This window comes from Petaurus breviceps, unplaced genomic scaffold, assembly GCF_028583685.1.
Source record: "Petaurus breviceps papuanus isolate PSGF00001 unplaced genomic scaffold, PetGlider_PUasm1.0 90919, whole genome shotgun sequence".
NCBI lineage: Eukaryota > Metazoa > Chordata > Mammalia > Diprotodontia > Petauridae > Petaurus > Petaurus breviceps.
The window spans coordinates 35604505-35676593 of record NW_027187378.1 but is presented as its reverse complement, the minus strand read 5'-3'; the positions used below and the strand labels follow the sequence as shown (position 1 = coordinate 35676593).

The window sequence follows — 72089 nt, the reverse complement described above, 5'->3', positions numbered from 1 at the left end:
GAAAGGCTAGCTTTCTGTGTGAGATGGGAGGAGAGGTCTCTGTAATATGTTCTGATTTCTGCTTCACTTGTCCACTTTGTAGCAGTGACATTCACATTTAGGGTTAGACTGTTAGTAGTAGTGCTATAAAATCAGCCCCTAATCCAAAGTTGTTCCATTGTAATAGTCTGGGAGGTTTTTCATTATCAAACCACTGGACAGAGATTCTTCTGGGAGAGGTACTTTAAATTGGCCTCGGTTGTTATAAACAGTTTAAATCTACTTTGGAACAAAGTGCTAACCTGTAATTCTGGATACCTGATAACATTTCCTTTGTGAATGGCTAGAGAATTTGGAGGCTCCTGGGCCTCTCTTCCTTGATTCTACCACTTATTCCTACTTTCTTTTCCTTTTTGCTTTCCTTACACCTAACAACCATGTTCCCACTAAAAGCCATTAGCTCTTCCCTTTTCCTATCAGTGATCCAGTTAATGGCTACCAGTACTCCTCTATCCTCTGATAAGGAGTAATGAATTCAGCCCATCAGACAATAGCTTCCTCAGGGAGTTTCTTCTCCAAGAGAGAAAAGGAACAGGGCTTGCAAGAGAAGAGGAAAACAGTTTTCTTCTTGGTCTTTGTCAATGCTTTCCATTCTTCTCCTTGTGCTTGTCAGTTATTTCTTCTCTTAATTCTTTCTCCCTTTCCTTTTTTCCTATTTTTAGTTTTTTGTAGCTAGTGGGCTGCATTTGTCAGAATTTGCCTATCTATGATATAGATGTGGTATTTATTGAACCAAGAGATTTAACCAAATGTCCTTTCAGGAACTAACCTCTAATTCTAGAGTTAGCATCTTTAGAACCCACTACCTTCATTTTTGCAGTTATCGTTGATACCAATTTCCTTCTGGGAGTTTCAAGTATACAACCCTTGTGGAATTATAATTGGGTCTTTGTCACACATTCCCAAAAGAAATCTCATTCATTCCATTTATTGTTGCTGTTTGTTTCTGTCCTGTTTTGACATTTTTTTCTCTAAGGAATGGTATCAAGAATCAGCTCAAGCTGATCACATCATTAATGTTTGGCCTCTCAGTGTATTTTTGTTGACCTGAATTTAGAACAAGAATGTCCTGTTTTTCTTCATCTGTGGTTTCAGTGTTGGACTGTAATGCCCATAAGAATGATTTGATACTATCTATTTGAATGGTCGGGTTTTTTATGTGTTGTTATACTTTGAGGTCTGATTTGTTATATTCTCTGATGTGATATTTTAGAGAAAGCATTTTTAACTCTCTATAGTGGGTAAAGATATGAATAAAAGTGAATTCACTCAGTCTTTGGCTATACAAGGTCTTCATAAAAAATCATCACTGCCTAAATGTACCTTAAAAAACTCAATGAGATGTTCTTAAGACTATTGGTTGAGTTAAATTTAGTTGCAGGTGATAATGGAGAATTAGGGGATGGGGGGGAGGAGAGACAATGAGCCTGGATCTTCCTTTCACTCCAAGGCTTGGGAAGTATGACAGTTCATGGGCCCAGTCCCATTAATGATTGGCACAAGAGTTTTGATGTGCCCTATTTCTGACCTAAGCTGGTTTATCCTTCCTCATGCAGCCTGATGGCCTTCAGCTCCTGGGAACTCCCTATTTGGTGTCAGACTTGTGTACATCCCATTGGCTTAGCCTATTACAGCTTAGAATTCCAGGGTTCAAAAGATACATCAGCCTTGGTCTCCCCAATATTAGTGATTATGTACTACTCTGCCTGGTCAGAATTCTTCAGAATTCAGAAATGCATAGGAAAAAAAGATAGAAATGTAATCCTCCTCTTCAACCACCCATTTCTACCATGTCTTTTACAAATTCAGATATACTACTAAGATCTCTTCTATATTGGATCATTTATCCAAAGAAAATAGAATATTTTCAGATAAGCACGTCTTTCCTGTAGCTATTTTCACATTATTAAAGTTGCCATTTGCCTTTCTTCCTACTTCCTATTTATTTCTTTACTTTTCCTAACTTCTTTTTCCTTACCTCTTACTTAGTTGTATCCAACCTTGATAGGATAAAGGAACATCAGCTATTATCACTCCCATTTGATTTCTTTCCTGATTTACTCATTGACTTCTGCCATTGGTATTTTTTTCTTCTGAACTCAGAGGTTTCCTTTGAGATTGCTTCCCTTTAGTTATGTTACGGGTTGAGCATTTGACTCCCCATGAACTGAATATGGTCATGATGATATGAACCCTTCTTCCTTCCAAGCTACTCTAGCCCTCTTCTCACTTCTTAAAGAAATACCTTTTAACTTCTCAGTTGGACCCTCTGATATTGGGATTTCAGGAACTTTCTTAATTTGTTTCAAAACACGCGTGCCAGAAGTGAGCACCAACAACATGGCGGTATGTATGGTCCTGTATGTGTTCCCCCAACTTCAAAAATATAAGCAAAATATGTGTTTTCTTTTTCTCGTGATTTATAGACAGTTGGAGCAAATCAACTGCTACTAAGCGATTACTCTTTCTTTTTCTTACAAAATTAATTCTGAGGTGGTTACATGATTGAATATGGATAAAATATATTCTTATATATATTTCTGCCTTCATAATCTATTGCTTGTTCCCTGCAGACTATAAAATTAAGCACTTTTTTCCAAAAGGAAGGTTTGCACCTAATTATTGAGCTAAAATATCTGTTTCTGCATTTTGAAATTTTAACTTTTAATGTCAAACATTTAGTATTTGTGATTCCAATAATAAGGCAAAGAAACATTTGCATGAGGGACTTTAATACTACTGTGCTCCATTAATTTTCATTAACATCTTTCAATTTTCTAGGGCATGACACTGCATAAAAAGGCAGCTGAAGATAGACTTGCTAGTACAGGTTCAGGGCAATCGTTCCTGGCCAGACAAAGGCAGGCAACAAGTGCAAGAAGGTCTTACCCTGGCCACGTCCAGCCAGCCACAGCAAGGTAGAGAAGCCTAGTCATTGTGGAAAAGTAACCGACCTCCCTTCAAAGCAAACTTCTGTTGCACGTGACAACATTTCAGGAAATTCAGCCAGCTTATTTTCTGTCTGTGTACTGTGTTGATTCTGTTATTCTGCATTTCAGGCATTTTTTTTTTCCTATATCTGTAATGAGCTAGTTTCTTCTGTTATTTCTTTTGGAGTCTTTTTTTTCTTCCTTTTAATGTGCCAAAATTTTTGAGATATCCAATAAAGAGTGTTGTATAACATTCTCTTTACTTGTATAAAAATGTCACCACTTGCCCAATGATGTAAGCTTTGTAATTACACTAAATTTCCTGTCAATAATTAACGTAAAATTTATATTTAAGAATGTCTTTGTTTAAAGGGAAATAATCTTTTTATGATATATTAATCAATTTTAAATTGTTTTCTGAAAGCTCCTCAAATAACAAGTATACTTTACTGCATAAAATGATTAAGAAATGTACTTTTTGCAAAGACTTGAATATATAAAAGCAGAGGTGCTAAAAATTCAAATCTTATCTGAAGCACCTGATTGAACTTTTCTTCAGAGAAAAATGAATTTTTTCTTTGATTTGCAGAATTTCTTGTTCTCTTACAATGAGCATTAATAGAAAAGTGTAATAACTTTGACAACTGTCAAATTTTCTTATTTTTAACACTTTCATTTATTTCCTGATATATTGTTTACTGGCAGAAGTGAATGCTTTATTAGAAGCAAAGTCAAGAAATACATTTTTTATGGTTATTGCATCATGAGTTTAAATGAAGGCTTTTATTTAACTCTTAATCATAGAGTATTGCTCTAGCTCTTTGACTATTGTTAATGTTGATGGTTTCACCTATCCTCACCAACTAAAAGGTTATTTTTTTTTTTGCCTTTTTTTTTGGAGGGCACTTGGGGTTAAGTGACTTGCCCAAGGTCACACAGCTAGTTTTTGTGTTAAGCGTCTGAGGCCGGATTTGAGCTCAGGTCCTCCTGACTCCTGGGCCAGTGCTCTACCCACTGCGCCACCTAGCCGCCCCTAAAAGGTTATTTTAATATATTTTCAAATAATCTTCTTTTTAAGTATTTTCATTGTTGAAGTTTCCCACTTTTGTTTTATTGTTTTCCTGATCATTTATTACTTAACCTTTTATTTAGCACCTTAAGACAGGTGGCTGACTTCCTGTGTTTATATTCCACTTTGGCTTCATCATTGTAAAGTCTTGTATAATTTGTGCATATAAAGTGACAACTCAGTTTTTTCAGGCTAAGAATTTTTCTTAATACTAAGTGAGTGGGGGTTTGTTATGTAATATCCTCCTTTTATGGTTTGTCTCAAAGTGCTTACATGACAAACAGATTGTAAGTCATAATTACCTACTTAAGAAATGATTGTAAATTAAGTGTTGACTGGAAAGCACTTTGAATAAGTGTATGAGGTGCTATATAAATGCTAAATGTCATTCATTTGGAAATTGTATGCCTTCAGTCTGGTCTTCCCTGTTGAATTGTTTAAGTTCACTACCTTAATTGTGTAATTTCCTTATCCCCATTTTTTTCTTGTAGGTTGGCCCACTTTTAAAGAGCACAATGTATGTAAAATTGGCAGTGATTTTTTAAATGAGTCTCCTATTATAATAACTTCTTTTAAAAGAGGCTATTCCTTATTCATGAATTGGCCATGTTTGGGGCCAGAGTTTGGTTCAATATATTAAATTTGAATAAGTATCTTTATGCCCAGTATTACTTCAGTAAGCATTTATTAAGCACTTATGTGTAACAGTTTATGCTAATTTTGACCTTAACATAAAATACTAAATTTCAGCTTCCAAACACAATCTGCTAGGTGAACTAATTAATGAAGTTTGAAAAATATTTTATAATTTTATTATCAAGATTGAAATTTAATTTGGATTTTCAAAAACTATATTCAGAAATTTTATTTCATTAGTTTATTTTTTTATATACAGCACACATGCAAATATTAAACAGTAAAAAAAAAAATCTTTTTAAACTCCAAAGGAAAGGAACAGTTAGGTATTAGAAATATATAGAAAAATGACTCAGAAGAAGCCCTGATTTTGTTATTGGTCTTATAACGTTTTCTTTGTAAGTTTAAAAGTAAAGAAAGTTGTATTCTGTAGTATGAACATTACTGATGTTAATCACACCTTTTCTGCCAGCTGTCACCTGAGCATCTATATTTGCAATTAGATCACACATCAGCATGAAAACAGAGGTGATGAGTACCATGATGTGCACTGAGGAATTCCTGAAAGTTCATAGATTCAGGCTGCTTCAATTAAAATGCATAATATTTTTATGGGAGTAGGATTTGACAGGTTATTTTTTGGTTGCAGCTTACTCCTGTGTCTTAACACAGAATTGGAAACTGAAGCTACATTTGAAGCAAATCTAGTTAAGATAAGTGAAAGGAAAGGAGGATCCTGTGAGTTACTTAATGAAATTAATAGCTTTGAATAGTAGGGTTAGGTTTTAATTGTAGTTTGCTATTATCTTTGTGCAACCACTGTCAGCCCCAGGGACACATTTCTAAATTGGGTTAAGAAGATGCCAAACTTATTGCAGGAGGACTTATTTCTGATGTTTCCTTGGAATCTTTTGCATGCTGTTGTTTTTGTGTTTACATTTGTAATGTTGGCCTTCTTTTGAATTCTTTTCCATTTAGAATGTTGTCTCTTGATACATAGAAGAAATTGTAAAAATTCTATTTTTTCATAACCTTTATAAGAAACAGGATCTAAATATGCTATATGGTATGTGTGACTGAGGGCCAAGAGTAACATTTTTAACTTTGCATTCTCTCAGCCTTCTTGTTCCTAAACACAAGTGTGGTGAGAATCTTTGTACATCTTCTGTATAAAATAATGGCTAATAATAATGTCTCAGGATTGTGAGGTTTAGTTAGGTAAATACAAGGAATTTTGAAGAAGTTAATAACTGTATACACTTAAAAATACTATTACATGTGACTTTTTTTCCTTGTTTCAGAAATTTCTTACGTGTATTGTCTACCTGAAGTTATAATTTGTTTCTGTGGAACTAATTATGGTATGAATAAAAACACAGTATTATTTTATTTGGTTGGGGTTGTGATAGTAATGGAATGTGGAAGATCAAAACATGACATCATTCAAAATACAGCATTTACTAAGTGTGATTAATAATCTCCAAGTACTACCCCACCCCAGGACCTTCCAATCATTCAATCAATTACACAGTCCCTGTTCTAAATACTACTCCACCCCTAGGCTGTACCTTCCTTTAGTCCACCACAAAGCCCCTCTTCTCAAATGGAGATTAGTTTCCAAACATAAGTAAAAGTACATTCATTTGTTCAATCACAGAGCACAAAAAGGTCAAAAGTTCCCCACCCCTGGATCACAATTGAATCTACCCCAGAGTTATATCAAGTTTAAGCACAGCACTTAATACCCAAATGGAGGTCTTTTCTTCATCTTGACACCATGCAAGTTCTCAGCAATCTTAGTTCCTGGGGAGACAAGGCTTAGCAAGGCCACAAGATACATTGCCAGTCCCTCCATTAATTCATCCTCTGTCTGTAGGACAGTCCTAGAACCCTTGAAAACATTAGCAAAACCCTCTCCTAGGATTTCTGTAAACATACAACAAGAAAATCCTTCTTCAGGGCTTCTGAACCAACAGAAAGGTTCCCAGACCCCTGCAACAACAGCACCGTCCTTCACCAGTGGACAGTATTCACTCTGTCTGCAGGACAGTCTCCAGACCCCTGCAACAACAGCACTGTCCTTCACCAGTGGACAGTATCCACTCTCTGTCTGCAGGACAGTCTCAGGGCTTCTTAACCAAAAGCCGGGTTCCAGGACTTCTTCAACAACAGCACTGTCTTTCACCAGTGGACAAATCTGGCAAAAGAACATCAAAACAGACAGACAAAGTAGCAGCAAAACAGCCATGTCTCCTCAGTCCTTGGCAGCTCTGGGGGCAGGTCTCAAAAGTCCAGGGCAATTCAAAGAGGCCACCAGCAATTCTCTTAGTCTCTCTCCCTGCCTCCACGTGGGTGCTGCTTCCAAAAAAGGTCTTCCGCCTCTCTCTTGTCTCTCCAAATCTATGTCACCAGCTCCTCCCAGTTCAGGACTCTCTTTTCACATCAACAAGTCCATCCCACAGGTGGGATCAACAAGCTCTGGGTTTTAACACAATCAATTTGAAAACCAAGCCCAATACAGGGGAATCTCCACATTCCGTTACTATCACAGGGGTGAACTATTAGTGTAAGTCTGTGGAATTTATTAGAACAAGTATCCATTTTTATGCAAAGGATTGTTTTCATTCTGAGGAGGGGAGTAAGATGAAAAATAGCAAAAGGTGAAAATGTAGCATTTTAATGGCATTGAAGTATCACAGTGTAGAATATCCCTTAGAGGATTTTATCCTTGCTATCCAGGTATCCAGGGTTCTAGATTTTTTTTTTTAATGATCTGGAGCTCAATAATATCTGCTCACATACTCCACTTCAGAAATAGATTATTTCTTATTTCCCTAGGACCTAGGATATTAATTGATACCCTTTTTAAATTAGTTTTGATTTCATTCGAGGGTGGGATGTGTTCTACTGATGAATTACTTCATTGATTTTTAAAATAGCTTTTTGACTAAATCACAATAATCTTGTAAGATTAGGTGTCATTTTGAAAATCTATGTAGTGTACAGAAAGTACTTACACATTTTAACCTTAACAAGACAACAGTTCATCAGTCAGTGGGGAAAAAAGCTGAATCTGGAGTCAGGGGTCCTAGATTCAAATCCTGCCTCAGTTGCTTAATAGCTGTGTAGTGTTACACACACACACACACACACACCCCCTTCTAAGGTCTCTTCTAGTTCTAAATTTATGACCCCATTATCTGGATTAATAATGCTATTCTTACCATCTACTAATCTTTTGAATGTGAAACCTCCTCTGGAACAGAAATCTTATTTTACAAATATATAAATCCTAGGCCTTAGGAACGTAAAAAGTCTTTTCCTCCCTCTTACATTCAATTGCTGTATTTGAAATTTATCTGAAACAGAGTAAAAATCCAGTTACTAGAAGTGAATAAATTAGTTTTACAGCTGTGTAGAGTATATATTTGTTATAAAACTGTGAGAAAGGTACCAGATTTTCCAGGCTTTGAGACATCTGCATTATAAAAGGATCTGTCTTTAGAGACTGCCATTGTAGAGATGGAGCAGTCTGTTTGTTAAAAGTAAAGACAACTTGACATAAATTTAAGAGACTGTATTAAACTAAAGGAAAAATGAGAAAGCAAAACCGTTAGCATACTTTTTATGTACTTTCTGAGTTTTTCTTCATGAAATCAGCAAGCCAATATAAAGTTTAGAGGAGAAATAGAATTTACCTCAAGAGAATACGAAGTTTCTGGGCTTTCCATCCAATCAAAATAATCTGTTTTCTTGCTCATTCTCTTCAGCTTGCCAGAATGGCAGCTTACTTCATATTGGTTCCTCTTATATATAAAATTGGGCTTTGTGAGTCATTCTTTGTAATGATAGTGATTAGACTATTTTACATCTTTGTAATGTTTGGAGGAAAATATGCTAGATGTGACTCTAATTTTTTGCTTTCTATAAAGCATCTAAAGAACAGTGTACATTCCTTTTATTGAAAATTTTCATTGAATATCAAGGGTAAAATATTCTATTGAAGAAAAAAAAATCCTTAGCCTCTTCTGTTCTGTAACAAATTGGTTTTTTAACTCACCCAGTACCACAGAAAAGATAAAGTTAAATGCTATGAAGGTGAATAAAAGTGATTTTTTTTTTTGTAAATTGTTAGTATGGTACAAGTATGATGGCTTCAGTTTTTTTTTATTTTAAATGACTTGCATATGTCTTGGAAAATTATGTAATCGTTATTGACACCTCTTTTCCCCCTTCTAAAACCATTTAGTCATCCAGTGTTCATGCAATGTCAACCTTTGTGGATATGAATAATTGTAAAATTGTTGCATGACACTTTCTTGAAATAGAGAACTACTTGGTTTTCTTGTGCTACAAGAAGATAAAGTATCATTAGCTTCTCCAAGAAGCAAAGGCCAAGCAGGACTTGGTAATTGTATGAATTTTGGAAATGCTGAGAGCCAGAAATCCTACTAACACCACTAGTCAGTATAATTTGAGGCCACTTTTCTATATCTGTAACTGGGAGAACATGATATCAGGGACAAAATGTAGGAGAGAGGAACTTATTTGGATAAGAAATAGGTAACGTCCAGTATCAAAGAATAAGATTTACACAAATTACATTCCCAAAGGTAATAAATAGTTCAATAAAAATTTGTGCTTCTATTGTACATGGGAATTAGCTCTGTTAACATTTTCATGTGCTCTTCCTGTCATTGTTATTAGAGAAACAAGTATTTAACCTTGTTAATAAACCTTTAAACAGAAGCACTGTTTATGAATTTTCGAATTGTTCATTTCTATTGTAGATGCTGGCCAAATCGTATATCTTTTGGTGAGCAGTTTGAAGGCATGTTCTGTATAATTATTTGGATTGATAATATTCTTTCTAAAGTAATTCCTAAGGCTCTCCTTAGTTTATTACAGTCTGTAGTATGGTAAGAATGATTTAATTATTGAAAATCATGGCCAGAATGGTTCTCAGTTTCCTTAAAGCAACTACTCTCTGCTCCTGCCACTTCCTTCTTCCAGTTTTGAAAAGGACTTCCAGAGAACTACAGGTTTCCACAGGGTAACAACTTTAGGAGCACCTTAAAAGTAAATATGGTCATTTAGTTTGTCTGTTCTGTCATTTCCAGACCCTACCCCAATACTGCTCTAGGTGTTAGAGTTCTTAGGATTAAAATGAGTGAACTTAATAATGGAAAACCTCTAGCTTATTTGCCTATCTAGAAGAAGATTAAAACAAGCCAGATAATAGTCCCATGATAAGAAGAAGGTTGTCTATCACAGCAATGGAAGCAGAGAAGAAATAGACAAAAGGATAGGCAAATAGAATGATTTTTTAATATATAAACACATACATATCCTATTTCTTTAGATCAGTAATGGTCTTTCTGAACTCTAAAAACTAGTGATGACAATTGATGACTTCAGATTAGGAAGAGGTGCTAATATAGAAATGCAAAGGGGACATTGGGGAGATAGTCTTGATAGTATATTTGTCATGTGCTATGACACACTATATACACTCTCAACATGTAATTTGAGCATTCATAATAGTACAGGGTGTGTCTTTAATGTTTTACCTACTTCTAATAATCATTTATGTATTATTTATACTTTTCTTCAACACTCGGTGCACTTTACAAATACATCATTAATTCTTTCTATATTTCTCCCCATGTATTCTTTCTGTCTTTTCTATGAGAATGATCTAGAAGGATGGCCCAAATAGATGTTCCTAAATAGGTGAAATTCTAAGCCTACAGCAAAAAACCTCTTTCTTTTCAGCCCAGTTAGACCTAATGGCAATTAGTTGCCTTTTTTTATAGAGCCCATTAATTTAGCAAAAGTGTTCAATTAAGTCCTTTTTAAACTTTGGGCCTAGTAACCATATGTTTTTCTGATGCTAAATCATATAGCTCAATCATCCACTTGTTTGCCAGCTTTGAATGATTGGATCGTCAAGCTTTGCATTTGCAGATCTACATCGTTAACTTTGAGAGGAATCCTTCTTGAGACAAAAATCTTGCAGAGTAAAGCAGATCATTGACTGAACCCTAAAATTATCTTTTATACCCCCTGAAATTTGTTATATTCCTCTAAATTTCTACCACTACCACCCCCCAAAATAAACAATTTATATTTATCTCTTTTCTTCCTAAATTAATAGTTTTTTCTCCACCAAGGAAAAGTATTTGCCAAGAGCTAAACTCAGTCTCCACTGAGTTGGTTATTTTAGAACTTTTTTCATAGACTTTTAATGCAAGGAGGTTTTCTTAACTTCTTTGTGTCTTCCTCACAAAATGAAAAGAACTCACTTTGCTCTAAATAGACTTCTGTGTCATCACAAATACCCAAATTTAAGAAGGGAAGTGGTTTGAGGAGCTATGTTCTTTTTATGATATTCTCATCCTGGAAGTCTCAAAGTATATGTTGTTGATGGTAAACTTGGCTATTTATTGTGTTAATGTTTTCTTTGCCAAAGTTTTCAACTCAGTCTGTTATGGGAGTTTTGTGTCACCTGTCCTGTCCTCACACACACACACACACACACACACACACACTGCCATCATGTCTACAGTTTTATATTAGGAATCAATGAGAAGGTCAAAGTCATGTTATAATCAAGTCACTGGAATGTATATGCTCCATAGGGCATTGCTCTTTCTAGTAAATGCCAAAGATTAAATCAGTTTACCAATAAGGGTAATAGACAACACTTTCTTGGGCTTAATTTTTTCTTCAAGATGTGAGGTGTACTGTCTTCTACTGTTTGTCTACAGTATTGTTTCTAATACTGGAGTACTTAAATGAGTCTGATCAGGTAGAAGAGAGGCAGATGGTGAGTCAAAAGAAGTCTGTACTTCTTTTCCTTCAACAGCAGTGCTATTTTATAATTCTGAAATGGAAAATCAATTATTAGCCCCTTCAGGAAAGGAATTCAGACTGTTTTGGTATCAGCATCACCGAGTACAAATCTAGGAATTGCTCAGATATTTCAGTGAATGAACAAATAAATATATGTTTTAACCTAGTTGGGGCCAAATAGTGTTTTTGGTTCAAAGTCCCTTCTCTGTATAATTTTTATTGTAGCATATTGTTGAACTAGGTAGCATGCAATTGTACTCCATTCTTGGGTGTTCAGAGAAGTACTAGAGAGATGTCATCCCAGAAGAAATGAGAGGCAATCAATTTACTTTAGGCCATTTAGGGTATTTTGTAGCATAGTTTAAAAGAACTGTTTGACCTATCATTCCTGAAATTCATATCTAGCCCTTTACACTTATTTTTAATGTGGTTGGGTTTTTTTAAATCATGTGACCTGTACTGAAATAATGTTTCCTTAGCACTTTATTTCTCAATGAAGTAGAGCTTTATCCATTACATAAATATTGTGAGCTATTTTCATTTTTAATAGTGGTTAAATGTTACTCTTTTTATTTCTGGGATACAATTATATAACTATAATGTGATTTATTCACCAAGGACTGTTGAGTACATAATCTATTTTGAAGTTTTGTCTTTAAAACATTACATACTGCTTAATTTCTGTAATGCATTACAGCATAATGAAACTTTCCACCTTTTTTCATTTTTTCTTCTTCAACTAATTTAGTGCCCCTTCAGTGTCTCCAGTCCCCAAGTTGTCTAATGCCCCTCACCCCTAAAATGTAGTGAGATCCAAGCAAACTCTTAATGTTTTTATTGGTAGTTTTTATCTTTGTGATCTAACTTGAATTATTAACATTAAGCATATCATTGACTTTTATGTATGAAGCAAATTGTAACTCAGTCATTGGGATAATACATCTTTTATTGTTTTTGAAATAACATGGATCCTGTTACTGAAGCACTTGTATATTCATAAAGATCTATGCTTATCTGTTAAAATGTTTGGTGAAATTATGTAGATTACTAATGATTTTTTCCATTAATTTAGTTGCTCTTAATGCAGACCGTCCTATTTAGTAGTCTTTATGTTTGTCTATTCCTTTTTAAAGAAAACAAATTAGATAAACAATTTTTCCATATAACTAAAATCCAAATAAATCAAATCAGAACAGATTATTATGAAAATCTTACAAATGCGTATTGGTGAATAGAGTACTTAGTAGTCATCCTTTGGTAATCCGATTCAATGTCATGTTTTACTGAAAAAACTTATTTTGGATTAAGGAAAATTTTCAGTTTGCTTGAAATAAATAATTCAGCATAACTACAAAAAAAATTATTGCACATGCACAATTTGTTTGGGTCCTTTGTGCTTTGATTATTATAGTGGTATTTTTTCCTTAACAGGTTGTCTTTTGTTTAATGTTCAAATGCACTAAAATATTCCATTTTCTGTTAAGATGTCACATTTGCCAGTACAAAAGTACCACAATTCTTTGTACTATTGGGGAGATTAATTTTCAAAACTATCTTTTAGTATTTTAAATATTTCAACATCTACCAGATGTTTGCACCACTTAAGATTTTGATTTTGGACATATAATATTAAAATTCAAACGTGAACTAATAATTTGCCTTAATCTACTTTTGCCTTCGGGTTGGGGGGAGATAATGAATAGTTAAAAAAAAAAAGAAAGAAAGAAAAAGGCCTTTTTTTTTGCCATTTAGTGCTTAAAGCTTTTCAGATGATCTGAAAAATGACAGTACATTAGATTTGGAATTGTATTTTACTTACAATTCCAGTTCTGGTATAGCCTTACATTTATGTCTTAAATATCATAGAATCTTCTGTGGATTATTGTTTTTTGTAATCTGACAGTTTATATCCACCCTGCATTTTGCCACTTTCTAAATGGAAGTTGCTAGATATATTGAAAACTTATGATGCTACAATTTCATTTATGATTGAAAGTGATGGGTGTTGCGATGTAGGGCTCTTCTTGATTATGGAGTTATCTATATGTAATTGAGTCTAAGCATTTTTTCAACATTTATTCTGTGCTGAGTATGGTTGAATTAGCCACTTTTATTTTCTGAGCAGAAACTTGTTTGAAAGTCTTCAGTAAAAACTTGACTAAAGTACCACCACTCCCCTTGCCCCAAAACTGTCCAGAAATCTATCAGAAAATGGATTTGTAATATGTTGAAATATTGTATTGCTTTTTGTTTTCATTTTAGTCTTATTACTGCCAAATTGTATGGTATTGTTAAGGATACGTGCATTATATATATGCATATAAAATATATGTATATGTATATGAAAATTAAAACAAGATTTGGTCAAACTATATTTTCCCATTGAATACATTAATGTTTTCAAGGCTGCAAAAAGTGTACAGTTGTGAAACAAGTTGTAAATAAAGACTTGTATAAAAATTAAACTTGGAGTTTTGGTGTATGTGGTTAAACTATTAAGATGCAAGATGATTTTTAAAGGTGTTTTTCATTTAGTAAATTTATATTTATTTACATAGTGCTTTTAAGTTTTGCAAAACACCTACCAAAGTCCTTTTTATTGAGCAAGGGAATGTAGTTCAAGTACTCTCATAGGGAGGAAAAAAAAAACACTCAGAAAGGGGAAGTTACATAGTAACCATTTGTAGCAGCAAGCACCCAAGCGTGCTCAGGGTGGTTGCCCATACAGGTTCTTGGATCCGCTTTGATAAAGGGAAGTAACTCAAAATGGGTTAACAAGCTTACTTTAATCAGTCAGACATATATCGTTTACCTTGTTCAGGGGTAAAAGGTCAGCACCCCGAACTTCAAAGTACACAGGCAGAATTATCAAGACAGAAACAGATCAAGTAGACAGCTTTCCAAACTGTCCAACCATTACATCCATACCCAGTCAACATCTGGGTTTCCACATCTGGGTTTTTCAAAGGGGGGGGGGGGGGGTGCGGCCCTGGACAACGGCTTCCCAGAATACAGATCAAATCACAGAACACTTCTCAAACTGAGCCCCCAAAACAAAGCTGCACATCAGAGCTTATATAGCCTTCTCCTGACTCAGAGAATGTAACAACCTTCTGGACTCACTGGCCGATCAAGAAGTATCTACTGAAAAACAAGCCTCCCACCCCAGGCTCCAGGTGCACTTTAGCCTAGGAGCAGGGAAGATCTTTAAATTTGCATTTCCATTACACCATTCTAAACAAGGACTTAAACCAGTGTCTTCAAGTCCAGTGTTCTTTTTATTAAACCATATTGCCTTTACATATGGCATTACCCAAGGCATCATATAAATGAGCTGGAATATGCTAATTAAAGGAACAAATATATTTATCAAGGGCTTTCTATGTTCCAAGCATTGTGGATACAAATAAGATAATTGGACAGTTTTTAGTCCTGGGCATTGGTGTGCTAATAAATGTTTAATAACCAGTTTCTGTGGGGGAGAAGGGGATGTAAGTATGACATACTTAGACATTTAATCTGCAGTATTAACATTTTCTCAATCACTTTCTTAAGTCTAGACCAGGGATCAGCATCCAGGCACTGCCCATTTTTGTTCAACCATTGAGTTAATTTATATTTGTTGTATTTGAAAAGGTGAACACCATTCTTGGGAGTATTGTTTGCATAGTTTATTGACCCCTGGTTTAGATAATCAAAACAATCAACCCCTGATTTATGTTTGCCATTTTTCCAAAGTGTAAAAGGACATACTAAACTCTGAGATTTAGTCAGTAAGGACAGGCTCTGGCACACTTCTGGACCTAGGTCACATGAGGAATTAGAGATAAGGTTAGATATGATTCAGAATTCTCACAAATAGAGCTGGAAAACTAGTTGTAATAGTAAAGATGTGGTCACAACCACTAGCTACACTCTCAGACACTGGACTTCAAACTATTTGAGCTTCATAACAACCCTATCCAGGTAAATACTGGAGATATAATTGCAATTTTATAGATGGAGAAAAAAGTTCAGAGACAAAGTAATTTGCCCAATGTTACACTAAGTATCAGGAGCAGAATTCTCACTGGCTTTCCTACCTCCAAGACCAGCATTCTATCCTCTTAATTTATCCTCCCTCTATTTGTACAGTGTTTAGCACAAAGCTTGCCACAGAGTAGGCACTCTATATAAATGCGACTTCCTTCCCTTCTCTTATCAAATCTAAATTTGCTGCTTGATCCAGTATACCACCTTCAATCTGTCCCCATCTCACCTGTCTTACTATCATTCATCCCTAGCACAAACTCTTTGCTTCCATAAAGACAGCTTCTTAATATTCCATAAGCATACTAATACTTGCTACATGCCTATTTTTACCAGGGTTCATTTACCTTGAGCCTTACTTTGCTCTATATCTTCATTCTGCCTACTCTTCCAAATCCCACCTGTCTAGTTCCCATTTATCTCCTACAAACAGATCTGACAAGTGTTTATTAAGGCATCTTCTTGCATGCAAATCACTGGGAATGCAAAGATGTTGAAAAACACACTCTTCAAAGAGCTATTGTCTATGTCACACAATTTAACATTGATTTTATACTTGATTATATTCTCTCTAACAAGAAAGGAGTTGTAATACAGTTAATATTAAGGATTTTTTAAATGAATATTTGAAGGAAAATTAAATCAGTGCCCCCTAGAAACCAATTCGCTTTTGAAGATACATTAAAAGAAATTAAGGAAAATCTGGCATAACGTAACTAGCTTAAGTTGAAAAAGGAACAAGATGAAACAATAGTTGAGAAGTTGGAATTATCTGTGGATAATGTAATAAAATTATGGATTGAGTAAGAAATAGAAGGCAAAGTGACTTGTGCCTGTGGCATCACAGGACCTTCTTATGCTGTCCTTACCACACACAGGGAGTGCACTGCCACAGGCATGTCAGAACCCATCAGTTAGGAGAGTGGGCATGCAAGAGTACATTAGGGAACATTGTGACTAGAACACGTGTTGAAAGGTAACCTAGAAGTCCAGTATTTAAAGGTTGCAGGGCAACTAATGTCTTCTGGTGATGTCACTGCACCATTTTCACTGTGCCTGTATTCCCCAGGTGTGAAATCTCTACTGGAAGTGTTTCCCAAGTCCTCCCTAATCTGTTGAATGCAAGTGACTGTTGGGCCTGCAGTATGGGCATTGCACTACTGGTCTTATGTTGGCTGCTGGGCAGCTAATGTTGGAGGAAACCTTCGAGGCCATTAAGCCTAACTCCTTCATTTTTCAGATGAGGAAACAGGCTGATAAAAGTTAAATTACTTGCCCAAAGCTGGTCATTCAAGCAGGATTTGAACTTTGGTCTTCCCAACTCCAAGCCTAGTTAATTCTCTTTCATTGTGATACATAGATGTCATCTTTTTAAACTTCATTTCTTCATAGCTGCCTGTAGGTTCCCATCTCAGCTACAGATTGCCAGGGTAAAGTGACTGGAACCTCTCTCTCTGTTAAGGGTGAGTGGATAGCTCTTCAGGCATAGCTACTACAATCAGCTAACAAAAACTAGGTAGATTGTGCTTCAGACTAAGATTAAATCTTCATCTTTATGTCTAAAAACCAGAACTGCCTAGTATGTGATAGGACATACAAAGACAAAAATAAAATCATTCCTGCCCTCCAAGCAGCTTTTGTTTTATCTGAGGCAACATGTAGACTTATAAGTTAATATAAAATACATAGAAAAAAAGAGAATTTCCAAGGGATGGGAGAGAGATCCCAGCAACCAAGAAAAACAAGAAAGGCTTCCTAAATAAAGTAGGACCTAAACTAAGATTAGAAGGAAGCAGGGATGAAGTAAGTATGCATCCCAAGTATGAGGAACAAGCTATCTAAGACACAAAGCCAAGAGATGGCTTGTTGTGTGAGGGACCTATATATATACCTATCTCATTAAGAGTTAGACATTTCCAAGATCTTTCCTGGCCTAGCCAAATGAATTTGAGCCAGAACAAAAGGTAAGCTAAACAGGTTCACCACTAAGCCCACAGTTTTTTCCTTTATGATGCATATCTGTCAGCATCAAAACTGGTTGATTTGGTGCGCTATTTTGGTGGTGGAAAAACCTAGTTGTCTCCCTATATATTTCCTGAAAGATTTAACTTCTGGTCACTCTGTGCTTGTAAGTCTTCACTGCTAATGTTTTATGCAGCTTATGCTGATCTGGATTCCCAAAGGCTATGCCTAAGGAATATAAATTTGAGCAAGTTGAGGATAGCCTGGGGGACAGACTGAATCTTCTCTCTGGGCCAATCTAGCTAAGTATGTAGGGGATTATCAAAAGGCTGCCTACTAGTTGATGAATTCAGGTATTCCGTTCATGACAATCCCTTACAGCTCATGTATAGCCTAATAAAATTATTACTCTAATGACTAAAGGCCTAGATAGAGACTAAGAGATGAATTGCTCAATAAATTTGCTTCTGTTTTCTTTTCTAGATAGTATGACCTTTGCACCAGAAATGGCAGGACTAAAAACAGCTATCAGGGAGTTGATACCCAAGATAAGTATTTTTTTTGCTTTTTGGAGGGCAATTGGGGTTAAGTGACTTGCCCAAAGTCACGTGGCTAGTAAGTGTGTCAAGTGTCTGAGGTCGGATTTGAACTCAGGTCCTCCTGACTCCAGGGCCAGTGCTCTATTCACTGCGCCACCTAACCACCCCTTAAGTATACTTTTTTGAGAAAAAATACATAGAGAACTAAGTCAAATCTATAAGAATACCAATTATTCCACAACTAATAAATGGCCAAAGGATATGAATAGGCAGTTTTCAGAAGAAATCAGAGTTATCTATAGTCATATGAAAAAATTATCTAAATCACTATTGATTAGAGAAGTACAAAGTAAAACAACCCTGAGATACCACCTCACACCTATTAGGCTGGCAAATATGACAGAAAAGGAAAATGACAAATGTTGAAGGGGATGTGTGGCACAGTGGATAGAGCCTCAGACGCTTGATGCATGACCCTGGACAAGTCACTTAACTCTGCCTCATTTGTAAAATGAGCTGGAAAAGGAAATGGCAAACCACTCCAGTATCTTTGCCAAGAAAATCCCAAACAACTGAGCATGGCACTGTTGGTAGTGTTGTGAACTGATTCAACAATTCTGGAGAGCAATTTGGAACAATGCCCAGAGAGCTACAAAACTTTGCATACCCTTTGACCCAGCAATACCATTACTAAGTCTGTATCCCAAAAAGATTCAAAAAGACAAAAAAGAAAAGGACCAATATATACACAAAAATATTTATGATGACTCTTTATGGTGGCCATGAATTGGAAATTGAGGGGATGCCCATCAATTGGGGAATGACTGAATAAATTGTGGTATATGAATGTATTGGAACACTATTGTTCTATAAGAAATGATGAGCAGGTAGATTTCAAAAAAACCTGAAAAGATTTACATGAACTGATCCTGAGTAAAGTGAGCAGAACTAGGAGAACATTGTATACAGTAACAGCAACATTGTGTGATGACCAACTTTGATAGACTTAACTCTTCTCAGCAATGCAATGATCTAAGACAATTCCAAGGGACTCATAATGGAAGCATACTATTTTCTCTTTTTTTTCTTGTAGTTTTTCCCTTTTGTTCTGATTTTTCTTTCACAACATGAATAAAGTGGAAATATGTTTAATATGATTATACTATATGATAGCCTATCAGATTTCATGCTGTATTGGGAAAGAGTCTAGGAGGGAGGGAGAAAATATTTTGGAACTCAAAATCTTACAAAAGTAGTTGTTGGAAACTATCTTTGCATGTAATTGGAAAGAAATAAAATACTATTAAATGGGGAAAAATAAAATCCTTACTCTTAAAAAAATAAAATAACTGAAGACAATGTAACAAAAAAAAAAAAAAAGAAAGCAAGAAAGAAATGACAAGCAAGATGGTTCAGAAAAACCTGGGAAGATTTATATGAACTAATGCTAAGTGAAGTGAGCAGAACCAAAAAATACTGTACCCAGTAACAGAAATACTGTACAATGATCAACTGTGATTGATTGATAAGCTATTCTTAGCAATATAATGATCCAAGACAATTTCAACAAACTTATGGTGAAAAATGTTATCCATCTCCAGAGAAAGAACTGATGAAGTGTGAAAGCAGATAGAAGCATACTCTTTTTTTTTTACTTTATTTTTCTTGATTTTTTTTTTGGTCTGTGTTTTCTTTCACAGCTTGGCTAGCATGGAAATATATTTTGCTTAACTGCCTTATATAGTTTGTACTGAGTCACTTGCCTTCTTAGGGAAGGGAAGGAAGGGAGAGGGAGAGAGTTTGGAACTCAAAATTTTAAAAGATATGTTAACTTCTTTTGCATGTAATTGGCAAAAAATATAAAAATCCTGGTTGAAAAAAAAGAGAGAAAGAGAAAAAAATAGAAACATTCACCATAGATTCCCTCTTTTCCCCTTCTGCATGTTTCAAAACCCCTTTTTCATTTAATTCTGCAAACTGGCTTCTAATGTCTTTACTCAATTGAAACTTATCTTTCCAAAGTCACCAGTGACCTCCTAATTGCCAAATGTGAGGGCTTTTTCCCTATTTTCATTCTGCTTGAATTAAGTACTATTGATTGCCCCCTCTTATTGATTACACTCTTCCTCCTTGATTTTCTTGACACTACTATCTTGATTCTCCTCTTTCTTATCTGACTATTCCTTTTCAGTATCCTTTGCTGCAGCATCACCTACAACAAACATTTAAGGAACAAGTAATCCCTATACTATATAATTTGTTTTCAAAAGTAGAAATAGCATTCTACTCAGTACTTAAGATAAATATGGATCTGACTCCTAAACCAGAGAATGATAAGGCAGAGAAAGAGAACTACATACCAACATCATTAATGAATATCTATAAAAATTTATAAAACTCTGGCAAGAACATGGTAATAAATTTTTTAATTCATTTTAACTAAGGTAGGCTTATGACAGGAAATTAAAAGTAGTTATAATATTAATAAAACTAGTGATTTGTGATTTTATCAATTTACTCTATGGATTCAAAGTACAATTCCTCTCCTTTTGTGAAAAGGTCAAAAATATAAATACTAGATATTGAATAGTTTTAATATTTATTAATGTAGAATAAAATTACCACTGGGAAAGGAGTTTTCTTTAGTTCATTATATAATCATATAGAGGCTTGAGATAATTAAAGAGAAAAAGGTTTCAATTTTATACATTAATAAGAAACTGCATTCATGCATCAAGATTTCTTGATGGAGATGGGCTTTAGAGGGTGGGATTAGGGAGGAGCTAAGGTGGGGCCAGTGTTTAAAGGAACATGCATTTTAAATGTACCTGCACAGGGGGTATTGCCCCACAATTCACTGGGAAAAAGCCCAAGGGGGGCTACCTGGAGGTGTGGTTTTAGGCTTGAAACATCACTAAGTCAGCTAGTGGTCAAGGGCTGACTGAGAAGTGCCCAGTCTTCCACCCATCAGTGTCATGTTTGACAAGATTGATGTCTGGAAACCAATGCTAATGGAGACTCAGTGTGTGGATAATAGGCTAAGGAGTTAACCCAGAGATAGGGTCCTAAAGGATTCCTGGAGGCAGCCAAGGAATCAACCTAGAGATAAGGTACTGAAGGATTTATGGGGGCATCGGGACACTATACAAGGGGGAGATAATAGTTGCCTAAGCTGGAATGTTTATAGATACTTTTGTGAAGGATTCACACGTGTAGCTTGTCACTGTTCCAAGCTGAGATAAACAATTCATGAGTTGTTGCTGGGCAGAGTTAATGTTCTGAGGCTTAGGGGGCGGGGCGGGGGGAGTGTGATTTTACAAACTGGTTTTACAGACTGATGTTACAAATTGGTATTACAAATTGAGTTTACAAATTGATTTTACAAAATAGATCCCAAGCACCCCATCAGGTGAGGGATTGAGAAAATGACAGTAAAAGAAAGAAAGTGAATCATTATGTTTTGAAAGTGCAATTCTGTTATTTTCAAGGTTTACTCTGAAATTAGAGTCACTAAAAAGAGAAACACTTAAAAGAAACTAGAAAGAGTTTACTCCGATGGTGTAGGCCTGAAAATCAAAAGGTGATGAAAAGTATTGAAAACAGGAAACAATAATTTTTTAATGCAACTCAATTTTTTATTCTGTAACAGAAAGTATACAGAACTAGTCGTTTTTCACCCATGTTGGCACAATCCAAGGCTTTCATCTTTGTCAGATATCATGATATTCAGCATGGGCCAAAGGAAAAGGTTAGGATTTAGTAAAGTATTACAGAAAGTTCAAGGAAATTTTAGATCTCATTGTGAGAAGAGGAAAATAGGAAGATTTCCATGCCTGTAAAGTTATGAACTCTATTTGGAGGTTCTTGCTTCTTCTTTGGGAAGTTAAAATTAATTTTGAAATTTCTCATGATTACCAAAACTTTATTTCATAGATTCTTAAAAATTCTTGTAGATGTGGAAAAGTAACTGAAATCATGTAATATGATTTAAAATTGAGCAATTTAAAATTTTGATTTATATGGGATTGATAAATTCGTTGAGAAAAATTATTACTCAAGTGTAGTTGATCTGTACTCTGGATGGTAACTATTATTGCCACTCTTTCAACCATTCTGTACTAGTCTCTGAATGCAATGATACCAAAATTGGTAGATGAGCAGAGTGGTTTTTTCCCAATTGAGACAATTGAGAAATGCATTCTGGATTAATGTCATTAGCCTTGAAATAAGTTGTATGTCTGTTTTGAATCCATGATATTGTTTTATGTTAGCATTGTGCTCATAGTTTCTTGCATTGTGATTCTGGGAAACCAACAGATAGAAGAAATGAGTCTCCTGACTCAGTTTTGTACTGTGATACTTCTTTTCTAGACAGGAGAGTTTCCCACCTGGTAGATCATAAACCTGACTCTGATACCCTGTAAATAATGTGAAATTCTGTTGCATAATTTATTGTTGTTCAGTTGTGTTCAACACTTCATGATCCCACGTGGGGTTTTCTTGGCAAAGATACTGGAGTGGTTTGCCATTTTCTTCTCCAGCTCATTTTACAGAGGAAGAAACAGAGTAAGTGACTTGCCCAGGGTCACACAGCTAGTAAGTGTTTGAAGTCAAATTTGAATTCAGGTCTTCCTAACTCCAGGCCCAGCTCTCTATCCACTGTCCCATTTAGCTGTCATTGCATAATTGACATTTTGGCATTTCCAAAAATTTATTTATGTATTTATATATTTTACGTCAAACATAACTGAATGGGTTTTATCCTGTTATATTTATGATAGGTTTCTCTGCTTGTGAGAGAGGCTTTAGGCTTAGGTCTGAAGAATGGTCTTGATAATGTTATAACTAGGTCCCTCCTCCCTTTATGGCAAATTTCTCTCACTAAGATAGATGAACTTCAAAGGTTTTATAATGAATCTTATTGTTACAAACATCTGGCAAATCTGGGCTACTATGGGATGAAGGTATAAAGGACCCTTTTGCTTTTATTTCTATTTTAAATTTGTGGCCATTACTTGTCTTAACCTCCTAACCTAGGCAACTAGAGCAAAATCAATTCTTAAAGTTGCCAACTCTTTGCTCATTGATTTTATAAACTTATATCCATGTATAAGACTATGTCCTTATGGTCTCACAGAAACATATTCTCAAAGAGAGAAAGTGATAAAGAAGCAAAAAGTTCTAACTCTTGAATAATAAACCTAACTTTGAGAAAGGCAACTAGATCAGATGATTTCCACTTGAGGCTAAGATATATGTTGTTGGTTTCCAGATATTTTCCAAATGGTAAAGAATATACTTAGAGGACTCAAGATATCTTCTTTTTTTTCCTTTTTGGAGGGAATAAGGCAGGGCAGTTGGGGTTAAGTGACTTGCCCAAGGTCACACAGGCTAGTAATTGTTAAGTATCTGAGTCTGAATTTGAACTCAGGTTCTCCTGACTCCAGGCCCGGTGCTCTATTCACTGCCACCTAGCTGCTCCGAAGATATCTTCTACTATATTAATAGCCTTATGATTTCTGCTGTTTTGTCAGTGAAAACAATGACAAAAGGCCAAGAAAAGAAAACTGTCCTAAATGATATAGTTTTACATTTTATCCTGAAGGTAAAGGGCAATGACTGAACTTCCTTTAGGTTCATTTGAAAGTCCACAGATGAATTTTATACAAATGCCTAAATACACAGGTTTTGGAGGTGTTTTGGTAATTGTCTGTAATCTTTCAAGTTGGATTGCATCTTGTTAGGGTGCGAGATGACTCAGTGAAGTTTCCTCATTTCTTTTAACTCCCTGTTACATTCCTATCTCTTCTCCATACTTTGTAAACCAGTTCAGTCTCAAGTAACTCATGACTTTCTGAAAATGAGGTAATTATAAAGAAAACCATACTAGTCCATTTCTGATTGGGCACTTCCAAATTTGGTGAAAGGAATACATAATGAAGGACTGAAACTACTTTGTGCCAATTAGAAAGATTGTGAGCTTGCCTCACCAGCCAATGGTGAGGTAGGACAGGTTAGAGGTGAAGTCAGGATCAGGACAAGAGAAGCCCTCAAGCTTCCACATTTTGCACTCTCTGGCAGACTCCATTTGAGATACAGGGGCAGTGCCCTTTCTCATGAGAAAAAATAAAGACCTTTTCTGATTTCAGACTCAGACTCTGAACTTTTTCATCTCACACATTAAAAATAAAGTTTTTAGAAGAAAGACAAAGACGTCAGAGTTAGATGAGGCAGGCTCATTTTACAGTTCTTGCAAGAAGCAGGTGGGATGCTGAGACAGATACACACCTACAGAAACAATATCAAGCAATTATATCCCTGTCCAGCAATGCAAAGTCCCTCCCTCATTTCCTCACTGGCTGAGTACTCTGAAGTGTACAACTTCCCAGTATGCCTATTACATTTCCCCTCCTGCTACATAAGTTGCATGTGCATTAAAATGACCTTAGCTCCTTCAGGGGGAAGAGAAGTTAATACTCATAAAGCTATTAAGCATGTGTGTTTCATTTTGCACCTGTGGACTAAACCACTTTTCTGTTTTTCTCCTAGTTCTGAGAATTGTTATTGCAAGAAAAACACACTTTGGGGGCTAGATGGCACAGTGAATAAAGCACTGGCCCTGGAGTCAGGAGGACCTGTATTCAAATCCAGCCTTAGACACTTAACACTTACTAGCTGTGTGATCTCAGGCAAGTCACTTAACCCCAATTGTACTGCCTTCCCCTCTCCAAAAAAACAAAACAAGACAAACCTCCTTCCCTTCACCTGTGTGGAAACATAATCTTTATATCTCACAATCTTTACATGGAGAAGTGATATAAAAGATATAAAGAACTTTTAGATTATGTTTTTTCCAGTTTGTAGTTTTTGTCTGTTAATGTCAAACAACTGAAGGGATCATTTTACAAGTCAGATTCTCAAGGATATATTTTTTAAGATTCTTCCACTAGCCTATAGATAGCATTGTTCATACCAAGTACAGGGTTCAGGCAGAATGGAGCAAATAAATAGAACGTAAAATTAAAATTCTTCATAATTTTAGATGAGTTACTGGTAGCCTAATTTGATGTTCTTTGTTTAACTCCATAAGATCTGCACTGGCTTTCACCTCATGAACTAAAGTTTGGGAAGGCCAATGTAATTAGGTTTTGTCAGGCCCTACTAAATTTGCTGTATCACCAATAGATTTGAACAACACTGCCTAAAGGAACTTTCATCAGTGGCATTGTATAACTTGGAACTCTGTAAATCTCTCCTAGAAACAAGATGGAAAGATCCATCCCGGGAATGTGTTAACAACTGACACTGAAATGGGAAAACTCCAAGGAAATGATTTATATATACATTTCTCTCAGTGTAAGTGGTCCAAACTGGATAATGTGTGGACCATGGTTAGGACAGAGCCCTTTTGACTTAGAATTTCAAAGGAAAAATGTTTCACAGAAGCATACAACTTCATGAAGTAGAGACCCAAAGCAACAGAACAAGAAACCTGGTTTCTAAAGGAACATTAAGAGACATTCCCTGTTCCTTTTTGTCTGCCTGATTATAGAGTATATGATATATACTACTGACATATTATGTACTCAGATATAGTCATAACTACATAATCCTCTTGATTATACAGGAATAAATGAAACTTTCCTTAAAATGATAAATAGTATATATCTAAAACCAAGAACTAACATGATAAGTAATGAAGATACTAAAATACTCTTCAATAAAATCAAAGGTGAAACAAGGATGTTCGGTGTCAGCACTTCTATTTGATATGATACTGAATTAAGGAAATAAGCATAAGTAAAGAAGAAATAAAATTATCACTTTCCTTGCAGATGATAGAATAGCATACTTAAAAAACCCTAATATTCAACTAAAAATGTAAATGAATTATGTCAGTAAACTTTGCAGGATATAAAATAAATCCACACAATTCATCAGCATTTCTATATAATACCAACAAAACCCAGCAGAAAGAGACAGAAAAAATAAATTCCATTTAAAATGACTACAAAATGTATAAAATACTTGGGAGTATTCCTTTTAATATAAACACAAAAAATATACAAATAAAACTACCTTCTGTTTACAGAAATACAGATTAGAAAAATATTAACTGCTCATGAATAGGACAAGTGAATACAATAAAAAATAACAACACTACCTAAATAAATCTTCTTAATTCAATTCCATATCACCAAAGGGTTACTTTTAGAACTAGAAAAGAATATAACAAAATTCTTTTGGGGGAACAAAAGGTCAAGAATCTGAAGACAAATAACAAAGTAAAGTTGAAACCAAGTGGTCCTAGCCATGCCAGATCTCAATCTATATTGTAACATAGTATTATCAAAATAATTTGGTACTGGTTTTAAAAAAAAGTAAAGAACATCATTCAGTGAAACATATTCGCTACACAACATATAAAAGCAAATTAATCTAGTACTTTTGTATTCAATGAACAAAAAAAGCATAGCTACTGAGATAATGACTCACTATTTGACAAAAACATCTAGGAAAATTGAACAGTATGGAAGAAATTAGGTTTAGACAAACATCTCACATATTATACCAAGATAAGCTCCAAATGGATATGTGATCTACATATAAAAAGTCACATCAGAAACAAATTAGAGAAACATGAGAAAAATATCTGTCAGAGCTATGATATGAGAAAAGTTCATGCCCACAAAGCAAGAGAAAGGATAAAATAAATCATTTTCATTACATAAAATTTAAAAGCTGTTAAATAAACATTGTAAAACTAAGATCAGGGAAATGCCTGGAAAAAATCTTTACAGTGAGTTTCTATTACTATGGTTTCCTTTCCAAGATGTATAGGGAACTGATTTAAATTTATAAGATTGAGCCATTCCTCAATTGCTAAAAGGTCTAAGGATATAAACAAGCAGTTCTTAGGGAAGAAACCCAAGCTATCTATACCCATATGAAAAAATGCTCCAAATCACTGCTAATTAGAAAAATGCCAATTAAAGTAATTATGACAGTCTACCTTATACCCATTAGATTGGCAAAAATGATAAAAAAAGGAAAATGATAAATATTGGAGGTGCTGTCATATAAATGAATTGTTGGTTGACTTGTTTACAACCATTCTGAAAAGCAATTTCAAATTGTACCAAAAAAGTTACTTAAAAGTGCATGTTATTTGACCCAGTTTTACCACTGCTAGATAGACCTCTACCCAAAAGAGATCAAAGAAATGGGAAAAAGCCTTATACATACAACAATATTTATAGCAGCTCTTTTTGTGGTAACAAAAAACTAAAAATTAAAGAAGCGTCCATCAATTGGGGAATGGCTGGATATGTTGTGGTATGTGATATAATATTCCTGTGCTACAAGAAATGGGGAAATAGGTCATTTTAAAGATAAATGCTATCTCTTACAGCCTAGCGATAGAATCTCTGGATCAAAGTGTATGCACATTTTAGTCACTTTATTCACATAATTCTAAATTTGCATTCATTTTAAGATGAAGTGAATGTACCGTTAGTTTTGTTTAATTGTTTGTTACAAGAGACCTCTCTTGGATTGGGGATAAAATGTAATTGTAATATAAAAACAAAACATATGAATAAAACCTCTTTTTTAAAAAAAAAGGATAAAAGAAAGGGGCTGGGCTATGGAGAGCTTTAAATGTCAAACACAGGAATTTGCATTTGATCACAAAGGTAACCAATCCACTGCAGTTCACTGAATTGGGGATGAGAACAGGGTTAAACCTTCATTTTAGAAAAATCACTTGGGAATCTGAGTGAAAGATGAATTGAAATGGAAAAAGACTTGAGGCAGAGAGATCAATAAGAACTCTATTGTCCTAGTCCTGAGGAGAGGTGAAGAGGGTCTGAAACAAAGTGATGGCATGTGGGTAGAGATTGGGATTTAGAGGTGTTATCATGGTAGAACAAGTACCTATATAAATATATACAAAATAAACGAAGTGTTGAAATGTATTGAAAAATCTCACCTTAACTCTTACACCCTGATGGTGAACTGGATTTAAGTGAGGCATTCTCTCTTGCTGAGTCATGGAAATCCAGTGGATGATGGCAATGGCCCCAGGGTGCAGAGGATGACCTTGGCATCTTTGATGTCTGACCAAACTAGGTGCCCCACAGCACCAGCAGCCTTCCAGGCCACTGAATGATTTGGAACAAATTGTTCTCATCTACCCATTCCACTGGGGGAAATCTTGGGGCAGACATCCCCCTAACTCACCAATGGGTTTCAGATCTGTCCATTACCCTGTGCATGTTACAGTTTCTGGGAGCCACAGATGAGATTTGGGTGAGTCGGGTGGACACCAAAGGCGGATGAGTAGCCCTGAAATATATCGTGGTTAACTTTACCCTCTTCTAGGGGCGGCCAGGTGGCTCAGCGAGTAGGGGCACCCGCTCCAGTATCGGGATGACCTGGATCAAATCCGGGCTCAGATACTCAGCACCACACCCAGAAATAACTGGCCGTGTAACCATGAGCAAGTTACTTAACCCCGATCAGAGAAGATTGAGATGTTGATCGCGGAGAGGAAGCCTCCTCCATTTTTGTGAAGAAGGGTCTGGGAAACAACTGAATTATTCTAGTTGAGGAAGTCAAAACTGTAGTTTAATATATTTTGATATTCTCCTTGTTCAAAGCTCTTTTAAATATTACCTCAAATTGACTTGGGAGAGATGCCGGAAGGCATGGGGGAAGGGGAAGATGGAGAAACCGTCAGTTTGGATGTTTAGGGTGGTTAAGTAGAGCGCTGGGCTGGGAATCAGAAAGACTCATCTTCATGAGTTCAATTCTGGCCTCAGACACTTACTAGCTGTGTGACCCAGGGCAAGTCACTTCACCGTGTTTGCCTCAGTTTCCTCATCTGTAAAATGAGCTGGAGGAGGAAATGGCAAACCAATCCAGTATTTTTGCCAAGAAAACCCCAAATGGAGTCATGAAGATTCGGACCCGATTGAAACTATTCCACAACTCTCTAGGTTTAGGCTAGAAATGCTTAATTTGTAATGTTAAATAAATTGTTTCTGGCAGATTTGTGCCTCAAATGCAAAGTATATATCTTAATATTCTTTATTGGACAAAAGTAGGAGGTTTTTGTGGGGAAAGGGATGACAGGCCTCGAGAAGGTCTTTGGGACAATGTTTGGAACTAAACGATGAGGTGGGAGATAATGAAGTCAGAAGGCACAGAGAAGGGAGACGGAAAGCCTGTGATGCGGGCAGGAAAGGAGTCCCAGTGGGGTCAATTAGGGTCCTGAGAAGGAAAGGCTCATTATGACGGAGAGACACAGGCAGCCGGCCCCCACCTGCTTGACAAGGCAGACACCAAGGTCGGGGAAACTCCAAGTGCACCCGCGCTTGCGCACTCGCAACCCTCTCCTTTCGCGCCTTCCTTCCGCCTCCGCCCCGCCCCCTCCCCCCAGTCGGCTTTCCCTCGAGGGTGGTAGGAATTTGGACCAAAAAACAGGGCTGCGCTCGCCCGCGTCTCTATGGTTGGCTAGGCGACCGGAAGGGGAAGAAGGGAAGGAGGCGGATAGAGTAAGGAGCAGGGCTGCTGCCGCCACCCGGACGAGGCGAGATGGCGGCCGCCCAGGTGGCGGCGGAGGCCGACATGCTCGCGGAGGGCTCGGCGACCGGGGAGCCGGAGCAGCCCAGGCCGAAGCCCAAGACCGAGGCGGCGGCGGCGGCTGTGGCGGCGGCCGCAGCTGCATCTGCTGCGGAGTCTGAGGATGCTGAGGAAGTGGAAGGCGACTCCTTTCCGGAGGACTACGGGCTGATGCGCCTCGACTCGCCCACCTACGTCCTGTACAGGTAGTGGCCCCGCGGCGGCGGGAGAAGCCCGCACGAAGGCCGCCTGCCCCCCTGGCGCCTCGGGCTTGCTTCTCTCCGGGGCGGCGGGGGCCAGGCCGGGGCCCGCAGCTCCCTCGGGGCCTCCTCTCGGCTCGGACCCCGCGCGTGTCTTCTCTCGCAGCTCCCCGGTGCCTTTGGGCCGAGTCCCGCTGCCGGATCCCCCACCCCCACCTCCGGAACCGCTGCCCCTCCCAACCCCAGGGCTGGACGCCCCTCTTCCGTCCTCCGTGATCCCCCCAACTCCGCCGCTTGCCCCCAGCCACGTCGTCCGCCCGCCCTGCCGCAGCCCCCCATCCCTCCACCTCTACCACGCCACCGCCCCGTAGCTCCAAGCACGTTGTCCTGCCCCTGTCCCGCCGCCTGCTCTGCGTCCCACAGGCTCCCCCGGCCTGGGCTGCTGCCCAGCTGTTGCGCTGTCCGGCCCTGCAGCCCGGCCCCTGCAGCACGCGCACCCACTCGCTCCCTCGAGTTTTTGGAGAGTTAAAGGACTCTCCTGTTGACTCTTAAATCGGACCCTACTGGAACCCACCCCTCCCAGGCGCTGGCACCACTTTAGGCTTGTGGAATTAGAGTTGTAAGACACCTCAGAGCCCATCTAGCCTTGTTCTCTGATTTTACAGAATAGGAAACTGGCCCCGAGAGGGTAAGGAATTACCCACATTCACGCAGGTAATTAAGTGCAGAAGTGCGATTTTAACTAGGATCCTAAGAATCCTCTGATCTCCAACTCCACCACTACCCACTACGCTTTAGGTTGTAATTAAAACTTTTTAAATTGTAGGATCCACTGTCCTCCCCGAGTCAGTATTGGTTAGTGCCATTTTTGTTGTTGGTGTTTTTTTTATCAGACTGATGTTTTCATCAGTGTAGGGAGCTTGTGGTGAGGAGCAATTTATCCTACTAGTACAGCAGACACAAGATGTGACTGGGTTGTGTTTGAATCCTGGGTCTTCCTGACTGAAAGGCCAGCTCTTCATTCTGTAAGCTTTACAAGGCTTCTCCTGCCAGTGTTAGTATCGTTCATGTTTTGTTTGGAAGGAGAAACAGGCTCCAAGAGGTGAAATGATCATGGCTCTGACTTTTAGGGGGCAGAGTGGGGATTCCATCCTAAGTTTGTTGCCTTTTCCTCCACACTTTCTGGTTGAGAACTCAGATCCTTCTGATTAGTTAAGAGTCGGAGTGGTGGAAAGAAGTTGTGAGTACCATTCATGTCCTCTGCTATTTTGGATAGGCTTCTTTTTTTCTAGATTCTTGGACTCCTTTTCCTACCTTCCTTCAATCTATTTTCCAGATCATAGCATAAGGCCTATTTATTATATAAAGGAAAGTTGTATGTTGGAAGGATGGGGGTGATCGAGTAGAATTGCAAATTCTTTGAGTGCAGAAACAATATACTGGACAAGTAGATATCCTTTGATTAAGAATTTACCACCCCTTGAAACAACACATTCCACTTTTTAATTGTTAGCAAGTTAAGTTTTTTATTTTGTTCAGCTAACATCTATGTCCCTTTTGGGTCTTATATTGATTGACTTGGCCCATTTCTGCCCCTTGGCCCAAGCCACACAAGTTTAGTCCCCCTACTTTAAAAAACAAAACAAGGCTACTGTACTGGGCCTGGAATCAGACTTGCTTCTTAACTTCAAATACAACCTCAGATGCTTACTAGCTTTATGACCCGAGGTAAGTCACTTTAACCTGTTTGCCTCAGTTTCCAAATTTGTAAAGTGAGCTAGAGAAGGAAATGGCAAACCATTCCAGTATCTCTGCCAAGAAAACCCTAAATGGGGTAGACCATAACTGAAAAGAGTAAACAGCAAAGTAAACACTTTTTAAAAAAGTTTTTGTTGTTTTTTGTTTTAACACCACAGTGAATTCTTCCCAAGTGAACGTTCCCTTGTACAAAAAAAAAATCCCTTTTATATATATGAGTCTTCAGTGGCTTGTCCTTAGTGACTGAGTATTTATTACTCTCTATTTCCCCACCCCCGTCATAAATAAAGGGAACATAGGTTGTGTAAGTTTCACCTGACAGAGAGAATTAGGATAGATTGCCTCATCTTCTTTGGGTAATTGTATTTAAATGATCTAAAAAGCAGATTGGGGGCAGATAGGAAAGGGATCCCTACAGTGGCCTAGAGTATGGAAAAAAAGAGGTCTGTCCAGAATAGCAGAGGACATAAATGATATTCACACCTTACCTTCATCCCTTAGAAACCTAAATATACGGAAGGATTAGAGTTGTTTTCAATTAGAAAGTAGCTTGCTGAGGAGGACAAGGCACCAGACTTGGGAGTCAGGAAAGGAGATCTGGAATCCCTGTTCTGCTCTGGCATTTTTTGTGCATATTATGAATAATTAAAAATCAGTGGAAATGTTAATGAAATAGGCAGAAATTAAGTGTTTTGGAATAATCTTTGCTCCAGAAAGACTTAATACTACTTTTTCTGGAAGTATTTCCTTTTGTTGTTCCAAGCACTAGGTCTCCCATCTTATACTAACTTTTAAGTGCTCCTGATGTTGTCTTCCCATTCAAATGAGATAATATTTATAAAGCACTTAGTACAGTGCCTGGCACTTAGTAGGTGTGCTGAGTAAATGCTTATTTCCTTCCATTCCATTCCTGTCACCTGTCCTTTTATGTAATAATGGACAAAATTTTAGGATTGACTGAGTGTCAGAAAGCTATAATGTCATCAACATTGTGGATCAGCTTAAAAATGTTGTGGTTACAGTTTAGCTGTATGTAAAGATAAATTTGTTCTTATGGGATAGTTCCCCCAAAGATAGAGTAACTTTTGGTGGATAACATTAGCTAGTATACAATAAACTGTGTGATATTGTGACTTTAAAATGTCACATTCCTAGTAAATTGTTATTCCAAAGAAGAAATGCTGACTCTGAAGTAGAACAGAATCTGAAGACAAGAGTCTTTTGAATTAGAGATATCTGGTGACTTCTGATCTCTGACTGGTGCATTTAGATTCATTTCTAAATTAGAAGCTTTGTGTACTTGTTGCAAAGACTTACTGTTCTATTCAAAGACCTTTCTGTGTAAAAACCGCTTTTATTGATTTTGTGAAAGAGAAGATAATTATGAATCCTAACCGTATTTGATAATGCTGTAAAGACTTAAGATGAATAGTAGCAAAATAACTTAAGTTTTTTTGTTCTGTGGGATTTTATAGTATTTATGTTAAGGTGTCTATAATAACTAATGTTTTATGAGAATAATATTTGTCATTTTTTAATCTAATAAACACCGTAGTCCTTTTTCTTTCTCTTATCTGTCTGTCTTCAAGCACTGAAAAGAAAAATGTATATTTACAGGGACAGACCAGAATGGGCTGATATAGAGCCGGTGCCCCAGAATGATGGGCCAAATCCAGTGGTCCAGATAATTTATAGTGAAAAATGTAAGTTTATTTTTGTCTAGTAATTGGTGCATAAGGAAGGAAAATTTAGTGGGCAGGTTGCAGTTTCACAGTTTTTGTGGGTCAACTAGAAAGTCATGTTTTATAATACCTACAAATAAGCATAATGCTATTAATTGCATTGGAGTGTATTTTATGGTTGCTTTTGTTTGTAAATTTATCATATGCAAGAAATTAATTGTTTTGCCATGTTAAAAAAGTTAGATTGTCAAACAACATAATTTCTTTGTAGTTCATGTTATTATTCTTGTTTACTTTATGGACTATACAATTAAATATGTGAATGAGTTTATATTTTATTTGATATACATTTTTGTTTTGTACTCTTTAATATTTCATTACTCCATTATAATGTATGCTCACATACTTTTAATTAAACACAGGCTAGTATCATTTGAGGTATAATTGAGGGTGAATTTAAACTTACCACATTGATACTTAGATCACTTTCTAACTCTTCCTCTATTTTTTAAAGATTCAGAAGCCATTGACCTTTCTGATCTCCCTTGGACAATTAATGATGAAATAATACTCGGAGCTAACCCTTATTTCGCTATGGAAAGACAAATTTGAGTCGTGTATGAAATCTGAATCTACTGTAACCATAGTAGAACCTTGTTAACCACTAGGAAGAGTATTGTTTGTATTTGTCAGGTTTTTATTTGTCCCTGGAACAAATACATGAGTGCATATTTAATTAAGAGCTATTATATAAACTTTAGAGTAGGGATTGTGTTATATAAGGTACAGCACAAGGTGTAGAGATGTAATATGGATGTTATAGTACTGCCTTTAAATGGAAGGACGTTTGTTTGTAATACTTTTGTATTAACTATTCTGTTTCCAGTTAGAGATGTTTATGATTATTTCCGGGCTGTTCTGCAACGTGATGAAAGAAGTGAACGGGCTTTTAAATTAACTGGAGATGCTATTGAGCTAAATGCAGCTAATTATACTGTGTGGTAAGTAATCAGTTACATTATTTTTATTTGTTTAAATGGCTCATGCTCACTATATATGCCATAGTGGCATGTTAATAATTCTTTAGCCTACAGTCCCTGTACTTTCATAATTTGAAAAAACTACAAAACCTTATTATAACAGATTTTAAAATATGCTACTCAGGTTGATTGTCATATAGTTTGGGAATCTTTTAATGCGTGCGTGCATGCGTGTGTGTGTGTAAGTACATACAAAATAAGAGCAATTTAAATTGAGGGAGGAGGGCACTAGTCGCTAGGGAGTCAGGAAAAGCTTCATGTAGAAGGTAGCAATTGAGCAGAGTTGAACGAAATAAGATGTTCTAAGACATTCTAGAAATGAAGTAGGAGTTCATTCCAGACATGGCATAGTCATTTCAAAGGCATGGAATTGGGAGATGGAGTATTTGTGTGTGAGGTCCTGCAAGAAAGCTATTTTGGCTGCATTTTGTAAAAGGTAGGAAGGAGAGGAATATGTGATATGGTGTTATATCTGCCAGAAACAATTTAACATTAATCTAATATCCAAGCATATCCAAGGCTTAGAGAGTTAGCTCCCCCATACCCTTGGACTTATCTCTCCACCCCAAGAAAATTTAAGGTAACATATATAAGAATCTTGAACAAGCAGAAAATCACTGTACATTGAGATGCAGTTCTTTCCTTGACCATTCAGCTCCAGGATTCTTCTGATGTAATCTTAAGGGATTTCCTGCCTCTGAGCAGTATTTTAAATCTTCTGAATGGAGAGGTAGACACTACCCTTAAGTGTGCTGGAGATAGGAAAGGCCTCAATCTAAACAAACCAGACAAGAGATAGTTTTTGTTAGAAGTTTAATTTCCCTTACTAGCCATGTGACCTTGGGCAAGTCACTTAATCCCAGCTGCCCGGCCTTCCCCCCTCCAAAAAGCCAAAAAAAAAAAAAGTTTAATTTCCTTACTTAACCATTTTCTTAAGAAAGGCCTTTTGTTCTTGATCTAACCCATATGAAAGGACAAGTGTGGAAAGGGGTTTTGTTTTTTTTTTAAGCTAGAAAAATATTTGTTTCTGGAAAAACTAAGAAGTTTTTAATATACTTCTACACTAGGAAAAGCATAAGCAAAATTGTTAAAATAATCTTAATTTCTAAAATTTTGCTTTATGTTGTTTATACAATTTTGAGAATGAAGTTTTTGATGATTGTTATTTTGGTGTAGGCATTTCCGGAGAGTTCTCTTAAAGTCTCTACAAAAGGATTTAAGTGAGGAAATGAACTATATTACTGCAATAATTGAGGAACAGCCCAAAAACTACCAAGTCTGGTAAGATAAGCAAATCTTTTTCTTTCTCTTTTGTGTTGTAAAATTATTTTTCTGTGCTGAAGATCGTTTAAGAGGTGGTCAATTTGGAATCAAAATACTTGGGTACAACTTCTAGACCTGCTACTTATTAGCCATGGTCATCTCTCTTAGTTTGATCTTTTATAAAATAAGAAAAATACTACGGACCTCATAGTTTTTTATAAAGAAAATGCTTTTTAACTGTGAAATGTTTTATGAACCTGAACTATTCCTGTCATTTAATACTTTGAGTAGATATGAGATTTTCTTACTGCAGTTAATTTAACTTCCTCTTCCTGTGCAGATCACCTTTGTAAGTAACTATGTACATATAAGGTATATACCATGTAAATGGAAAGTAATCTCTGAGTGAAGGCACTATTAGCAGGGATACAAATGTGATTCTTATTTGTATTCCTCTCACAAAATCCTCTGTAAGGGACACTCCTGCTAGGTAGACATTTTGTGAGTAATGTTACAAAGGATAATAGTCCATCTGTTAGCTTTGTTCTTGTTATGTGCCTGGTTCCCACCACCTAATTAAACATTTCCTCGATGATATATTTTATGCCACTTATTACATGTAGTAATAATGATAGTGGCTGATATTATGTAACACTTTAAAGTTTATAAAGCAATTTATATACATTATTACATTTGATCTTCTTTTAAAGAGGAGGAATCTGAGTCTTAAGGGTGTAAGTGGATGCCTGTGGTCACATAATCTACTAAATATTAGAGACGGGATTTGGATGTAGGTTCATTGTGATTCCTAATCCAGCATTATTTCTAGCACGCATCATTGTTGGTAATAGCTATAGCCTACTTATACCCACTTTAAGTCTCTCTTGCTCTTCAGGTCACCTGTAATTTTGGTTCTTTGGAAATTGTGGTGTTCCGTGATTCAGAGTTATATAGCATCCCCAGAAAAATACTGTCATTAAAAAGCTGTTTTTTTTTTTTTTAATATATAAGGGAATCCCTTGGGATCATTGAAAGGCCTGGGCATTTTCCTATTTCAATCAAAATTCAAATCTATTTTTCCTATTGAATTCTGGACCCAGCTCATTGTTCATTTAGTGTCACTCCAAGATAAATATTGATAGGTCTTATTCTGGGCAACAGCCATTCTTTACCTACTTCTTTTTTCCTAAATGGATCTCTAAGACGGTCTCTTTTGAGCTTTCATGAATTTCATTGAGGAGGTCCTGTAATATTCTGGGGTTTGATGCAGTCAGCACAATATCATCCATAAACAGCAACGTCTGGAGGACCTTAGCAGCTATAGAGAATCTCTTCCATTTGGATTCTGTGCAAGATATCTCCATGACTGGTGAACCTCTTTGGTGAGCGTGTATCTTCCTGTGTTATGCCTCCTTTGGTGTTGATAGATCAACTAGACAAACTTGGGAGCTCCATCTATCAAGGAAACTTGTATTATTTTAACAATTTAACAAAGTACATAGGATACATATTATGGGAGGAGATCTTTTAAAGCTACATTTTATTATCCTGAGTCAGATGCTTATTATAAATAAAGTATAAACACAATGAGAGGCATTATATCATAGTGAATAGAGAGGTAGACTGGGAGTAAGGAAGACCTAGGTTCAGTTCTTGCCTCTGACTCATAACAAATATGTGACCCTGGGCAAGGGAGTGGCCACTCAGTAGGTTCATTGTATGTACACACAGTGTATACTAGGTAACTAAGACTAGGTACTGAACACCAGTCCCTGACATATTATTGGTGGAGGGAGTTTCTTTATGGAGAGTTCTCTTTGTTAATAAAGTCACTGATTTTTCCTTACATTTTCTCAAATAGATTGCTAGGATAATCTCTTTTGAGTATGTCTTAATTTCATTTAGTAGTTCCTGTTTATGGTCTTGGGCTGGATATAGTTCTCCCAAGCTGAGCTTTTCATTGGATGATTGAAATTGTGAACTGCTTTAGAAAATTATACAAACCCCCTGCTTCTTGGTTTGTATTTTCAGCAAGGATTCTTTTGGCGTGCATGCATGCGTGTGTGCATGTGTGTGTGTGTTATTCTCATTATGGATTTATAGAGGTAAAAAGGTAGGCATATGGGGCGGCCAGGTAGCACAGCGAGTAAGAGCACCAGCTTCAGTGTCAGGATGATCTGGGGATCGAATCTGTGCTCAGACACTTAGCACCCGCCCAGAAACACCTGGCCGTGTAACCTTGAGCAAGTTACTTAACCCCAATTGCTTTTAAAAAAAAAAAAAAGGTAGGCATATGAATTGGTATTTATTGATATATTCTTGAAAATTTTGGGGGGGTATTAATACCATCAATGACTTTTTTTTCAATCATTCAAGATCTTTCCCACTTTCAGATACCTTGAAAATTAATCCTTCAATACTTTCAAAACAACATTTCCAGCACAGATTTTTTTTCTTATATGCCTTGGTCTGGTCCAGCTCTTCTTCCTGGCTTCACTTACAGTGCTGTTCATACTTCCTCCTGTAATGTAATTAGTCACTAAGGTATTAAGAAGCTACACATGGCAGATGAAAATTCTTAGGATGATTCTGCTTCAGTAGGTCTTACTCCAAATTTTCTGAAGATTTGTTTTCCTTAGGAAAGTATAGTATGGGTATGGTATAGTATAGTATGATTGGTGTTCTGTATATATATGCTTGTATGTTTCCTGTTAGTTTTATGTATGTGCATGCACACAGTAAACTTATATAGTATAATTGGGGAATTATGCATTCTGTTGTACTCATTTTTAAATATTTAACATATAAATATACCCTTCTTAGTATCATTGATTCTGTGAAAATGTAATTAATTTCCCTATTGTAAGAGTGATTCCATAGAAATAATTGTTCAGTTGTACAGCTGTTGCCAAGGGGTTTGGTGAAAACAACTGGTCAAGGCAGTCTTATGGGAAGGGTGCCTGTGTAATAATATACAGTGTACATCATTTAATCTTTCTGTGATACCATCATCAGGTACTTTATAATCTTAGTGTTCTAAAGTCCATAATCATGGCCTCTTTTGACAGAACAGGATTGAAAGTTGTTAAATGTTGCTTTTGCATAAAATGCCAGAAAACTACTTTTACTGCATATATACTTTCTATTTACTTGTATTTAAGAACATTTTTAATAAAGAAAAGTTTTGGTATTTTGGACATAAATTTGACTGGAGATTTCTTTTATCTTCAGTTGTATGACAGCTCACATTGCAGAATATAATAGCAAGCTAAAGTTCTCCTGCCACTGCAACTAGAAGCTGTCACCTTTTCTCACTTGTAAACAAAGGGAACTAAATGATCGCTAGAGGCCTTTACAACCTTGAGTCTATGTCTAGTGCAGCTTTTCTATTTTGTAGTACGGAGTAGATAACAAAATTCTTAAAATCTTCTTAAAAGATGCTACTAGTGGTATCATGTTACTGTGAAAGAACACTGGCTCTGGAATCCAAGCATCAGGTTCCAACTCCTACCTCTGTGATTTACTTCCTGTGTGACCTAGAGTAAATTTCTTCACTTCTCTAGGCCTTAGTTTCTTCATTTCTAAAATGAGGGGATTGAATGAGATGTCCTTTGAAGTCCCTTTCAGCTTTAGGTCTATGATCTTTGACCATTTAACTGACAATCTAGTTCTATTCAGGATTCCCTAATTCTCCCTGGACTTGGTGGCAGGACATAGACATTAGTCTTTTAAAATCTGAGAAGTTGTTTATATTTACTAAGCACCTACTTTTCTATGTGTGAAGTCTTACAGAACATTCTAGGGAAGATATAGAATTAAACATAGAAAATAGAATGAACTTGAAATAATGTTTGACTAGCCTAAAGCTAGCCATATTTATTGCAGTGTGCTTGTCAGTTGACCCTGAAAGTTGGAAATGGTTTTTAATCAAGTTTTCTTCAAATGATAGCTCTCTGATACCACTATTAGGTTATAAATTCTGGAAAGGCAGGCAACATATTTGCCAAATTCTTAAATGAACGGTTCCTAACTAGACCAAGAGACTTGTTTTATAGCTTTGTTGAGTGTAGTCATGACTACTGGGAAGTGTTGGGTTTGTTTTTTTTTAACTTTAAGAAATCCATCAATACAGTTGCACTTGCACTTTCTACCAATATAAATTGTAACCACTATCTAGGCCATTTCATGAGTTAATTGTAGCAGAAAAAACAGTACCTAGTGTCCATCTTTCTGGGGCTCTAAGAGTGTGTGTATGTTATTACTGTCGTACAATACCTCATCAAAATCCATGTCAGTTTGTCCTGGCAGCCTTTCTGCTTCAGCCTAGCTTATTAACTTTACAGAACCAAATAGAAAGTCCAGAAATATGTCACAGTATTCATAACAGTACTTTTTGTAGTAGCAAAGAACTGGACCCATCAATTAGGGATTGGTTGAACAACGGGTATATGAATGTAATGGAATTTTATCGTAGAGTGAAAAATGACAAATATAAAGAATTCAGAGAAACATGAAGAACTTTGTAAGAACTGTTGTAAAGTGAGGTGAGCACAACCAGGAGAAAGATGTACACACTTATGTAAATGGAGGGGGGGTGGATAGCAAAATGCTTGCTAAATTCTCAGTAATTATAATGACCAGTCTTACTCTGGGACCATAGGTAATGAAACATACCTCTCATTTCAGCAGTGGTGGGAGCTTACAGTTAGAAAATGTTAAATACTTTAGATGAGGTCACTGTCAGTTGATTTTGCTTGACTGTTTTTCCTTGTTACAAGGAAGAGTTTTCTGGGGAGGGGGCATTTGGGGAAGTGACTGTATGTAGAAGTAACTCATTCAGAGATAGAAGGCATATGTTCAAACTCAGAAAGAAAAAAACTCTTTACTGAACTTTCCTCTACTCTACATGCTTTACTTTGTCTAGTGACTATGGAACACTTCTTTTTTTTTTTAAATTAATTTGTTTGCTTTTAAGATTCAGTTCCACAATCCCTTGAGTTTCAGATTTTCTCCCCCTCCCTTTTCCCCTCCCATGGCAGCATGCAATCAAGATCTGCAAATACTTTCACATTAGACATTAGTCAGATTGTAAAGAAGGATTGTAACCAATGGAATGAACAATGGGAAAGAGGAAACAACCAAACAAAAAAAAGAAAGAGAGCAGGTAGTTTGCTTCAATCTGCATTCAAACTCTGTAGTTCTTGCTCTAAATGTAGACATCTCTTTCCATCTTGAGTCGTTTGGAGTTGTCTTATAGCCTTGCATTGCTGAGAAGAGCCCAGTCTATCAAAGTTGGTCATCACACATATGTTGTGTCTGTAATTGTATACAGAGTTCTCCTGGTTCTGCTCTTCTCACTCAACATTCGTTTGTGTAAGTCTCTCCAGGTAAATATGAAGTCTGTCTGCTCCTCATTTCTTATAGCAAAATAGTATTCCATTACATTCATATACCACAACTGGTTTAGCCATTCCCCAATTGATGGGCGTCTCCTTAATTTCCAGTTCTTTGCCACCACAAAAAGAGCTGCTATAAATACTTTTGTACATACAGGTCTTCCTCTTCTTCTATGATCTCTTTGGGATACAACCCTAGAAGTGGTATTGCTGGGTAAAAGGGTATACACTTATTTTTAGCCCTTTAGGCATAGACTATGTAACACTTCTGATGAGATTTATGATGATCTCTTTGGCTAATGTATTGCCATAGTCATTCTCTGCTAATTCATGTCTATCCATTCTTTGGAGGTCCAGCTAAAAACTCTCTTTAGGTTTCCTACACTGATCTTTTCTTCATTTGTGTTACCTGACTCATAAATAGTTTATCTATGCCATCTGTAATTCGTTTTTATCCCCAAGGTAATTTTAATATGGTTTCTTCTCTTTGGGTAGTATGAACTCCTTGAATTCAAGGACTATGATTTCTACTGAAGACAGTATTATGTATTATTTTTTTGATTTTTGATTCTTGTATCAAGCTTGGTGACTTGTGCCTAGTAGGTATTTAAGAACTGATTATTGTGGGTGGCCAGGTAGCACAGTGAGTAAGAGCACCAGCTCCAGTATCGGGATGACATATGGATCGAATCCGGGCTCAGACACTTATTACCCATCCAGAAACACCTGGCCGTGTAACCTTGAGCAAGTTACTTAACCCCAATTGCTTAAAAAAAAAAAAAAGAATTGATTATTGAATTCACTTAATATTAAGTAACATTTGTCTCATTTATTTGGGGCTTTAGGCACCACAGGCGAGTGTTAGTGGAGTGGCTGAAGGATCCATCTCAGGAGCTTGATTTTATTGCTGATATTCTTAACCAGGATGCAAAGAACTACCATGCCTGGCAACATCGACAGTGGGTCATTCAGGTACTGTCTTCTCTGTTGTTTGTTATAACAGTTTCGACTTACATTTATAGAGTTGCAAAGTGCCTTGCCTATATTATTTTCTTAATGTAGAATCTAGAGTTTGTCTTAAAATAAACTTTAAAATATAAGTTTTGTGCTATTGAAATAAAACACACAAAGTAATTTCCAAATAGTTTGTGTTTTCTAAAGAAGAAAACCCTTAATATACTGGTCAACTTTTCTATTTTACTTGGGAAATTATGCTAGTAAAATAACTAAGTTTATCACAATTCTGTAGGTTAAAATTGAATATGTTGATATTATGTCTGTTTTTAAGTGATAATATATCCAAGTTATTAAACAAAGTAAAACTTGCTTTTAAATTTTCTTTTTTTTTTAAACCTACACACAATTTATTTTTAACTTAGAATGTCATGAACCTTTTCAAGTACAAAAGAATGCAGAAAAGGTCATAGAACCAAGAAAATGTCATCGAAACTTTTCTTGGGAAATATGTAATTTTGGTAAAAAATTATGTAAAAAAATGTAAAAATATGAAAATAAGTTAATGATTCCCCAGAACAGAGTGAAATTTTATTTCAAATATAGCCAATTCATAGAATAGTGTAAATTAAATATTTAGACTTTTGGACATATTCTTTAACATAAGAGAGTAAATTTAGAGTAATTCTTTTTTTTTCAAGTGGCCTTTTTTTTTTCTGTTCGTAAATTAATTAATATTAAATTGAAAATAAAGAATAGCAACAATCCATGCTCTGGAAAAATTATATAATGTAGAATACAGTGAAATGTTATTCATTATAAATTTTTCCCCATAAATACTATTTTCCTTACTTGTTTTAAGAAGTAAAAGATCTTTTAAAATTCCAAACCTCCAAGTTGGATTAGAATTGCCCATTATTACTTTAATAATCTTTTTTCAAAGGCAGTTAAGAGGTTCAACAAATCATTCAGATTAGCTCAATGCCCTGCTTAAAACCATTTTTAAAAGTTTCAACGGCAGTAATTCCAAAGCCCCATTGGTTGGGACTATCAAATGTTTTCAAGATTCTAAAAACTGAGTATGTGTAATTCCATTCTTTGTTTTTGAATCTAATATATTTGATCTAATTTGTACCAAGTTTATCATCACTTGAAAAAAGGGAATAATTTCACATATTATTGGTAAATAGTTAAAATAAAAACAATAAACTTCTAAAAACTCTAACGGTCCATTTAGAAAACCTTAGTTTGAAATAGTTTGGCCAGTCTTTGATGTCTGGTACACCTTGTTGAAGCTTTTCCGAAGGAGTTGTATTGTATAATCATAAGTTTAAGGGAATATGGAATGTAGCTTTTTACTAAAATTAGTGCTTCCTAATTGTACCCAGCAGAGTCTATTTTGAAATGAACTTCTATAAAACTGAAATTATTACTTTAGCAGTTTGCCAAATATTGAATCAAATAAAAATCTAGCTTTTTATCAATTCTTATTTTCTTCTACCTCTCCATAGCATTTAATACTGTTAACTTCCTACTCATTAAAATTCTGTTTCCTTTGGCTTTTAAGGTACTGTACCTTTCCTGGGGTTCTTCTGCAACCATTGTGATTTCTTCCTTTCAGTCTCCTTCCTTATTTCCACAATAGCTCAATGGCTCAAACTTAATTTAAAATACTTAAGAAATGCTTGATGACTGAATGACTTGACTGATTCTTACTCTTATCCTCTGTATTTTCTTAGGCTCCCCAATATCCTCTTTTATTTAAAAAATTTTTAATTGTAAACTTAAATACCAAAAAATAATATTTCCATATAGCTCAACACCTAATCAAGGACGATTAATGGTAAGAGTAAGTCTCCCTTTCATACCACTTGCTTTTTTTGAGAAAAGTATGTAATTAATGTAAACATCATTTTCAAAACTATCCTGTTTGGCTGCTCTTTCCTTTGAGCTTATTCTTTCTGTTCTCTTTGTATTTTGAAAAAAAAAAGTGTCAGTGGTCCTCTTTCTTCCTTTCTTTTACCTCATTATTGCTACTTCTTCCCTCTCAGCTTGCCTCCTTCCAGTCCCCTCATTTAAAAGCCAAAAGAATAAAAACCTTGTAAGAAGAATGCATGGTCAAGCAAAACAAATCTATATCATGGCCATAGCTAATATGTCTCTTTTGGCACCTTGAGTCTGTTGTTTCTCTGTCAGTAGATGGGTTACATGATTTATCATAGGTCCTCCTGGGAGGCATATTTGGTCATGACATTGATCAGAATTTTTAAGTATTTCAGAGTTGTTTTTCTTTGCAGTATTATTGTTCTCTTAAATTGTACCACTGGTTCTATTCACTTCACTCTGCATCAATACATATTACCCACCATTCTCTGACATTTGTTTGCTCTCTTCTTATGGTAGCATAATATTCCATTACCTTTAAATACCAGTTTGTTCAACCATTCCCAAATTGCTGGGGACTCACTTAGATTCTCGTTTTTTTCTGTTTCTTTCCTCCACTTTTTAATCTCCCCTTCAGGATCAAGAAGTTTATTTTGTGGCTGTTTCCTTCCAGGTGTCCTTTCTCTTATCCACTCCCACACCCCAACTCCATCCCAGGCTCATAGCTGTCTTGAGTTTGATGTATTTCTACACCAAACTGTGGGGGTGTGTTCAACCACCTTTGTTAGTTTCAAATAAGTGAGGCTTATATGAGTGCTACTATTTCTCTCCCCATATTTATATAATCTTCTTTAGTTCTACTCCCCTTCTTCCTCATTTCTGTACTAATGTATTTCTTTTACCTTCCCTTTTCTGGGGAGGTATTCTGTTGTCACACAGAATAGAACCAGTTCACCCTCACATCATCTTTTTCTTAACTCCCTTATATCTTTTAAAGATATTATATTTCTGAAGTGACATTTATTTCACACACACACACACACACACACACACACACACACATCCTTACACTTAGAATTTTAGCTTTTCTGGATTATACAGTCCCTTCCAAATATTAAGATAAATTCACTTTTCTAAGTTTCTCTGGACTTTTTTGTTTATATTTCAGTGGACTCAGCTCTGGTCTTTTCATCAGAAATGCTTGAAAGTCCTCTTCTAGTAAGAGCTCTTTTCTCTTTTCCCTGTAGGATTATACTCAGCTTTGTAGAGTAAATTATTCTTTGTTGTAAGCTTTTATCTTCTTTTTGTAGTATTGTATTCCAGAATTTCTCTGGTTTTCATTTTTTGTTTGTTTTTTTATTTCTCTGGTTTTTAATAGAAGCTTCCAGGTCTTATGTAACTCTGACTGATATTTGAGCTATTTCTTTTTGAATGCTTGCTGTATTTTTTCTTTAATGTGGGAGTTTTGACATTCTTGAGACTTTTCTTTTGGTGGTTTGTTTTGGGCAGTGATGAGTGTATTCTTTCTATTTTTACCTTGCTTTCAGGTTCCTGTAATAGATCTGGGCAATTTTTATTTTTGATTTCTTGAAATACTTTGTCCAGGCTTTTTAAAATTTATTATTTTCAAGAAATCCAGCAATTCTTAAATCTGCTTTTCTTGACCTTTTTTAGGCCTCTTTTTCTTTTTTTTTTAAATGCTTTATTACCTTCTGATTTACAGCATTCGTTTCCGCCAGATTTTGAGTTACAAATTTTTTCCCGTTTTTCCCCCACCCATCCCCCCAAAACAGCAGTCCCACAGGATATCCCCACCTCCAATCTGCTCTCTCCCATATTTTCTCCTATACCCGTTTCGACTTTTCCATTGGATCTCTATGCCTCAGTGCCTGTATATCTTATTTCTTATTTACATGTAAGATGGTATTAATAATAGTATATATATATATATATACATATATATACACACACACACACACATATATTTGAATATTTGATTTTAAAACTTTCAATTCCAGATTCATTCCCTTCCCCCCCCTGCCACCCACCCCCACTGGGAAGACAAGCAGTTCAGTATAGGTTGTACATGTGCGGCTAATGCAAAACAATAACATAGTAGATATATTGTAAAAGACTGACTATATTTCCCTCCCTCCTATCCCACCTCCCACTTGTTCTATTCTCTACTTTGATCCTGTCCCTTTTCAAAAGTGGGTGCTTCCAACTTCCCTCCCCCCCCAGCCTGCCCTCCCTTCCATCATCCCTCCCTTCCATCATCCCTCCTCTCATTCCCCTCCCTCCCTATTCTCCTGGAGGGTGAGATCCCCTATTTAGTGTGTATTTCACTCCCTCCTCAAGCCAGATTCAATGGGAATAAGGTTGACCCATTCCCTTTTGCCTTCCTATTCTTCCCCTCCATTGTAACCATTTTCCCTTGCCTCTTCTGTATGAGGTAGTTTGCCCCAATCTGTCTCTCCCCATCTCCTCTCATATTCTTCTCACCTCTTAATTTCACCTTTTAAGTATCATCCCTTCCTGTTAAATTGGTCCTGTGCCCTCTATCTATGTATACCTGTAAACATATATACACACATTCACATATGTATTCATATGTCCATATACCCTCATATATAGACATATATATATTTCTAATCCCTTCAACTACTGAGAAAAGTTTCATAAAATACAATTATTTTTTTTCCATGTAGGAATGTTAATAGTTCAACTTTGATAAGTTCCTTATGACTTCTTTTCCCTGTTTACCTTCTCATGCTTCTCTTGCTTCTTGTATCTGAATGTCAAATTTTCTATTCAACTCTGGTTTTTTCAGCAAGAATGCTTGAAAGTCCTCTATTCCACTGAATGACCAAATTTTCCCCTGAAACTGATACTCAGTTTTGCTGGGTAGGTGACTCTTGGTTTTAGTCCCAGCTCCCTTGACCTCCGGAATATCACATTCCAAGCCCTTCGATCCCTCAGTGTAGAAGCTGCCAGATCCTGGGTTATCCTGATTGTGTTTCCACGATATTCAAATTGTTTGTTCCTGGCTGCTTGTAATATTCTCTCCTTAATCTGGGAATTCCGGAACCTGGCTATAATATTCCTAGGAGTTTTCTTTTTGGGATCTTTTTCAAGAGGTGATCTGTGGATTCTTTCAACCTCTATTTTGCCCTTTGGTACTAAAACATCAGGGCAGTTTTCTTTGAGAACTTCCTGGAGGATGCTTTCTAGGTTCTTACTTTGGTCATGGCTTTCAGGTAGTCCAATAATTTTTAAGTTATCTCTCCTGGATCTATTCTCCAGGTCAGTGGTTTTTCCCATGAGATATTTCACATTGCCTTCTATTCTTTCATTTGTTTGGATCTGTTTAACAGCATCTTGATTTCTCATAAAGTCATTAGCTTCCATTTGCTCCAATCTAATTCTGAAGCAATGATTCTCCTCATTGAGCTTTTGAGATTCTTTTTCCATCTGGCAAATTCGACTTTTTAAGGCATTCTTCTCCTCATTGCCTTTTTGAGCCTCCTTTGCCATTTGAGTCAGTCTTTTTTAAGGTATTATTTTCTTCAGTCAGGCTGTTGACTCTCATTTCATAATTTTCTTGCATTGTTCTCATTTCTCTTTCCAATTTTTCCTCCCCTTCTCTTATCTGCTTCTTAAGGTCCTCTATGGCCTGTAACCAGCTTGTATTTTCCTTTGGAGCTTTTGGTGCAGGAGTTCGGACTCCACTGTTTTCCTCCTGTTCCATGCCTTGCTCCTTCTTGTCCCCAAAATAGGAGTGTAACGTTGGAATCTTCTGTCTGCTTTGCTCATTTTGCCACTCAATGATTTGACTTTTGGGCTTTTTGCCACAGTAGGACTCTGCCACCAGACGGGAGTTTTCGTCCCAAACGTTAGATGAGTGCCCCCTCTGAGGTCTCCACACGCTCTGGCAAGCTGGACACACACCCCAGGACCTCCACCCTAGACTGCAATCCAGATCCAAGCAGGTTAAAGCAAGAGCGATTACCCCTCAGACTGATGCTTGGTCCCCTTACACTCTGTAGGCCAGGAGCTGAAGCTGCCACGTGGCATTGGCTGGCTGTGCTGGCATCTCAGCGGTTTCTCGCCCCAGGGGTAGAAGCCATGCACTTCCACTTACTGGGTCCCAAAGTCCAGATTGCACTGGCCTCTCACCTTGTCCTTCACATCTATGTATTGATAAATCTGGAAACGGTCACAGCTGCTGCTGATCTGGAGTCCCTCTGGCAGGTGTCTGGTCAGGCCCGCCCTGGGGCTAAAGCCTGGGCGTGGGGCTGGGCTCAGCTTCCAGAGCGCTGTGCTGGCCGATTCCTGCTGTCCTGCCGGGCTGTCCTCAGCTGGAGGTTAGCTTCTCTTTGTCATTTTGTGGGTTCTGCAGCTCCAAAGTTTGTTTAGAGTCCCCTTTTTACATGGATTGGGGAAGGTGGAAGCTGGAGCCGGGAGAAGGTCATGCTTCTACTCCACCATCTTGGCTCCGCCCCCTCCCCCCGCCTCTTTTTCTTAATATTAGAATTTCTTCAACTTTTTTCAGTGTTTTGATTTTGTTCTGATATTCTGGGTTGACTTATGAAGTCATTGATTAATCTAGTTTTCAGGGACTAAGCTACTTAGGTGAGGTTTGCTACTTACTTCTCAGCTTCTTATTTTCCTATATAATTTTATATTTTCCAAGTATAATCTGTGTCTCAATTCTAATTATTTACCTTGGAAATTTTGTAGACTCACTTTCTCTCTCTACTGTTGCCAACTCAGTTCACACCTTTACCTCATGGAGGATTCTGTGAATTATCACAGCAGCCATCTGCCCTCACTCATCTTTCTAAGCATTTTAATCCATTCATTCCTATATGCCAATGCACATTATACTAATCTCCCTAAGTTCTTACCTTTATATGTCACTTGTCTTGCCCAAGAACCTACAGAGATCCTATATTATCCACCCTATTGGTCCAAACTCCTTTACTTTAAGGCTTTTGAGACCCTCCATAATCCTGTCTGTTTTGCCTAACAAACATTTTATCCCATTACTTTCTTAAATCCTCCAACCTAGTTCACACACAAATAACCAGTTCCATCTTTTCTCTATCCCTTTTTTATTTGGAGGCAATTAGGGTTAAGGGACTTGCCCAGGGTTATACAGCTAATAAGTGTCTGAGGCCAAATTTGAACTCAGATCCTCCTGACCTGAGAGCCAATGCTTTATCCACTGTACCACCTAGATGCCCCTTCCATTTCCTTTAATACTTGAGTTTCCCCACCTACTATCCCCTTTTCCAATTGTCCTACCCCCATCAAAGTCATTTTTCAGTATTCAGTTTAATTATCCATTCTTCTGTGTAAAGCTTTCTCCAGCTAACACTCCCCTGTTTCTCTGTTCTCCAATATATATTGCATTAGATAGGGAGGCAGCATAATATATTTGAAAGAGCGCATTGGACCAGAAGACTTGGGTTTGAGTGCAGCTTCTATCTGCCACTTATTTAGCTATTCGACTTTGAGCAAGTTGCTTAACCTTTCTGGTTCTGAGTTTCCTTATCTGTAAAATGGCAATGTTTGACCAACCTCACTTGGTTGTTGTAAAGTTCAAATTAAATAATATTTGAAAGTACTTTGTAAATTATAAAACACCATCTATATAAGCAATTGTTGTTTCTGTGATGATCTTATTTGTATTTAAGGAGAAGGGACAGTTCACAGTTAAAAGCAGCTTGCCCGGTTATAATTTATTAATGTTTAAAACAAAGGTTATAGCAAGGACATAGGCCACTTTGGTCCCCTTTGTCTTCATTCAGGCCTGCTACAGCACATTTGAATTCTATCCATGACCTGATCAAATCTGCCAACACTGCTGACTGACCCGAATGGCTCCTGAACATTGGAGTTTAAGCTTTTACTCAAGCAAAGGAAACTAGAGCACTTTACAAACGCATCATTGTAGGATAAGGAGACTTCTGGCACCTTTGATTACATCGGACCTAAGTAAGCTTATTAGATAAGGATGCATACAGGATTAGGTAACATTACTTTGGTGCTCAATAATTAGAAGTTTTTTAGTTTGTTAGTTATACTGGTTGTTTCTGGCCACGCTCTTTCTTCCTTCCTCTAGAAGAATGCCTAGACTGACCAGATTATATATCAGTTATTATTACTTTTATAAAAGTACAGACCATATCATGCAGTTAGTTCTTAGTTGTTCCCTAGTTGTTGGTCTTATCTAACAGAATGAAGCTTTAGAAAGCAGGGGCTGTGTTTTTTATTTAAATTCCAACTCACATAGTATTTATCATAATGCTGGGCATATAGTAGGAGATAAGTATATACCAGTAGATTGGCTGAAGTCAAAAGAATTATGTAATTGATTTATTTATGATTGCCCTATGCTGGCAAATTTGTAAAATTTTGTTAGTAGAGTTAAGCACTGAAGCTGAGGCAGCCCTGTTTTCCTTTCAGCTTCATTATTAACATGCTGCCTTTCTCTGTTTCCTTTTGGCTCCTACCTAACAAGATTTTGATTTCAAAAAGAGCCTTTTAAAATAAAAACATTTATTCTCTACTTCCTATTCCCAGTAGAGATGTGGGTTAGAAAGGATGGAGGCAGCTCTGCGCAAAGCTGAGACTAGAAAGGAATTATTAATCAGGGCAATGAATTGGGAAAGAAAAACCATTCCTTTTGAATTTTATCTGCATTGTAGGCTTCTTTTTGTTTGAAATACTGACATGTTTGAATTTAGATAACTTTGGAGTTTTCTAAGAATCTGATTCCCAAAATAAAAGGGTTAGATCAGACCATCTCTAAGGTCCCTTCCAACTTTAAAAATTTTACTCTTCATCACTATTAGGACAATCAAAAGTTAACTAAAGTTTATATTTATACAATGCAATTTTTTATTGAAGTAGCTAGACCTATTAATGATGAATTTTTTCTTCAAAAAATTTGTTCATTTTTATCTCTTAGTAAGACTTGTGATTTTGAGTAATCTAAAATTTTTAAAATGCATATCAAGTGTATTTATCATAGAATTCCAGATTTTTCTTTTTTTTTTCTCTTTAGGAATTCAAGCTTTGGGATAATGAACTGCAATACGTAGACCAACTTCTCAAAGAAGATGTGAGAAATAACTCTGTCTGGAACCAAAGACACTTTGTAATTTCTAACACTTCAGGCTACAATGATCCTGCTATCCTGGAGAGAGAAGTCCAGTTAGTATACTTCTAGAGTGACCGGTTACATTTGAAGTTCTTTAAAATTCTTTTGGTGTCATTACCACAGGAGAAGTCAGGTTTCTCTAGTTTCCTTTTTGCTACTTTAAAGGCTTATTTTAAAGGTCTGCTAAATTCATATTCCAATTCCTCCAATGGAGGCAGCATGGTATGTAATGCTAGAGCTTTGAATTTGGAGAAGAAAATCTGGATTCAAATACTGCCTTGTGATACCAGGGATTTAGACCTTATCTTCTTTGAGCTTCAGTTTTCTCAATACAGTGTTACAGTGATGTTCGAAGGAGATATAATGTATATCAAGGACTTTATAAATGGGAGCTCTTATTAGTAGAATATAAGCTCCTAGAGATCAAGGACTGCCAAATGATGAGAGATGTAGTGTTAGAAAGAACCTCGGGCTTTTCGAATCCAATCCTTTGTTTTATAGTTGAGGGGAAATGACTTGCCCACAGTCCCACAGATGAAAGCATCTGAGGTAGTGTTTGGTCCTCTGACTTCAGAGACAATGAATTTTTTTCCCACTGTGCCATACTACTACTTTTCTCTTTGTCCTCAGCACCTAGTTCAGAGCTTGAACTAAATAAATGCTTGTGGATGGATTATTTATTGATTTGTGTAGAGGCAACTATAAGGCAAGTTTATACCAAACTAGAAAAGATTTTAATACAACCCTGGGGCAAGATTATCTGTCTGCTCTCTAAGGACCAGTCCAAGTCATGCAGTCACCAGAACTATCCTGGCTATAACCATTCATTAAACCATCAGTGTAAGTCATGGAGAAATTACTGACTGTACTGACAGGGAAAGTGCCCACAAGCATGGAAGCAGAGCTTTGAAATTTTGAAGCAGTCATCAGATTATATTTGACTTATGTGATCATTCCTCCCATGCACAAAAAAATGTCAAAGCCAAGTATTAGTTTGATAAATAGCACCTTGAAGTAGCAGAGTATTTTTGGAATTGGAAATACCCACTGTAGTGGTAAATTTTATTTATACTTCTATAATGTATCCATGACTGTAAGTGGGATAGCAGGTTCTTATGTTGATAACTTTTTTTTTTTGAGGGGGAAGGGCAGGGCGATTGGGGTTAAATGACTTGCCCAAGATCACATGGCTAGTTTTTGTGTTAAGTGTTTGAGGCCAGATTTGAACTCAGGTTCTCCTGACTCCAGGGCCGGGGCTCTATTCACTGTGCCACCCAGCCACCCTGATCACTTTCTTTAGATTTTATTTTTAAAATAAAAATTTCTGTCCTTTTTAAACCTAGTTTAAGGTAGCCAGTCAAAGTCAAGTTATAAAACTTATTTCAGTAGACCTAAATACTATATAACCACCAAAATTGAGTTCAGACCATATTTCTTCAAACTGAGAAACATTAAGTAACTTTTATTTGTATATTATTCTTTGGAATAGTCCTTCTGGTCTAGGTATTTAAAATTAGTACTTAGTGAAATCAAATTGTTCTTAAAACTCATTGGGAAGAGAGTGGAGTAGAATTCTAAATTTCATAGATTTAGAGTCTAAATAGATTCTGAATTTCAAGGTAAGTCATTGAAAAGTTAGGTTGTGCAGAAATGACTTTTACTTGTCTTTTTGTTACTTGTATAAGAACTGGTTCATAATTCTACTTAGGGTAGTTACCTGTTTAGTGGACAACAATATTCAGGTCAGAGAATGAATGAAAATTTTCATATAACTCTCTAGCCCAGTGCTAACTTAAGTATTACTTTCATAAAACAAAATTTTAGTGCCACATTTTGCTTAAAATTCATGTACATGAATAGGATTAGACCTTATTTTAATGCCCTCTATAGGTGAAAGAATAATGAGGGAGCTCTTCTTCTGGATCATTTTTCAATTTAATACTGTTGTTTTAACTTTGAAATACTTGAATGGATCTCTGATCTTGTTGACTTGGGTATTCTCTTCAGTGGTACAAATCACAACCTGTTATCCGGTGCATCCTTTGTCCTTGTTCTCTCATAAATCCTCTATAAGGAGGATAACCAAGGGATCCTTTCCTTTAGGTTTTGGGTTGCTTTTTTATTTTTTAAATTGTGTGGGTCCTTATATCCTTCTAAATAATATTTTTTGTCATATTTTATTATATATGTCATTGCTGCTATTGTATATAAAGCTCTTTGTAAACCTTAAACCATTACATAAATACTAGAGGTTATTACATTGCCTTTTAGGTGACTCTAGCAGTTTTTACTCTTCAGAGATGGTATCCCATAATTTGCAGTTATTATAGCCTCACCTAGTAGAAGTATATATTAGTCTGAAAAACATGCGTTTTTGTGCGTAGGACCTTTTTTTTTTTTTTTTGGCCTTTTGGAGGGCAGTTGGGGTTAAGTAACCTGCCCAAGGTTACACGGCTAGTTGTGTTTTTTTGTGTGGGTGTGGGTGTTAAGTGTCTGAGGGTGGAACTGAACTCGGATCCTTCCAACTCCTGGGCCGGCGCTCTACTCACTGTGCCACCTAGCCACCCCCTGTGCTTAGGATCTTTGAAAATGCTGTGCAGTTTTTCCAAAAGCAATCTGGCTTTTTTTCCCCTTTATATTCAATTGTGGGTCCAACTCATTATACATCTTCTATAGTGTCTAGCCACAGTGAAGCTCAATGGGTCATACATATAATTGCATTTCATAATCTGGATAATGGATATCCTTCATATACTTGGTTTTTTCCAAGTGGATTGTTAGAACTGAATTAATTTGTGTTGTTACAGTCTTACTAAACCATAGTATTATACAATTTGATTAGAGGCAGTCAGCTAATAGGAGCTTCTAAAAAACCTTGACTTTTGCAGGGAATCTTTATTTGGATTCTGCACATAGCTTCTATGACTATGGCAAAACACAGCTTGGGTGAATGACAATATATCACCCTGTATTACGCCTTGCTTGATCTTTGTATAGATGATCACTGCAACAAAGAATCTTGTGTATTGTTCATATGTGCATGAGAGACCCTTTGTTGGAGGAAAGCTTTCAAATTCTTTTATAATTAATAACTGAATAAGTAAACACAAAGTAATCTTGCATTCTCTACACCTTTTAGTCATTTTGTATGACTGAAGATGTAGTCTACTGTAGGATATTTTTGAAAGCCTACTTTTCCATTAAGAATATTCTTGTTAGGTATGCAGATGGTCTTAAAGATTTTATAGAAATGAGAAAGTCAGAATATGGGTCAGTAGTTTTTGTCATCCTAATGATCCTCTTTAATAGATTTTTGGTAAATGAGCTTTTTGTGGTTTTGATTTTTAGATTCCATTCCTATTTTTTGTTTTTATGCCTCCTACGTTTCTCCTTATGTCCTTCCCTTCCCTTCCATTCCCAAAGAGCCTTAAAAAAATTTTTTTTAACTGAGAAAAAAAAAAATCAGCAAAACCAATTACAGTTTTTAAAACTCTGATGTTACATACAGTGTTCCACATCTATGGAACCCCTCTTCTAAAAAGGAGTGTTGGGAGAGGCATCTTCTCCATCTCTTTTTGGGACTAAGCTCAGTCTTTATAATTTTACATCATTCAGTTTTTATTATTTTCTAGTGATGGTTCTTTCCATTGACATAGTTGTATTAATTGTGCATATTGTTTTCCGAGCTTTGGTATATATGCTTTAATTATCTTTATAATGCTGGTCATGAGTTCTCTAAGGCAAAATGACCCAAGTGTTTCCATGAAATGATTATTGCTTTGGTATTCACAGTAAAACCAACTCCACCAAATCCTTTTTTTGTCTCTAAGGACTTGTGGGTCAACCAATTTCTTGATAGGGTTCTCTAATTTCAGTTATATGTCTTCTTGGTCATTGGTCAAGGAGCTTCTATTTAGAACACCAACAGGAAAATTAATGTGTTTAGATGAACTATAAACCATCCTTACCACTTTCCCCTATTTTACTTTGGCAAGTGACTATGAAAGCTGAAAGGGGGCTTATGTAGGACACAGAAAAATTTTGAATTTTTGGTTTTTACGTGGGGTTGTTTAGGCCAAAGAATTCACCACAGAGTAGCCAGCCTAATGTAAGCCTCTATTCTTAGTTTAAAAAATTTTTTTCTCTATTGTGAACTCAACAATCAAACATCTCAAGATGTACAGAGAAGCATATGAGAAACGGAACTTGTACACATATAGTGGTTCAGTTATTTCTAAACATTTCTAAGCTTAACGAGGTAGTTAGACATTTCTTTATTTTTGACCCATCTTGTACTTCTTCCATCTGTGTAACTTATCAAATGTTTTACTGCTGCTCTTTTTATTTATTTCTTTTTCTTTTTTTTCATTTTTCAAATGCTTTATTAACTTCCGATTTACATCATTCATTTCTGCCAGATTTTGAGTTGCAAATTTTCTCCCCGTTTTCCCCCTACCCACCGCCCCAAAATAGCAGTCCTACAGGATATCTCCTCCAATCTGCTCTCTCCCATATTTTCTCTCATATTCCTTTTGACTTTTTCAGTAGGGCATGGTGGATCTCTATGCCCCAGTGTCTGTATATCTTATTTCCCAATTACATGTAAAATAGTATTAATAATAGTGTGTGTGTGTGTGTATATATATTTTAAAATCAAATGTTTGTGCTAAACATTTGATTTTAAAACTTTGAATTAAAGATTCATTCCCTTCCTCCCTTGTCACCCACCCTTACTGGGAAGATAAGCAGTTCAGTATAGGTTGTATATGTGTAGCTAATGCAACATAATAACATAGTAGATATATTGTAAAAGACTGATTATATTTCCCTCCCTCCTATCCCACCTCCCACTTGTTCTATTCTCTACTTTGATCCTGTCCCTTTTCAAAAGTGGATGCTTCCAACTTCCCTCCCCCCAAGCCTGCCCTCCCTTCCATCATCCCCCCTCTGATCCTCTTCCCCCCTACTCTCTTGTAGGGTGAGATACCCTATTTAGTGTGTACTTCATTTCCTCCCCAAGCCAAATTCAATGGGAATAAGGTTGACCCATTCCCTTTTGCCTTCCTATTCTTCCCCTTCATTGTAACCATTTTCCCTTGCCTCTTCTATATGAAATAGTTTACCCCATTCTGTCTCTCCCCATCTCCTCTCATTATATTCCTCTCTTACCTCTTAATTTCACCTTTTAAGTATCATCCCTTCCTGTTAAATTGGTCCTGTGCCCTCTATCTATGTATACCTGTAAACATATATACACACATTCACATATGTATTCATATGCCCATATACCCTCCTATATACACACATATATATATCTGTATATATATGCATATATATATATATATTTCTATTCCCTTCAACTATTTTCATACTGCGAAAAGTTTCATCAGTTATAATTATTTTTTTCCATGTAGGAATGTTAATATTTCAACTTTCATAAGTGGCTTATGATTTCTTTTCCCTGTTTACCTTCTCATGCTTCTCTTGCTTCTTGTATCTGAATGTGAAATTTTCTATTCAACTCTGGTTTTTTCAGCAAGAATGCTTGAAAGTCCTCTATTCCACTGAATGACCATATTTTCCCCTGGAACATGAGACTCAGTTTTGCTGGATAGGTGATTCTTGGTTTTAATCCCAGCTCCATTGACCTCCGGGATATCATATTCCAAGCCCTTCGATCCCTCAGTGTAGAAGCTGCCAGATCCTGGGTTATCCTGATTGTGTTTCCACAATATTCAAATTGTTTCTTGCTGTCTGCTTGTAATATTCTCTTCTTAATCTGGGAATTCCAGAACCTGTCTACAATATTCCTAGGAGTTTTCTTTTTGGGATCTTTTTTCAGGAGGTGATCAGTGGATTCTTTCAACCTCTATTTTGCCCTCTGGTTCTAAAACATCAGGGCAGCTTTCCTTGAGAATTTCTTGGAGGATGATTTCTAGGTTCTTTCTTTGATCATGGCTTTCAGGTAAACCAATAATTTTTAAATTATCTCTCCTGGATCTATTCTCCAGGTCAGTGGTTTTTTTTTTGCTCCAATCTAATTCTGAAGCAGTGATTCTCCTCATTGAGCTTTTGAGATTCTTTTTCCATCTGGCAAATTCAGCTTTTTAAGGCATTCTTATCCTCATTGCCTTTTTGAGCTTCTTTTGCCATTTGAGTTAGTCAATTTTTTAAGGTATGATTTTCCTCAGTCAGGCTGTTGCCTCTCATATCGTAATTTTCTTGCATCATTCTCATTTCTCTTCCCAATTTTTCCTCCCCTTCTCTTATCTGCTTCTTAATGTCCTCCATGGCCTGTACCCAGCTCGTATTTTCCTTTGAAGCTTTTGGTGCAGGAGTTCTGACTTCACTGTCTTCCTCCTGTTCCATGCTTTGCTCCTTTTTGTCCCCAAAATAGGAGTCTAATGTTGGAATCTTCCGTCTGTTTTGTTTCCTTTGCCTGGTCATGTTACCCCTCAGTGACTTGACCCCTGGCCTTTTTGCCTCAGTAGGACTCTGCCACCAGATAGGGGAGCTTTCGTCCCAAATGCTGGGGTTTTCTCAGCTACCGGAGGTATTAGATGGGTGCCCTCCCTGAGGCCTCCACGGGCTCTGTCAAGCTGGACACACACCCCAGGACCTCCACCCTAGACTGCAATCCAGATCCAAGCAGGTTAAAGCAAGAGCAATTACCCATCAGAATGATTGCTTTGTCCCCCTACATTCTGCAGGCCAGGAGCTGAAGCTTCCGTGTGGCCCTGGCTGGCAGTGCCGCCAGCGCTCTCCCACTTACTGGGTCCCAAAGTCCAGACTGCACAGACCTCTCACTTTGTCCTTCGCATCTATGTGTTGATAATTCTGCTGCTGATCTGGAGTCCCTCTGGCAGGCAGCTGGTCAGGCCCGCCCTGGGGTCAAAACCACCGCTCTCGGGCCTGGGCTCACCTCCCAGAGCCCTGTGGCCTGCCGGGCTGTCCTCAGCAGAAGGTTAGCTTCTCTGTGTCATTTTGTGGGTTCTGCAGCTCCAAAGTTTGTTCAAAGTCCCCTTTTTACATTGATTGGGGAAGGTGGAAACCGGAGCCACTCCAAGGTGGTGCTTCTACTCCGCCATCTTGACCTGTCATCCTGCTGCTCTTTTTATGTTTTTTAAATTTTTAATTAAATTTTATTTTTCAATTAGCAAAAATCTGCCCACTCCTACCCCCCATTTAGGACGAAATGGAAAACAAAACCCCTGTTACAAATATGTTATAATTAAGCAAAATAAATTTTCACATTGACCTTGTCTGAAAGAAAAAAATGTGTACTTTGTGCTTTTGTGTGTGCATGTCTCATTCTGCAATTTGAGTCTCTCATCTCTTTTATCAGGAGATATTTCATCTTTAGTTTTCTGGAAATGTGACTGGACATTACACTAATGGGAGTTGCTACCTTTCATTGCTATTTGACTTTACAAATTATTGTCACCATACAAATTATTCTCTTGGTTCTGTTCAGTTCACTTGACATCAGTTCTTGAGTCTTCCCAGGTTTCTCTGAAACTGTCCCCTTCACAGTTTCTTACAGCACAGTAGCACTTCATTACATCCATATACTTAACTCCTTCAACCATCACCAGTTGATGGGGACCCTTTCAGATTCCAGTTCTTTGTCACCTCAAAAAGATATAAATATTTTTTAACATCTTTAGAGAGTAACTAATATCTCTCTTAATCTATCCTCCAATTTCCCTTTTCCCTCCTGTTCCTTACTGTGTGAAATATATTCTGTATACAATTCAAACCTCTCCATCTTTTCCTCCTTATTCATATATATTTCTGTTTTTTCCCCTGTAATATTATATTCAGTTTTTCTGGGTATGTTATTCTTAGTTGTAAGTTTGCATCCTTTGCTTTGTAGAATATGATTCCAAATTCTCTTTTGTGAGGTAGCTGCTAAATTTTGTGTGAGCCCATTGTGGTTTCCTCTGTACTTGAATTTGAAAATTTCTTTCTGGCTGTTTACAGTATTTTTTCTTTGACATAGAAACTTTGGATTTGGGCCATAATGTACCCAGAAATTATCATTTGGGATTTCTTTCAGGAAGTAACCAGTGGATTCTTTCTATTTCCATTTTGTCTTCTGATTTTTAGAAATCTAGACAGTTTTTAGATTTCTTGAAATACAATGTTTAGGCTCCTTTTTTGGTCATAGTCCAGTGATTCTTAAATTATATTTCCTCAATCTGTTTTCTAAGTCAGTTGTTTTTGCTAAGAGATACCTTACATTTTCTTAAATTTTCTCAGTCTTATAACTTTGTTTTAATATTTCTTATTGTCTCATAAAATCATAGTCTTTGATTTGGTCCATTCTAGGTTTTAAGGAGTTTGTTGCTTAGGCAAAGTTTTGTACCTCTTGAGTGAAGTTGAGAATCCTCTTTTCAGTTCTTTCTTCTATAGTTCCAATTTCCTTTCCATTTTTTTCCTCTAGCACTCAGTTCATTTATAAAAACCTTAAAACAACAACAACAAAAAAAAACCTTGCTTCATCTCTTCATGGAATTCTAGTTGAATTTGTGCCCAACCTGTTTTCCTTTGGGACTTTGCATGTAGATATTTTGTGGTCATTTTCTTCTTTGGAGTTTATGTCTTGAGTAACTCAGCACATTAGCTTTTAATGGTGTGATTCTTATTTGTCTATTCATCCTTCTAGACTACTTCCTGACTTTGGACTTTGTTTTAGGGCAAGTCTACACTTTTAGAGGAAATGTTTAGGCTGGTCTTGTTGCTGCTTTTTTTAATGTTATTCCCAATTCTCAGGGACAGCTCAGAGTGATAGATCTGCAAGCTTTCAGTGCTCCCAAAGCGGTATGTTCTAATGTAGTCTGATCAGTGCTCCCTTTATCTGAACTCTGAAAATTCCTGACTTGGTTTTGGATCTGAGCAGCAGTTGACTGCTACTGGACTCAGCCTCTATCAGCCAGCCAGCCAGTTCTGCTGGTTCAATGACAGAACTGTAGATCTTCCTTGAATCTACAATTTCTGCCCTGGATATTTCTCTGCAGGCTTCAGACTGGCCTGGAAGCTGAAACTGAGAGCCCTCCATTCCTATCATGCAAGCTATACCAGTGCTTCTGGCTTCTGAATTTTCTCCTTGATGGATACACAGATCAGAGGATTCTTGAGCATTCCTTACCCAAGAACACCACCTCTGAGAACAAATATCTTTCTCATTTCACCCTGGATCTGTGACCCTGGTGCTCTTTTTAAAATAATGTCACTGCCCACAATCCTCTTCCCGCCAAGTGGAAGCCCTCTTATATAATAATTATGTATAGTCAAACAAAACACATCAAGATATTGGCTATGTCTGAGAATGCACATCTGGTTCTATACCTTTAGTCATTCACCTCTACCAAGAAGTGGAAGATATGATCATTAGTCTTTCGAAGTCATAAGTTACAAGATCTTTCAGTTATTTCACCTCACATTATGATGGTCATGAAGTAAATTGCTTAATCAAATTAACTCCCTTATAGGAAAATCCTTATCCTTAATGGGCTATATTGCAAAGCAACCTTTTCTTATTCCTGCACTAGTCTTATGACAACAAAAGTAGCCAGCATCATAGTTTTTTGTTTGTTTTTCATTTTACTTGTCAGTTCTTCTTACTTCATTCTATTTCCATGCATACAAGCCTTTCCACATTTCTTGGAATTTGTCAGTTCTCTTTCCTGTCTTAGTTAAGTTGGTCCTCAGGAAGCAGACAGTCTCTGGGAACATAGACCATTTCTAGAGTAGTAGGCCTTCCCTGTGATGGCATAATCTCCGAGAAAGAATGCAGTGTTGTCACCGTGAGGAATCAAGGTAGAACTTTGGGGCATTTTTAATCAATGACTTTATATTCTGTAAAGCCAGGTTATGCATTTTCTTCTCAGTACCCAACATCAATAAAAGTATTTATAGATTAATGATAATAATTTTTAAGTGATTTAGAGACAGCTAGATGGTGCAGTGAATAGAGTATTGGATTTTTAGACCGGAAGACCTAAGTTCAAATTCTGCCTCAAACTTGCCTGTTTTATGACCCTAGGCAAGACATTTAACCTCTCATCTATAAAGTGGGGATAATATCACATACCTCCCACAGTTGTTGTGAAGATAAAAAGAAAAGATATTTGTAAATCACTTTGCAAAATCTTAAAGCATTATATAAGTGCTAGCCATTTGGTGGGGAGGCAATCAGGGTTAAATGACTTGTCCTGGGTCATACAGTTAGTAAATGCCTGAGGCCAGATTTAAACTCAGGTTCTTTATTCTAGGGCAGCTGCTTTATTCATTGCATGACCTAGTTGCCACGATAGCTGTTATTATTTTTTTAACTTTTTTTTCTTTATTTTTTTTTTTAAGCAATCGGGGTTAAGTAACTCGCTCGAGGTTACACGGCCAGTTATTTCTGGGTGTGGTGCTGAGTGTCTGAGCCCGGGATTCGATCTCCAGGTCTTCCTGACACTGGAGCCGGTGCTCTTACTCGCTGTGCTACCTGGCTGCCCCTCTTTCTGTTTTATTAATAGCTGTTATTACTAATTAATTTCAGACTGACCTGGCTAATTTGAACATAGATCCATAGTTCTTCCTTCCTCTCCAGTTTTGTGCTATGACCAAAAATAATGGTAAAGATGAAGAAAAATTAATTGGGTGATAATTGCTTTCAGTCTAGGAGAAGAGAGCATAATTACTCCTTGTTTCTGTTGTGATCTTCAAAGGTGAAGCCTCCACATGAGGGAATAGTCTGTTTTCAGCTGTTCCCTATTGAAGAGGCTATATTTCCTCTGCAGAGTTGGCAGGAAATATGAGGGAGAAAATGTATAAGTAAACATTATTTAATGATACTGATCACTAGAATTTATACCATAGTTTGATGACTAAATTTTAGGGAACTGTATTTAGGTGTGACTGACTGATTAAGAGATACCAAAGGCAGTTAAAAGACAAGTAAATGTATAGATAGGAGAGAGAACTAACCTTAATTAAAGCTAAATTGTTTGACTAATTCCTGTGGTTATATGATCTTTTCTAAGTGTTCATGCTGCTCTCTATTTCTCTTGTCAGGTATACTCTAGAAATGATAAAAACAGCACCACATAATGAAAGTGCATGGAACTATTTAAAGGGGTAAGATGTTTATGGTTTGAGATTTTCATTTTAAGCACACACTGTATCATTAACACAACAATCTCTTAGCTTTTTAAGTTTACATTCGTATACATTTTGACGTTTGGGATAGAAAATGTCTTTTAAATATAAATTTAAATACGGTTTTAATTTTTATCTAGATCTCATACATGCTAAAATAGGACATAGTAAATCTATTTTTCATTCAGTCAACAGGCATTTATAAAGTTCTAATTATGTATCAGGCACGTGCTGAGCACTGAGGATACAGATACAAGTAAAGACAGCTTTTTTCCTCAAGGAACTTACATTCTAATGGGGGGAGACAACACATAAAAGCAAGCTGTGAAGGATTCTTGGCCTGGGGCAGGAGGAGCTCACCAATTGGAGGAGGGGGCATCTCTGAAAATCTCAAGTTAACCTCTTTCCCCACCAGACTTCTTAGAAATGCTAATAGGTAACACTTGGTCAAATTGAACGAATTTAGCATTTCAGTCCAAATTTTTTTTAACTTTTAAAACTACCTTTTTCATCAATAGATAATAGATAAAAATGAAAAGATAATAAAATGAACCCCCTTATAGGAAGTACCCTCGATGGGCTGTATTGTAAAGCAGCTGTTATTCCTGCTCTAGTCTTATGACAACAAAGTAGCCAGCATCATTTGTCCTCTTTTCATTAGGTAACTAGCAGAGCACAAAGATCTTACCTTGTCTTCATTATAATTCTCAATGTGTTTTTTCTTTATTCTAGGATTTTGCAAGATCGTGGCCTTTCCAAGTATCCCAATCTATTAGAGCAGTTGTTAGATTTACAGCCAAGTCACAGCTCTCCCTACCTGATTGCCTTCCTTGTGGATATATATGAAGATATGCTAGAGAACCAATGTGACAACAAGGAAGATACACTTAATAAAGCATTAGAGGTGAGCTGCTAGGACTTACATTCTATTCTAGGCAATCTGATTTCCATTCTACATCATTCCTGATATTTAAGAATAAAGTCAGCACAGTGCAACTAACTTTATATCTTGTGCTTCATAGGAAGTCAGCACTCACTTACATTTGGTTTGGGAGAGCATCTTTCAAATTCCCTATCATATACACTTCTTCTAAAGCTGCCTTAGGCAATATTCTTGTCATCAAATCAATACCAGTGGTTTATGGTTTTGTTCTGGTGCTCCTATTTCATCAGTTTCTTCTGCCAAAGAGGAAAAAAAATACTGACATGTTAAAACATGTTAACAATGATGAAAAATTAAGAAACTGCCCTAAAATTAATTACTAGTAGGACCTGTTACATATTGGCTTAGAGTAAATCACAGCTCAGAGTGGGGTTGGCTTTAAATGGAATTTATCTTAAAGTATTACTGTTTTTCATTTCTAGTTATGTGAAATTCTAGCTAAAGAAAAAGACACTATAAGAAAGGAATATTGGAGATATATTGGAAGATCCCTTCAAAACAAACACAGCACAGAAGGAAGTTTGCCAACAGATAAGCAGCAATAACAGCATTCAGAAGACACTAATGGAATAGTTTTATTTTTAAAAGAAACTTGGAACAAGGAAGTGTGACATGGCTTAAAACCAGAGGGATCATTTCCTTCTGCCTGTGTGGGTGTGTGACAACAAGTGCATTGCACAGGTATTGCTTCCTAACAAGTACTAAGCATAATGAGTACTCTTGGGCACTGCTGCTATTCAGACTAACTCTAGAAGTAATAATTTGGCTGTCTTTTTAAAGTAAAATAATTCCTTAAAATAACAATCCCCAAATGAATTGTTGAATAATAAATAATTCCATGTTTGTTTATTTTTAAAGACCCTAAACAGTCTGTTCTTTTCACCTATTTCTTACCACTCAGCTCCTTCCTAAATAGTATATTTGAATTCATATTTGCAGCGGTAACAATTGCAGATAACTTGTATATTGTGGAGGTAACATAGACCATAAGCAAGGAATACATTTGCTGCAATACATTAGAGCTATTACAGAAGCTGCACTGGTAATATCTTGCTATCGCTTTAACTGACTAAATGACAAAATGATTTTGTAATAAAACTGTAGATACACCTAAAACAGTACTTAGTGGTGGTGTGGTATTTTGTTTCCATAGCATTTAACTAGTTCCCTTCTGAGCTTAAATCATGTCATCTTATGAACCAGTTACAAGGGAAGTTCTCTTGGTCTGGGGGTAAAAAAACACAGAACTGGAAAAAAAAAAAAACAGGACCTTGAAAGATAAAGTTGGCAGAATATTCTGGCCTCAGTAAGGCACAGATTGGTTTAAATAAAAGTTTCCCTTTTTTGTTCAAGGGAAGAAAATTCAAGACATGAAGACAAATAGTAATTGGTATGGCTGTTTTTTAGTGATGAATAATATACCTCAGGTTTTTAGTTGATGTGTAAACTTTTGTTTTTAACATTTTATATCTTAATTTTTTAAAGTTTTAAAACTTACCTAATTCCAAAAATCTCCAGGTTCCAATACAAATTCAGTTTAACTGTTGTTTTTAGAGTGTTTCAACATTGGACTGGAATGATCTTTGTTTCCAAGACTAAAGAGCTTCTAGACAGAAATGTATACATAAAGAGGTAACACATGTTGTATCATTTTAATAGTTGTAAGTGTAGATGCCGTAAAGAATTTATAATAGTACCTGTTTAACAACTCTACAAGGTAATACTGTAATAATGCCCCTTAGAGTAGAATGAAATTTTAAAAGAAAGTCATCCATTGAATTTAAATGGACAATCTCCCTATCCCTTAATTTTTTTCTTATTAAATTTTTTTCTATATGTACACACAAACACAACAGAAAAAAGATTATATATTATGAAACTGTAACTCTTGTACACAACTTGGGTTTTTAAAAATCTCTTAATTTTAACAGAGTAGTATTCATACTACCCTGCTTTTCTGAGTCTTCTGTACTTCTTCCCTCTCATTTCTTCATATTTTTAAAATGTTTCATTGACATGCCTTTCCTTTTCTTTTTTTTGGTAGCATTATCGTACTATCCCCACAATCATCTCCCCACCAAAAAAGTCTTTCCACATAAGAAATAAGTATAGTCAAATTAAATTTGCACATTGATCACATCTAAAAATGTAAATCTGGTTCTGTACCTATGGTCCATTACCTCTCTCAAGAAGTGGGAATTAAGCTTTATCAACAGTCTTCTGGAGTCATAATAGATCATTACATTAATGATCAGAGTTCTTAAATTGTTCACAATTGTTGTCTTTTACAATATGGCAGTCATTTTAGAAATTGTTGTCTTGCTTCTGTTCACTTTATTGTGCCTCAGTTCATACAGGTCTTCCCAGGTTTCTCTGAAATCATCCCTTTTGTAATTTAAGGTTCAATAATCTGTTCATATAAACCATAATCTGTGTGGTCATTACACGTGTGATGGGAACCCACTTTATTTCTACTACAAGAGGCCTGCATTAGTGGTGACCTTGTGGGACTCATTTGCCTACATACAATTCCTTTGACTTCTTTGAACTATGAGCCATGTACAGGTGGTATCCATGAATCAAAAAAGTATGCATAGTTTAGTGAATTTGGGGAAATAGTTATGAATTACTTCTCAGAATGGTTAAACCAATACCTAGCACCTCCCACAGAGTATATAGTGTTGCTGTCCTCCCAGAGATCTCCAACAATTTGTATTTTCTACTTCAGTAATCTTTGCCAATATGATAGGTGTAAGGTAGAAACTCAGGGTTATTTTTAATTTGCATTTCTCTTATTACTAATGATTTGGAGCATTTTTCACGTAGTGGTTGATAGCTTGTTATGTATGGTTATTGACAGCTTCTTTCGAGGCCTTACCTGCACCTTTGACTGTTTATCAGTTAGGGAATGATTCTTGTCCTTATATATGTGTATGTGTGCTTCTGACTTCTGGACTTCCAACAGTATGCTTTAGCGGCATTGTCCCTCTAGAATTTCCCTGGAGACCATGACCTTCTCACCTTAGAACATCCATCTGCCATACCTTCCCTTTTGGTGAATTCCTCTGGGGGCCTCCATTTTGAGGAGCAGCTTAGGCTGCCCAACCTTTATTTCCTTCCGTATTGTGCTTCTGACGTTCTGAACTTCTGTACCATGCAACTGTGGGTACTTTCATTTCCCAGCTCTACCCCACCCCTTCTACCTCCTTGCTTTTGAGCTCCCTTTTATATGTTATTTTCTCTCTAACCCCATTAGAAAGTAAGCTCCTTGAGATATTTTGCTTGTATTTTATCTCCAGTGCTTAGAGCAATGCCTAGCACATAGTAATCATTTCATAAATACTTGTTGCCTGCCTGCCAGTTTCCCTCTGTTTCTGTATATCACACCTTTTATTAGCAAAACTTGCTACAGTAGTTTTTCTTAGTTAATTAGTTCCCTTCTAATTCTATCTATATTGCTTTTGTTTGTAGAAAAAATATGCAGTTTATATAATCAAAATTATCCTTGTTTATTCCTGTGCTCCCCTCTATACTTGGTGAAGGATTCTTTTCCTATCCATAGTTGTGAAATACATCACTTTCCTTTTTCCTAATTTATGATAAGACCTTTTATATCTAGGTTATATATCCATTTAGTATATGGTATGAAATGTTGACCTAAACCTCATTTCTTTTTTTTTTTTTTTAAGCAATCGGGGTTAAGTAACTTGCTCAAGGTTACACGGCCAGTTATTTCTGGGTGTAGTGCTGAGTGTCTGAGCCCGGGATTCGATCTCCAGGTCGTCCCACACTCTTACTCGCTGAGCCACCTGGCTGCCCCCCTAAACCTAATTTCTGCCAGACTGCTTTCCAGTTTTCCCAACGGGTTTTTGTTGAATAGTGAGCTCTTACCCTAATAGCTAGTGTCCTTGTTTTTTTATTATACTATATTCAGTTGTTTTTCTGTTGTCTGCCTTATCTGTTCCACTGATCAACCAGAACTGATGCTGCTAAGCTCCCCTTTGTCCAGCTTTTTTTTTCCACTCAAAATTCTTTTTGTTCTTCCAGAAGAATTTGTAATTCTGTCTAGTTCTATAACAACCCTTTTTTGCATAGTTTGATTAGTATAACACTGAATCTATAAATAGTTTCATGTAATTTTGTCATTTTTATTACATTGGTATGGCCCAATCATAAGTAATTAATATCTCTTCATTTAATTTAAGTATTTTTATAAAGAGTGTTTGGACATTGTATTTATATAATTTCTCTTTGTTTCTTGGTAAGGTAGACCAGATATTTATACATTCTGTAGTTATTTTGAATGGACCTACTCTTCATCTTTTCATGCAGAGTTCAGATGGTCATATACAGAAAATTTGATTTGTGTGGGCTTGTTTTAATTAGTAATTTTTCAGTTTAGATTCTCCAAACCATCATAATACCTGCAAAAAAGCAATAATTGTATTTGTTCCTTGCTCGATTTCTTTTTCTTGTCTTAGTGCTATAGCTAGCATTTCAAGATGTTTGTCTTTCTAAGACAATTTCTCTCCAGACTTAATCATCCTCCTTCAGCTTACCATACCTCCCTTCTGCCTCCAATCCCTGCACTGGGAACAACAATCAAATCAGTACTACCCATGCTTCACTTGACTGAGCTTTTATTCTACTTGTGTGTCTGTTCCCTCCCTCCCCCTAATATTTTGTTTTTCCTCTTTAAAATGTAACTTCTTTTGAGAGTAGAGATTGTGTCTCTTTTGTGTTTTCATTCCCAACACATAGCATAGTGCCTTGCCCATAGTGCTTATTAAATGCATTTTCATTCATTTCAGTTTGTTTTTTCATTGTAGTACTTCAACATATTCATTTTATTTCAGTTTAAAAGAATTGATCTCAATGTAGCAAAACATACCTGTTTTTCAGACTCTCATGCCCATCACTTTTTTTCTTTAAGCAATCGGGGTTAAGTAACTTGCTCAAGGTTACACGGCCAGTTATTTCTGGGTATGGTGCTGAGTGTCTGAGCCTGGGATTTGATCTCCAGGTCATCCCGACACTGGAGCCGGTGCTCTTACTCGCTGAGCCACCTGGCTGCCCCTAAGCAATTGGGGTTAAGTAACTTGCTCAAGGTTACACAGCCAGGTGTTTCTGGGTGGGTGCTAAGTGTCTGAGCCCGGGATTACTCGCTGTGCTACCTGGCCACCCCTATGCCCATCATTTCTAAAGACAATAATGAAAGCTACAGAATTGTTCACACTCTGACTTGGCTCAGAATCTGGGTATTTTCCTCCTTCTGTTCCTATTACCACCCCCAGATGCCACCTTTATGTTTTCTTTTCCCAAGCATGCTACTTGGGGCTCAGAACTGTGTTAATCATATGTGCCACACTGAAAGATGTTTCATCATTATCACCACGATTTTGTAATAACTATGAATAAGGCATGACCTGTGCACACAATTTCACAGGCTAGCTGTTTTGATCAGGGGTACCCAACTCATAGTAGTGCTTAGTAAATGTTTACTGACTAACTTTAGTTAGTTAGTTGCAAAGGCCCTCCAACTCCAGATAGTATAGTTTATCAGTGTAAATCCATTACGTTTGAAGAGCACGTCAGAAGACTTATTTTTATGTAAGAAGATAACATGACTAAAGGCTGAATTATACCCACTCCTTCCATCTTCATATTTTTGTTACTCCCTTGTAATGTAGCTTTCTTCTCTCTTTAGGCCTTATTACAAATTCAAGGTTTTTTCCCTATCTTCTCCAGTATACCCAGCTTGACTACACTCAACATTCCTAGGCTTCCATGAAACTACCTTTCCTCTTTGTCTTCTTATTTCTGCCCACTTCTGTCTCCTTTATTGGTTCCTCTTTATCTCTAAAGTGACACTACTTGGGTATCCTTAGGTGCTCAGTGCGTTGTCCACTCTTCTTAATGCTTACTTATTAAAGGAGCTCATCCTTTCTAGTAACTTTTAATTGCCTCTATGAGAGTAGCTTTCACATCTGCCTTTCACCCAAGCCTCAGTCTCATATTACCAACTGTCAGCAAATACTGGACCTTTCCAAACTCAGACTTTTAAAAAACTAAAATCATAGATAGCCTCCACTCTTCACCCACCCAGCTTTGAAACCTGAGATTTATTTTATTTTTTGTCTTATCCTTTACATTCATCAGTTCTGTTCTTTCAATTCCTTTTGCCACATCCTAGTCCAGGCCTTGAGTTTACTGCTAGATTGAGTTGACTACAAAAACCTCCTTGATGGCTTCCTGAAGCACAGTAACCTGCCAGGCTAAGCTTCATTAAACTATCTTCATTTTGTCACCCTACTCAAATTTATTTATTTATTTTTAAAGCAATCGGGGTTAAGTAACTTGCTCAAGGTTACACGGCCAGTTAATTGTGTGGGTGCCGAGTCCTACTCAAATTTCTAATTGCTCCCTGTTTCCTGCTTAATTAGACTCTGGGCCACACCCTTCCCCACCCCCAGCCAATTTCATTTCCTATATATTTGCTAGGTTTTTTTTTTTCTTTTTGGAGGGCAATTGGGATTAAGTAACTTGCCCAAGATTACACGGCTAGTATTTTTGTGTGGGTGTTAAGTGTCTGAGGCTGGAACCGAACTCCTGACTCCGGGGCCCACGCTCTACTCACTGCGCCATCTAGCCGCCCCATTTCCTATATATTTGCAATTTAATTTGTGTGTCTGCTCTACCCAAAGCTAGCCTGTGCCTTTGCTCTTAAAGGGAAAAAAAAAGTATTGATTTTTTTTTTTTTATAGCAGACAGAGCCTCTATTTCACCATTCTTCTGCAATCAAATCCTCCAATTAAGCCTTTTTTTTCTGGCTCCTCATCTGGATAACAATATGATGAAGATGAGAGTGTAGCCTCAAGCTGATGCTATCCCAGAATTCATCTGTTAGTGATATCTTTTGAACTTAGATTTCTGAGTTTGGAAGTTTCTAGGAGAAAGGAGCCAGAATAAGCTGGGCACCTGATATTTAGATGCTGGCTCTACCGCTAGTTCTGGCTGTAGACTGTAGGAACTGGGATCGAAAGCCTCCACTCCACTTCCACCCCCTCAGCCAGAAATGGATGGAACATGCTGATGACATTCTAGGACAAGACTTGTTTTTTAAGAAATATTCTGAAAATTATATTTCAGGATAATTTTAATGATCATCAAAACTATTTGGTATTGATTTAAGAAAGTAGGTCAGTTAATTAAATTAATATAGTAACATCATTTTCGAAAGACCCACCAACTATAGCAATGACTCAACTGTTTGACCAAAACTACTGGAAAAATTGGAAAAGTGTGACCGAAATTGGGTTTAGATTAGCATCTCACATGTAACAGTATAGGTTCCAGAAGGAAGGATATATGATCTAGATAGAAAAGGTCATATCATAGACAAATTAAAGGATCAAGGAATAAAATGTTTTGTAACTGTGGTTAGGCAAAAAGTTTATAATGATAGAAGGGATAGATAAGATTATAGGAGATAAAGTGGACAGTTTTCATTACATAAAATTGAAAGAGTGGAAACAGTTAACTGGAGAAAAAATATTTGCAGTATGTTTCTCTGTAAAGGTCTGATATTCAGTATATAAAAGACTGAGCCTAATTTATGAAAACAAGAGCTAATCCCCAAATGAAAAATGATCAAAAGATGAACAGGCAGTTCTCAAATTCAGTCTGGCAACATTAAAAAATGCTACAGATTACTAACAGAAGAATGTGAGTCAAAAGAACTGAGATTCTGCCTCATACCTGTCTGGTTGACAAAAAACAGTTGTTGAAGTGACTGTGGGAAAACAAGCATATTAATACATTGATTAGAGCTATATATTAGTTATATTAGGAAAGCAGTTTGTAATTGAAATCACCAACTTGTGCATACCTTTTGACCCAACAGTATCTATAAGCCTGTACCACAAACGAATCAAAGAAAGAAAGATAATTAGATATAGTAATAATAACTTTTTTTTTTCATAGTAGCAAAGAACAGGAAGGTAAGGTGTTACTTTGGGAAATCAGTTAGGGATTATATGAATATAATGGAATATTATTGTAAGAAATGACAAAAGGGATACTTTTAGAGAAACATGAAACGACTTATAAGTTGTTGCAGGGTGAATCTCTCATAGGTCCTCTGGAATTGTAATTAAGTCATCACATTATTCAGAATTCTTAAGTCTTTCGGTTATCTTTACAATGTTCCATAAATTGTTTTCTTGGCTCTGTTCACTTCATTCAGCATAATTTATAACAAATCTTCCCAGATTTCCCTGAAACTCTTTTTTTCATTTCCTAGAGGACAATAAAGAGACATGAGAACAATTTATATCAATAGCAACATTGTAAAGATGACCCTGAAAGACTTAAGAGCTCTGATCAATGCAGTGACCAACCATGATGAGAGAGGAAGTATAATAATCCTGATAGATTATAGACTCAAGATACAGAATTGGGCATTATTTTTAACATGGCCACAGTGGGAACGTGTTTTTCTTGACTATGCGTAGTTGTTATAAGGGTTTTGTTCTTTTTCTTTTTCTTTTCCTCAATAAAAAGAATAAGGATAGGAGACTTCCCCTTCCTCACTCCATGAGAAGAGAATAGAAGCCCATAAGGAATAATAGAGAAGTAGAATAACTTTGAAATTGGATGGTGGAATTTATTATATTCTTAAAAAGAAAGCAAGTTGTTCATAGTGAACATTCATTTCCATGTACAATTGTCTCCTTTTGTACAATGTATGTGGAAGTGCTCATTTTGGGGGCATTTAAGTTCAGAATTTAAAAAAAAATTTAAAATATTGGTATGACCTGATACAGAGTGAAGTGTGCAGAACCCAGAGAAGAATTTATACAACATTGTAAAGAAAAACAACTTTGAAAGACCTAAGAATTCTCATCAATGCAATTGAGCAACCATGATCCCAGAGGAGCAGTGATGAAACACGTTGCCTACCTCCT

The 72089-nt window shown here is 36.6% G+C and overlaps 2 protein-coding genes across 2 annotated transcripts in view; both read left to right on the top strand.

Moving 5' to 3' along the window:
* The window catches only part of HOOK3 (hook microtubule tethering protein 3), a 126028-nt gene extending 112034 nt beyond the window's left edge, over positions 1–13994 (top strand). The window contains exon 22 of the mRNA XM_069075795.1: positions 2821–13994. Coding sequence (XP_068931896.1) covers positions 2821–2961 — 141 coding nt within the window. The 3' untranslated portion in view covers positions 2962–13994. The remainder of the gene's footprint in view (positions 1–2820) is intronic.
* A 15646-nt stretch (positions 13995–29640) lies between these two features.
* Positions 29641–64244, top strand: FNTA (farnesyltransferase, CAAX box, subunit alpha). The gene is made up of 9 exons (XM_069075794.1): positions 29641–29890; positions 33260–33345; positions 34211–34325; positions 35541–35645; positions 41869–41995; positions 50934–51082; positions 62097–62159; positions 62913–63084; positions 63546–64244. The coding sequence occupies exons 1-9, from the start codon at positions 29658–29660 to the stop codon at positions 63666–63668; spliced, it is 1173 nt and encodes a 390-aa protein (XP_068931895.1). The 5' UTR covers positions 29641–29657; the 3' UTR covers positions 63669–64244.
* The last annotated feature ends 7845 nt before the right edge of the window (positions 64245–72089 follow it).

What these genes read in the sequence shown, in the direction of transcription:
- FNTA (XM_069075794.1), top strand. Translation starts at nt 29,658, where the DNA reads ATGGCGGCCGCCCAGGTGGCGGCGGAGGCCGACATGCTCGCGGAGGGC. An exon ending in GCAGCTAATTATACTGTGTG is followed by an intron (nt 34,326 to 35,540) that starts GTAAGTAATCAG and finishes ATTTTGGTGTAG; the next exon opens with GCATTTCCGGAGAGTTCTCT. An exon ending in CACTTAATAAAGCATTAGAG is followed by an intron (nt 63,085 to 63,545) that starts GTGAGCTGCTAG and finishes TTTCATTTCTAG; the next exon opens with TTATGTGAAATTCTAGCTAA.